At 42.1% G+C, this 72,089-nt stretch overlaps 1 protein-coding gene and 2 pseudogenes across 1 annotated transcript; all 3 read left to right on the top strand.

The window, feature by feature from the left end:
- Positions 1–34,452: 34,452 nt before the first annotated feature.
- Positions 34,453–35,397, top strand: LOC132894771 (olfactory receptor 4B13-like). Its single transcript, XM_060934889.1, has one exon. It carries the CDS (start codon positions 34,453–34,455, stop codon positions 35,395–35,397), a length of 945 nt encoding a protein of 314 aa, XP_060790872.1.
- Positions 35,398–46,068: 10,671 nt separating this feature from the next.
- Positions 46,069–47,014, top strand: LOC132894944 (olfactory receptor 4B13-like; annotated as a pseudogene).
- Positions 47,015–62,778: 15,764 nt separating this feature from the next.
- Positions 62,779–68,069, top strand: LOC132895433 (olfactory receptor 4B13-like; annotated as a pseudogene).
- The last annotated feature ends 4,020 nt before the right edge of the window (positions 68,070–72,089 follow it).

Below are 72,089 nucleotides of genomic sequence, written 5' to 3'. Positions count from 1 at the left end.
GTGCTTGAGCATGGAAAAGGCTCTCTCTGCTTCGTCCCCCCACTTGAACTGGGCCTTGGTCGAGGTCAGGGCTGAGAGAGGTCCGGCCACCATGCTGAAGCTGCGAATGAAGCGTCTGTAGAAGTTGGCGAATCTGAGGAAGCGCTGGAGCTCTCATCTCGAAGATGGGGTGGGCCAATCCGCAACTGCTTCGAACTTGAGGGGGCCCATCTGGATACTTGCTGGGGCAATGATGAATCCCAGAAACGAGACAGAGCTCTGGTGAAATTCGCTCTTTTCTGCCTTGACGAACAACTTGTTCTCTAGCAGGCACTGGAGGACCTGCCGGAGGTGACCCCGATGTTCCTCCAGGGAGTGGGAGAAGATCAGGATGTCATCCAGGTACATGAAAACGAAGATCTTTAGGAAGTCCCTTAAGACATCGTTAATGAGTGCCTGGAAGACTGCGGGTGCGTTGGTCAGGCCGAAAGGGACCACGAGGTACTTATAGTGACCAGTGGTGGTGTTAAAGGCTGTCTTCCACTCGTCCCCCTCCCTGACCCTGAGGAGATGGTATGCATTACATAGATCTAGCTTGGTGAATACCTTGGCTCCCTGGAGTAGTTCAAAGGCAGTGGTCATGAGCGGTAGTGGGTAGCGGTTCTTGACCGTGATGGCGTTGAGACCCTGATCGTCAATGCAGGGGCGGAGTGACTTGTCCATCTTTTTGATGAAGAACCCTGCCCCTGCTGGGGAGGAGGAAGGGCGGATGATCCCAGCTGCCAGCGATTCAGTGATGTACTTTTCCATGGCTTGTCTTTCGGTGGGAGAAAGAGAGTAGAGGCATCCCTTGGGTGGCGCTGTCCCATGCAGGAGGTCAATACCACAGTCGTAGGGTCTGTGAGGAGGGAGGGACACTGCTCGGGTCTTACTGAAAACTAGCTTAAGGTCCAGATATTCCAGAGGCACGTGAGAGGGGTCGGGAAACTCACTGGCTGAGGGCTGTGGTGGTTTGGCGGGAGGCAGAGTGGAGTTCAGACAGGAGGCCAGGCAGGAAGAACTCCAGCCTAGGATGGTGTTATTAGTCCAGTTAAGGTGGGGATTGTGCTGCATTAACCATGGTAATCCTAGGGCGATGGGTACGTGAGGGTTGTTCATGACGTGAAGCTGGATGGTTTCTGAGTGGTTACTGGAAATCCTTAGGGTGAGTGGAGTGGTAAGGTGGGTGATGCTGGTCAAGCCAGTGCCCTTGAGTATCAGGACAGTGAGAGGGACGTCAAGAGCAAGTAGCAGGATTCCCAGATGCTTGGCAGTGGCAGAGCAGATCAGGTTCCTGTCCGCCCCAAGTCAACGAGGGCCTGGAGGTGGTAATGCTGGTTGTCACGAATAATGACAGGAAGTAACAGATGATTAGCGGGGGACTGGTTCCAAGCATTGCCCACCAGGGACCCTTGATTCACTGGTGGGCTCATCCTTTTAGCAGGCAGGCTCGTCAGATGTATCCCAGCTGACCGCAGTAGAAGCAGGCCCCCTTGCTCTGCCAGCGATGTCATTCCTCCACTGACACCTGAACCTGGTCTACCTGCATAGGTTCGACAGACACGGCGGGAGGTGGAGAGGAGGCGAGTCTGGGGCAGTTCTTCTCTCTCCTCCATTGCTGGATCCAAGGTCCATGAGGCTGGAGAGATCTGATGGCAGTTCTCACGATACCAATTCGTCCTTGATGGCGTCAGACAAGCCATGCAGGAATGCGGCAATCTGGGCATTCTCGTTCCAACCGCACAAAGCCGCCAACGTCTGGAACTCGATGGCATAATCCGAGGTAGACTGGGACCCCTGCTGCAGCTCCATGAGCTCTCTGGCCGCCTCCCGGCCAGACAGAGAACGGTCGAAAGTTCGCCTCATCTCTTCGGAGAAATCCTTGACACTGGAACAAAAGGGGGCATTGGCATCCCAGACCGCTGTTCCCCACTCTCTGGCCTTGCCAGTGAGGAGCATTATTGTGTATGCTACCCGGGAGCGTTCTGTGGGGAAGGACAGAGGTTGCAGCTCTAGGATCAATGAACATTGAGAAAAAAATTATCTATCTGGTTCTCCATCGTAGGGCTGAGGCGCTGGAAGTCTTGGTTCGTGGAGAAAGGTGGTGGCAGGAGCTGAAGTAGGAGATGGCTGAGCAGGTGTAGGCACGGTTTGACAGTTCTGCATCTGCGTGGTGAGAAGATTGAGTGCGTTGAACAGGGTCTTGAGGTTCTGGGTAATTTGTTATAGGTCTTGTTGGTGGGTCCCGAGGAGAGTCCCTTGCTGCTGGATGGCCCTTCTCAGCTGGGCGAGTTCCTCTGGATCCATGTTGGCCAGAATGTACTGTTAGGGTGGGTGGAGGTATGGTGAAGTTAGGATCCACAAGCAGAACACGGACAGTAATCCAATAAATAATATGATTTAATTCAGGGAAGAAAGGGCATGGCAAAAAGGTAAACAAACAGGACAAAAAACAAATAGCAAAAATAGTCTGGACAAAATGAGACAAACAACTTGACAAAAACATGAGACAGGCAAAGACAAAAACGCTGGTGCAAGAAACCATGAATCAGAAATAACCCTTAGTGCAGAAAAACACCATGAACCAGAAGAATGCTAGTGCAAAAAACATGAACAAGAAAAAGTCACTAGAGAGAATAACCATGAACAGCAAGAGAGGCACAGAAATGGCGAAAGAAGCAAATGAGACATTCTGGCAAAGTCTGAGTCTGAGAATGGCTTATTTATATACACAGCAGTGAAAACCAGGAAGTGAATATGGGTGAGAAGGAATTCCTGTCCCAGATCCTGATTGACACTGGCGTGAGAGATCTGTAATCTCCGGAGTGGATATCCGGGGCGGAGTATGACAGGTTGATGTCAGGGCTCTGTAAAGGCCACTGGTGTTATTCTGCACCAACCTTACCAAACAGTGTCAGCCCTGTGATGACCTGGCGATTTGTCCAGGGTGTACCCCGCCTTTCGCCCGTAGTCAGCTGGGATAGGCTCCAGCTTGCCTGCGACCCTGTAGAACAGGATAAAGCGGCTAGAGATAATGAGATGAGATGAGGAGTAATTAAAAACGGCAGGTATCTCGGTATCTGTGATACAATGAAATCACAATTCCAAGTAGACATGTAATAAAACCATATATACTGGGTGCGATTTGCTGGGGGAGATGGTGGGGATCATCCCCATGGGCGCAGATAGAGGGGGGGACGGGGGGGATTCATCCCACCCAGATTTAAATTCACCTCGTTTGGTCCCCCCCACTTATAGGGAGGAAAAAACATCTATGCTGTCTTTCTTTGCATAAGGCAAACCTCATGGAAAAATCAAAAGACTAATTACCATTCGGTTTATTGAGGTGCACAGCAGTACATACCGGTACATAGTTGCAACTGCGCAGACTGCACAGGTTGTGGGCTCGAGCTTGGTTGCTATGGTTACCCACAACAAGTTTGACAGGCATATCGGGGACAGCTCCTCCTAGTTCAGGACCCCAACACGGCATGATGAAGGGTGCCAAAAGGCAGAAAACGATTGCATCGTTTTTTAAAAAAAAAAAAATGACTGTAAGTAAACTGTGCCTTACTTTATCATATCACCTTGCAATTTTTTGATAGTCTATTCAAAGTAATGTCGTAGTGAAAGTAAAATCGTACGGAGTGATGCCTTTCTGGTAGCCTCCTTCTTTCGGTGGTAGCCTGTAGATACAGTGCTCAGAAGGCAGTTTTAATGTTTAATCTGGCGTTCCCTGCCATAATTTCAGCGAGCATATTGTTTCATAGGAAACTTTGCGAAGAGTTGTTGACTGACTGCCACTCATGCAACACACAGGCATAGTTAGAAAGTCAGGATGCACTGGTTTACACTTTACACACACACACGTAGCCCAGCCTCTCGCTATGTTTAACAGTTGGAACTTAGCGGTTTTAAAACTAGTTTTGCAATTTCTGTGCGTGATGATAATGTGTAAACTTTGGATTTCCATAGACTATGTTAAAATGTTATCATTGTCCTGGCCTGCAGGTAGTTCCTGGTGATGGCAGTGAGGGAGGTGAAATAACATATATACACACTACTGTTCAAAAGTTTGGGGTCACCCAGACAATTTTGTGTTTTCCATGAAAAGTCACACTTTTATTTACCACCATAAGTTATAAAATGAATAGAAAATATAGTCAAGACATTTTTCTGGCCATTTTGAGCATTTAATCGACCCCACAAATGTGATGCTCCAGAAACTCAATCTGCTCAAAGGAAGGTCAGTTTTATAGCTTCTCTAAAGAGCTCAACTGTTTTCAGCTGTGCTAACATGATTGTACAAGGGTTTTCTAATCATCCATTAGCCTTCTGAGGCAATGAGCAAACACATTGTACCATTAGAACACTGGAGTGATAGTTGCTGGAAATGGGCCTCTATACACCTATGGAGATATTGCACCAAAAACCAGACATTTGCAGCTAGAATAGTCATTTACCACATTAGCAATGTATAGAGTGTATTTCTGATTAGTTTAAAGTGATCTTCATTGAAAAGAACAGTGCTTTTCTTTCAAAAATAAGGACATTTCAAAGTGACCCCAAACTTTTGAATGGTAGTGTGTGTGTGTGTGTGTGTGTGTGTGTGTGTGTGTGTGTATATATATATATATATACCCAGCAAACACAAAACGTTTATAAAACGTTTCATTTGGGTTGCATTAAGGTTAGGTTTTATTAAACATTTATGAAACGTTTATGAAACGTTTATGAAACGTTATACATATTCGGAGACTTCTGGCTAAAACAGATAATAAAATTTCTACAATTAATTGTGTGATTATAAACACTACATGATGACATGTTTTTAAAAAGTATCAAAAAACATGGGAATAATTTTATGGAAAATAAGTGGTTGTATAAACGTTTAATAAACGATGAAAAAAACCCCCTTTGATCTAGCTAAATATTTTTTAGATGTAGATCTAGATAGATAGATAAATCATTAAATGTGTGTCTCTAGTCTCGTAATTATCAAGTATGGTTTGAATAATTTGGATAGACGACCATTCGTCATTTTATATTTGCTAAAATACACGCCCTTTTGGCCCTGGCATTTTGTTCGCTGGTTCCCTGCGCCTGCGCGACCTACGTCTTTGCGCAGGCGCAGGGACCGGAAGTAGCGCCATTTTGAGTGTGTTGCTGTTGGGACAAGATCGAGAAGGCCGGGTCCACTTAGAAGTTATCTTAGAAAATCTCCTTCATCGAAGGCTTCGCTCGAAGGCCAAACAACTTATTTGATTTAATTTGCTTTTTTATTTCAACTTTTAACTGATTTTGCGCATTTGCTATGATTACGTTAACTTTAATGTTTTGGTTCTTAGTAGCAAGGCTTCTTTAATAAATTTAGATAAATTTTTAATACTAGTATCTTTATCATTTTTGGTGTTCATGAGGGCTTTATATGTAAATGTGAATATTGTCTAGGTAAAAAAACTCTGCTCTCAAATCGGTTTTGTTGAACTTGCAAAGAGGAATGAAATAAACTTAAGTGCAATAATAAAAATGTGTTGTTATATTATAAATTTAACAGGTATTAACATGTTTCTAATACCGACTAGTGGCCTAGTGGTAGCGTGTCCACCTCTTGATCGTGAGATCGTGAGTTCTATTCACGGTTGGGTCATACCAAAGACCATCATAAAAATGGTACCTACTATCATCTGGCAAGGCACGCTGCAATACAGATGTGCATGGGGAGTCAAACTCTCGTGGTTATCAGAGGAAACCTTAGCTATGTAATAGGCGAGAGGCCGAGGACTATGGAAACGGAGATCGGCGCCGCCCGATGCGCCACCATACAGGTTGGGCCTGGTTAGTACTTGAGTGGGAGACTGCCTAGGAATACCAGGTACTGTAAGCGGCGTGGGAAGGATTTTGATTGATTGAACATGTTTCTAATAACGTTTCTAAAACATTAAAGAAACGTTTTACTATTGTTTTTAAATGGTTTTAAGAAACATTTCTGAAATGTTTCCAGAATGTTGTATGATGGTTTCCAGAATGTTTTTCAAACGTTTATATAACGTTTTTTCAAACGTTTATAAAACGAAAAAATTGTCCACAAATTTTCGTTTTATAAACGTTATTTTGTAACGTTTCTGAAACATTAGCCAAACATTTATACAACGTTATATAAACGTTTTTGTGTTTGCTGGATATATATATACACAAAATGGAATCATTTGCTGACAGCTCAGTCCCCCCCAGTTCAAAAATCCTATCTGCGCCCCTGATCATCCCCCCCTCTGGTTTTTATCTCTGCTGAAAAAAAATCCTCGGGGACAACCCCGTCAATAAAACAAACAAACCAAAAAAAAAAGTTGACATGACAGGCATGTTGTGACACAGTTTTCTATGGTCTACATTGCACTCACTTTCAAAATTACCTGAAGTGGCAGCTTTGATGTTCACGAACGTCCCCAGCAAATAGATACATTGTAGATAATAACAATATCCAGAGTGTGAACATGGATTTAGCGCCATGAATTACATCCTTATTGATGAGCGCAACAGAATGAATATATCCACACTCAGGCCCGCCGACAGGGGGGGACAAACAGGTATGTTGTCCCGGGCCCAGGAATGGGGAGGGCCCAGAACTGGGCTCTCATGAAGTTGCGATTATTTTATTTCATTTCAAAATGTGTTGATTTGAGGGAGAAATGTGCTATATTTGCATTCAATAAATTATTTCTAGATCTTTTGCCTTTATTGTCTTTGAAAAAGGCGTCAAGAACCCCCTACCACCCCTAATGCAAAAATGGTTTGGTCTGACTCTTTGATTAAGGGGAAAAAAACGACATTGTTCGATCATAGCGCTTTGACAATCAGCGTGCGTGCCATTTGCCAACATGCACAATGGAGCACAGAAAAGAAAAGAGAAAAAAAGGAAGAAACCAAGAGACTCAGGGGTTCACTGCATAAATATTTTAAAAAAGATTCGGATGATGCAGCAGGTACTAGCAAAGGCAGTGGGGCAGCAGGGTGTGCTCCGTTTAATATCGGAAAAGACCAAATGTGCGACAAGACTGATGAACCTTTATTGATATCGAGCAATGCCAAATCTGTCAAATAGGGATGACGTGCAAGAAAAACATGAAAATAAATAGGGCTAACAAAAGAAAATATGTCACATGCCCTATGGAGCACTTGCATGTGACGTCACAGCCGATCCAGATTGTGACAGACGCCATCTTGTCGGTCAAACGCCATATTTCCGCCTTCTACTTCTACTTCTACCTTTTCTTCTGGAAAACCCTACTATATACAATTCTACTACAACGGCTGCAGCTACAAGCTCTCCCTACCTGTGCACGTTTTTTCTAAAGTTTTCTAAAGTTTCTAAACTTCTAAATGCCAAAGATTGTCCAGATAATTATGTAAAGCAAAGTAGCCTAGGCTATTAGCATCAGCTCAGAAGAAACTGCAAGACATTGGAAAAGTATGTGGCAGCATAACAATATCTACATAGTATATTTAAGGAAGAAATACAGATTAATGTAACTTTATCCAAATGATGTATGTAAGCCCTTGGCCCTAACTTGTCAGCCTAAACGATTAGCTCTATACAAAGGCAGTCTGCCTGTGGCACCAGTTGCCTCACACCAAATCACATTTTTACTGTAGTTAATAAAATGCAATATTTTAGACATGAAAAGCCTCCTGTTTTCCTGCCATACATGTTTGAAATTATGTGGCCTTCCTTCAACCAGAGCATAGCAAGTTGCTTGCACAAGGGCTTATTTGACAAGGGCTATTTGACATGCTTTGCTTAGATAAACTCTTCCCTGCTAGGACCAATGTTGTATCAAGTACCTAGATGCTCATACACACACACACACACACGTACACATACACATGCGCGCACACACACACACCCAACCCTACTCTGATGCCAAGCTGTCACCCAGAAAACACACACACACACTCATACACACACACACATACAGTACACAAATATCACAAAAATCACTCGAGTGAATTGAATAGTTTCTGAACTGTTAGAGGAACACTAGTTTTCATCAGAAAGACGAAGGCCTCGAGAAAGGCCATTGTCTTTCTGATTTGTTTTGGATAATGGACTTGGTAGACATGGAAAATAGTTAAAGAAATGGCCAAGGCCAAACTGACATCAATGCTACCATCATCTAAAATCATCTCAGAGCCATCCATCTTCACTGTTATGTCTATGCTGGTCAGGGGGTTGGTGCCAGTCATCACAATGGTGGGCGTGGGAGAAATGGGTTCCTGTAAAATTAGACTGCATGTTACAAAATATTACAAACAGTTTAACCAAATACAAGCAGGCAAACCAACAAACAATGAACCAGCTTTCTTGTAATACATTATCAAATTCTATCATGTGCTCTACCAGTTCTACCATGTGTGACCACAGTATTCAGAGTAACGTGAAAGCAAAAGTATTACATGAAAATAGCATATTAAAGCGATAAGGTAACAAAATGCTACGGCCTATTTTTTAAGGAGGCATTACCTGGTCGTTGACAAAAAGGAATGCAGGATTTTCTTTGATGCATGATGGCAGCAAGACAATGGCTGCATTGACCATATGAGCTATAACAAAACAAAATAAAAAACAGACATCCTTTCAATTCCAGAACCCCACACTGTTTAGTCACTACATAGCATTCTGCTAAATAGAACTCACTTTACTTTTAAACATTACATTATCAAGGTTCCTTGATAATTATTGTATACATTTTGCATTAGGTTTCATTTGCATACTTGTACACAACATTTCAGAAAACTGGCAATACAAAATATGTCAATGTGAATAATCAGATGAGGTTTTGTGTGGATATCTATAAGTTGAATTATAAACTATTTCCCTCTAATATAGCTCTCCATGGATATATATACTGTATTATAGACATAAACCTCCTGATAAAACATTAAAAGTTACGCTAAATGCAATGCAAACATCGAGACTCACTGCCCTTTAGTAGTACAGATGGGCCAAATTTGGGCGTCTGGCTCAAGGACTAGAAGTTTCTACAGCGAAAACTGCATAGTGTTCCTTAAATGAAAAACATACACACCTTTTCTTTCCTGCTCATCCTCACATGATTGCAGTGTCTGAAGGCAGGTGTCTTTTAAAGCACCTGTAGAAAATCAGTGATTCAGAAATCAACAATGCTAAATGGTTTGAAAACAAGCACAATTTATATGTCAGTTGCTGAATCCTCTCTAAGACCTGAGCCCTCACAGACTTCACTGGCTCACACTATTGTGATTGAATTTGTGCTCACTGACCACAGTTACATGCAAGGACTATTACGGTTTTAAACGGAATATTGGCGACATTTGGGTTATGCCAGATACCAGAATACGGCACACAATCTGGGACACAGGGATAATAGGCCCGACTTCATTCTCCTTGTTAGTGGCAGAGAACAGCCTGGACAGTGCGTCAGGTTTGGTGTTCTTGGAGCTGGGGCGGTACGAGAGGGTGAAGTCAAACCGACTGAAAAACAGGGCCCACCTAGCCTGTCGAGGGTTCAGTCTCTTGGCTTGCTGGAGGTACTCCAGGTTCTTGTGGTCAGTCCAAACCAGGAATGGATGTTGCGCTCCCTCCAGCCAGTGCCTCCACTCCTCAAGGGCCAGTTTGACCGCTAGCAGTTCTCGATCCCCCACATCGTACCGGACTCGATCCCCCACATCCGCAGGACTCAGGCGGTGGGAGAAGTAAGCGCAGGGGTGCAGCTTTCCTTCCGAACATTGAGAGAGCACCGCGCCGACACCACTGTCCGAGGCGTCCACCTCCACGATGAATGGTTGGGAGGTGTCCGGGAGGACCAGAATGGGTGCCGTGCAGAAGCGGTCCTTGTGGTCTTTGAACGCCTTTTCCGCCTGAGGAGACCAGACATAAGATCCACCTGTCCCTTTGGTGAGGTCTGACATGGGTGCTGCTACAGAACTGAAGTTCCTGATGAACTTGCGGTAGAAGTTAGCGAATCCTAAGAACCACTGAACCTCCTTAACGGACTTGGGAGTAGGCCAGTCCCGGACGGCCAGGGTCTTGGCAGGGTCCATTTGGAGTTGGCCTGTCCGTACAATAAATCCCAGAAAGGAGACCTCGGGAACATGAAATTCGCATTTCTGGGCCTTGGCGAACAGATTGTTCTGTAGCAGCCTCTGGAGAACCTGGCGGACATGGTGGCGGTGCTCCTGCACGGTCTTGGAAAAGATAAGGATGTTGTCGAGGTAGACAAAAACGTACAGGTTAATCATGTCCCTTAAGACGTCATTGATTAGGGCCTGAAAAACAGCTGGTGCATTGGTGAGTCCGAAGGGCATCACCTGGTATTCGTAGTGCCCAGACGGGGTGTTAAAGGCAGTCTTCCACTCATCTCCCTGTCGGATACGGATGAGGTGGTATGCGTTCCGTAGGTCCAACTTGGTGAAGACGGTGGCGCCTTGGAGCAGGTCGAAAGCAGTGGACATCAGCGGAAGGGGATATCGGTTGCGCACAGTGATCTTGTTCAGGCCCCTGTAGTCAATACATGGTCGGAGCCTCCCATCCTTCTTGCCGACAAAGAAGAAGCCGGCACCAGCAGGTGAGGTGGAGGGTCGAATGAACCCAGAGACCAGGGTGTCTTTGAGGTATTCCTCCATGGCCTTGCATTCTGGCTGAGAGAGGGAAAACAGTCTGCCACGATGAGGGGTAGTCCCAGGGAGCAAGTCGATGGCACAGTCGTAGGCCCGGTGCGGAGGAAGAACGGCGGCCCTGCTCTTGCTGAATACCTCCTTGAGATCCCAGTACTCTGTGGGAACTTGAGATAACTCGGTGAGATCAGGGGGCTCGGCAGGAGACACAGGAGAGCTAGAGAGCAGACAAGAGGCATGGCATGCAGGGCCCCATTCCACAACCTGGCTTGTTACCCAGTCTATGCGAGGGTTGTGGCGAGTAAGCCAAGGAAGGCCTAGAATAACTGGGAACTCAGGTGAAGGAATCAGGTGCAGGGATATTTCTTCCTTGTGACCTTGAGACTGGAGGAAGACTGGAGAAGTTACTTGGGTGACTCTTCCATCACCTAAGGCTTGGCCATCCATGGCAGACACAGACAGTGGGACTTCAAGAGGTGCAGTCGGGACATTGATACTTTGGGCGAAGTGAATATCCATAAAGTTTCCAGCTGCCCCTGAGTCTAACAAAGCTTGACAAGAGTGGACGGACTCACCCCAGGAGATGGAGACCGGGATGTAGATTCCTTGGCCAGGGAGTCCGGGAGAGAGGGTAGGCCCCGTCACAACCCTCCCTTGGCTGGACGGGGCGGTCCTTTTCCCGAGAGTTCGGGACATAATTCTCGGAAGTGACCAGGCTTGCCACAGTAGATGCAGCACTTGTCCCTTCTTCTGCGCTCCCTCTCAGATGCGGAGAGGCGAGTACGGCCCACTTGCATAAGTTCTGGACAGTCACTGGAGGAGGTAGATGGGCTCCAGGTAGAGGCAGGGAGGCCGGGGAGGCTCAGGACTTGGCGGCGTTCTCTCATCCTGTTGTCCAGACGAGTAGAATGTGAGATGAGGGTTTCGAGGTCACTTGGGCATCCAATAGAGGCCAGACCGTCCTTGATGGGGTCAGACAGACCATGGTGGAAGGCTGACACCAGGGCAGTCTCGTTCCATCCACTTACTGCTGCGAGCGTTCGGAATGAGATGGCGTAATCTGCGACGCTTCCTCCTTGCCGGATGGACATGAGCTTTCGGGCTGCGTCGGTACTGATGTCCGCCTGATCGAAGACCCGCAGCATCTCTTCAGAAAACAGCTGGAAATCAAGGCACTCAGGTCTTTGCCAGATAGCAGTAGCCCAGGATCGCGCCTTACCAGCTAATAAGGTGATCACAAAGGCAATCTTGCGGCAATCCGTAGTGTAGGTGGTAGGCTGAAGCTCAAAGGTGAGTTGACACTGGGTAAGTAACTCTCGGCACTCACTGTGCTTGCCGTCATACCTCTGTGGTGCAGGAAGGCTAGGTTCGCGAGGTGAAGAAGGCAGCATGGCAGGAGGCACAAGAGCAGGAGCGGGATCAGGAGATGCAGGCAGAGATGTCAGCTGTGCCAGGGTTTTCCCGATTTGCTGAAGCAGTTCCTCGTGGTGAGCAAGGGCCTCACGTTGGCTGGTGAGTGTACGTCCATGAGCGTCCATGGTCGATCCGAAGCGTGTCAAAGCTGCCGTAATTCCCTGAAGGTTGGCCGGGTAGACAGTTGAAGCAGCCTCTGCTGAGTCGGTCGGGACGGAGTCTTTCTGTTAGGGTTTTGCTGGGATTCGAACCTGGTTCGTTGGTGTGATAATCCAGCAAACCCCCACTAGGCCACCAGGGGGATGACTCAAATGCAGAGGCGTGAGGTGGAAGTAGAAAAAGTATCAAAAGGTTTATTTATACTATATACACTATATACAATCCAGGGCAAAAAAAAAAAAAAGAGTATAATCCAACACTGGGAAGACAAAGGGAAAAATAAAATATCCAAAAGTTCAAAGTCCAAAAAGGAAAAGGCAAAAATGCAAAAGCTCAGAAGATCCAAAAACACAGTCACTACTAAATCCAAAAGAAAAGCAAAGTGCAAAACAAAGAACACAGTACAGAGGAAACTGGAGATAAACATAACAGCACAAAGACTCCGTGACAAGAGGACTGAACTCAGGGGGTATAAATACACAAACTAAATTGAACACAGGTGAAGATAATCAGGACTAAACAGGCAATTAACACAAACACAAAACACAGGAACAGTGGCGGCCTCTAGAGGCCAAAATAAACATGACACGAAAAGGAAATAACAGCGGCCTCTAGAGGCCAAAACAGTCCTAGTCCTAACAGCTGCAGTAGACACAGAAGAAAATTTATGATTGTACAAACAAAGTTGGTTGTTCTTGAGCTAGACAAATGGCAGATTTACTGTAGGGAGCAGTGGTAGTGTAGTCTTAGTGTATGGGTTGGCAAGCTGTAGCCAGAAAAGATGTGAAAATTCTCAGCTGCCACCACTTGCCACCCTTGAGCAAGGCATGGCGGAAGTCACTTTAGATAAAATGTCTAAATACATAAGTAAGGGATAACGTTCTGCGAGGCAGTCATTATTGTGGAATAACTCCTAACAGGGTGAAGCAGCGCAGCCCGAGGCCTGCCTGTGGCATCACTCTGAAGGGAGATATTCCACGATAATGACCGCCTCGCAGAATGTTATCCCGCTTATTACACAGCTACCTACTGAAGATATCAATAACATGGCAATGAAGCATTGTTTATCATTGCTTTCATTGTCATTTTAATGATTAAGATGGATAATAGCTTCCGGGGTCTGTTATACTTAGCAACGGTCCGTTATCAAGAAATATCAGACCGTAGAACGTTGGGAAAGCCCACTGAAGTGAATGGAGCATTCTACAGCATTACAAAGAGCCGTGTAATAAATAAATAAAAATGTATTTATATTCTCCAATACATATACTTTTAAGATTTGGTCTCATGAGACAGGGAAATTCTTTAAGGACTTCTGCAGTGGTGTGGTTTTGAATGTAGTGCTGGCGATAGGTCTTGGTTCTGTCGAGTCTCTGTAGAATTATGTCAAAACTTGGCCTCGCCTTATGATGCTCCTGCTGCAAAACCTCAATGTGCTGCAGGATGGATCTCAAGTCTTCTGCAGAATCCAAGGAAACATACAGTGCAGAACCAAAAACAAAAAAGCCAAACTGTTACCTTTGTCATCATCAACGCTGATTTTACATACCAGAAGAGCAGAGGGAAGCGGTGATCTGAGTTCAATTTATGCATTTAACCTGCCTCAACAAATGCTGGCGCTCCATTTTTTACCTGTTCACAGCTCCTCTTCTGCAGGCAAACCTCCTCAGTCTCACCTCCCTGCTTTCGTCCTGAATGGCACACCGAGTACTTCTCTTTCATTTTGGAAACTTTTTCAGAGTTGATTAGTGGTCTTCTTTCTTTCTTAAATTTGTTTTGAAGTGATTCGAGCAAGGCATCCTAAGGAAAAGGAAACAGTTTCAGTCATTTTTCTGAAATTATACTATGTGAATGAATCTGGTGTCTATCTTGCAGCAAAACATTTCCACAACATGATCTTGCCACCCTCATGTAACCATTGCTTCAAAACCACCGTTTGCAGCTGTACATGGGAACAGAGGTCCTAACATCTCAAGACAACAACCAGCAAGTTAAAGCCTGGGTGCAAAGCCCTCATCTCAATCCTATCAAAAAATTGTGGACAATACTGAAAAAGGTAGCTCTTTTTATTCTGACATTTAACTAATAATAATAATAATAATAATAATAATAAACATTTTAATATTAACTGACCTAAAACAGAAATCCTTTACTCTGATTTAATGATTGACAGTCAGGGAAAAAACCTCTGGTTTCCACTGTATTCGACCTCATAACCCTAAACTAATTTTGTTACTTACGTATCCAGAGCCATATTTCTCCCTGAGAAAAGGGAAGCGAATCAATGTTGATCTCAGTGTTAGAACATATTGAGTGTGAGAGGGATACCTAAGGACATTGACAAAACAGTATTCAGTGTTTCCCACACACTGACTAAACAAACTATGGTAACACTTTAATTGAAGTTTCAACATAAGAGCGGCATGAACTTGCCATAAACATGACATGACGCGCATCATGTAACATGTAATGACACTTCAGAATGTTTATGACTGTTGTCATTAAGTTTCATTCGTTTTTGTAATGTCTGACCCCCAAACAGGGTAGACTTTAGATTACAAAAACCGAATGACACTTAATGACAACAGTCATAAACATCCTGAAGTGTCATTGTTCATGATATGTGTCATGTCATGTTTATGGCAGGTTCATGTCGCTCTTATGTTGAAACCTCAAGTAAAGTGTAACCCAAACAATTTATCTGGCTTCTTCAGAAGATCGTGTAGGGAAAACAGGCTTCACAGAAACTCTATCTACATAAATAATTTTGTAATTCAAAATATAATGAAGGATGAGTGACACTTACATAGTTTTTTGACAGAGGTGGTCAAACAAAGCCTGAATGAGGGCGTTTTTCAGTTTGTTCTTCCCTGGATATTTGAACTGTGGATCCTGTGAAATTAAAGCACTTTTGAGAAAAGGCGGGAGGATGATATCACAGGAAACTGGCGTCACTGTCATCACTGATGTCTCATATCTCACTTGAACTTCATGGCTGTTTTCCCTGTCAATTAGAAAAAATATACATTTACAATAAATTTCATATACTGTAACAACACATTGCATTCTGAGACATCAATGGCTTCCTGGGATTACCTAATTCAATGCCTATCCTAAATGTAAATAACTGTACTGTAGCTCACATTGACAACTTGGCAATTAACATATTGAAATTTGTTTAAGATAAGATAGTACTTTATTCATCCTGAAGGAAATTCAAGAATTACTTAATTTTATTTAATTTAATTACTTACAACTTAAGTTTATCTAGAATAGCCATAAATTGAACTTGGACCTTAATTTTAGGAAACATTCGTTCGCTCATTTGTTCCGTCATTTTAGTAAGGGTGATGCCATCGACTTCATTTCCTGGATAGAGTGAGAAAAAAAATTGGGTTTAGTTTACATGACATATAGACATTTTTAATCTCAATTAAAAAAGAAAAAAAAATTACCTTACCACTAAACAAATGTTTTATGTGGCTGATGGACTAGTGTTATGAACTGCCTGCCAGCTAGTTCATAAAGATCCAACCGGTGATAATCCAACTCTTCACCAGGTTTAAAGAGAATGTGATTAGCCGTTGGGCTTACTTCATAAGCGTGAAAATGGGCATCAAAGGACAAGGTATTGAGAAGTTCAGCGACAATAAACCAATTTGCTCTGGCATTCAAAATCTGTGTGACTTTTATAAAAAGAGGAATTTCATCCTGGAACAAATCCAGGATGAAACAGTCACCGACAGAGTAGGTCACAGTGTCTATATCAACCTCTTTGCAGGTCCAGAATGTCTCCTCTTCTGTCACATTAGCAAGTCTGAGTTTTTCCTTCACAACAATGTCAAGTTCATGATACTTCAAAGGTGAGACTGCTGAGCTTCTCTGTCTCTCAAATTTGTTGCCCGACAGCCAGTCCCAACACTGCCTGAATTGGTTTCTTGTAGCGAGAGAGAGAGACAGATATTCTTGAAGTTACAGTTTATTTCAGCAACTTGTTTAAAGTACAGGTGCTTTGCCTCGTAACGCATGCACCAATGTGCTCTAGGTGGACCAAACTCCTCAATCAATCGAGGGTAATGAAGCAAGAAATGTACCTTTGGAGTGATCTTATTAGGAAACAATCTCCTGAAATCAACCAAAAAGGAGGAAATCAAAAAGTCCAAATAACTGATTCAACTAGCACTTACAGTAGGTGCCAAGATTATTTCTCCAATTTCCCTAAGGCACAGAAAAAGTTGCCATGTCTTGTTGTCTTTTGGAATTTTGTCTCCAATAATAAAGGGAAGTGTCCGGAATAATGTCCACTTTTCAATTGCTTTCCCTGCAAGTCTACCATCTAACACAAGTCTTTCAGAAATTGGGGCAGGCTTACTTGAAGCATCATTCTGTCCAAAAGTGAACCCTGCCAGAGCAACAGAAATATCCTGCACACCAACTATTTTTTCTCGGTGAAGACTTCTCACAAGTAATTTTATGACATGAGGAACAACTTCTTCAAGAAAGTCATGCATAACATCCGGAGGGAATGCGTTAGTTACACTGAAGCTTGGTATCTCACTAAAGGCACACGGACCGGTCACTCCATACAATGAGCTTGTATTTGGGTCTTCAGCTACACATTGTAGGTGGTAACTGTGTACAGCTGGTCCGTAAAACACATTCATCTTCATTTGTTTTCTGTGAAAGGTCCTTATAGTGACATAAACAATACCGGCAAACACGCCCACTGCTAAAGGAACCACGAAAACCTGCAAGGGAGTGTGCAGAGAGGTTGTCTGCTGATACTGTAACTATTGTGCCCTTAAAGCGAAGGTGTCTTCCTTCATATAGCACTTCAATGCCATCAGTTTGCAACTTCTGTATATCAGAAATAAGGGGCTCCAAAATTCTGGCTGACCCGTACTGTTTCAACAAGCTATTATAAACAAGGATTGAAAGATGGATATGCTTTAAATTACTCCTGTATTTTGGGTAAACGTTTCCCAGAGTAAAGTAAAATGCAGAAATTTTGTGTACTGTTTTCCTAGATCCTAGAGGGTTAACAATCTTGAATTCATCATTATGAAGTCTCAAAAAGAAATCACTATCTCAATGAGAATCCTTACATATAGTCCCATCACAGAAATCTTCCAAACATCCATCATCAATTACGGTCTGATTGATTATGTGCTCTAGAGTGGACTTTTCTCCTAGTATTACTTTCAGTGTCTCTAACAAGGGAGCATATTGATAAGTATGCTTTTTACCATTTTCTTCAATATTAAGAGTGCATTCAACAGATTCAATCAAATTTAGATGTTCAATGCAGTATTTTTCTAGTTTGTAGGGAGTATTCACTGCGTTAAAACATTGTTCAAATAGAGTATCCTCACTAAACATAGACAGGGGCAAAGTACTAACATCAACTCCACGTTCTTCTAAGAATTTTTCAAATATTTCTGTGAAAGAACCTTGGAAAAAGATTAGCAGTGTTTCAAACCCATAAATAACATCTGTTGGTACACATTTTTGAATAACATATTTTTCCTGAAGATACAAAGCAAATATCGCCAACTGTCTTGTGAGTGTTGCAATTAGTGCATTTAAAAGTTCTGGTGTAGATACTTGAGAAGCCTGTTCAATTTCTCCACTGGGAGGAGTCTCTGTTGCCTCCATCCTTGACAGTTTGTGTTTTTTGCGGATGTGGTTCTGTAATGATTTCACTCTTGAAAATGTACGTGGGCAGCCATCAAGTCCACAAGTAACTGAAAATGCCTCTAGGTTTTCGTGAAAAAGCTGCAGGTGCTTTAAAAGTTTGTTGTGAGTGGGTTTTTTGATTGGACAAAACGTGCACTGAAAAATGTTGTCCATTCATATGGACCTACCAATGAAACTGTCCTTTGCATGCCCTAGTCCAGCTTCTTCAAGCCATTCACAAACTTGTGACACTGACCATAAATGTGCCATACCTGTTGAAAATATAAACATGAATTAGAAAAATCATTCAATTTACTTATGAATACCAAAAATATGCAAGCAGCAACATAACTTAGAAAAACGTTGCTTGGTTTTGAAATGCAGCTATTCAGCTACTCACAAAATGGCGCCCGACCTGTTTGCTATAGCTAGCGATAGTTAAGAATATTCAACTTTTCATTTTGTAAAATTGGGATATAAACTTCGTTTCGTCACCCCCACAAATGGCTAATGTTTTTGGTTGATAAGGAGACTAAACTGGTGTAGAACAAGCACTCTTACAAACACTTACCGAAAAGTTAATATGTTAATAAAATCTTCTGGCAGCTTCCACAAAATGCGACCTCCTCCTCCAGCAGAAATTCAGGCGAAAAGGCAGAGTGGAGGGAACGTTCCGCGAGACGGCGGTCGCGCGCGAGAATGTTCAGAGCAGATTCTGGAATGTTCGGCTCAGAGAGGCTGCTCTGACACTCAATGTCTTTGAAATAATTTGCGTTTTAGGCATTATTTGTGCAGGAAAAATTATGTACAAACTGTTTTAGAAATACTAAACAACTATTGCTGGTGACCTGATCACAGTAGCCCAATGCCTAATTTGTGCATAGGTGTGTTCAGTGTGCATCATGACACCGCAAGTAGGCGTAGATATATCCAAATAACTAGAAAATTATTGTTGTTTGAGCAGTGAAGACAGATTTGTGTAAACATAGCCTATGTGCATTGACCAGCAAATAGTAAGAAAATGCCAGGCTCTGAAGAACCATTTCCAATGTGAAGACCCTTTCGCATAATGTAATGGTTCATCACAGAGTTTTGACTCTCCATGGAACCATCCAGAGATTTGAAGAACCACTGAAGCACCTTTATTTTTTAGAGTGCATTTAATGGCGTTCGGTTAAAGGATACAAAATAACAGTAACCGCTTATTCCGTTACAGTACAGGGGGGAAAGATTCAGTGAATGGTTTTTGAATACCTGTCATTTAAGGGTTGGAGTGAGTAGAGACTGGGATAAGAGGTGTGTGTGTGTGGGGGGGGCATTCAGAGCATTTTGTCCCGGGCCCAGCCAAAGCTGTCAGCGGCACTGTCCACACTGACAGCCTTCTTTTCCTCGCTGTCAATGGGCCAGACGTGCGTTCCTTCCCTGCTGAGAAATTCGCAGAAATGTGGATTAAAGAAGGGTGAAACGCGGCGGATAGCGCCCCGACGGGAAAGCAGAAGAGGCCACATGAACTGCGCCATCAGAGCAAACTGTTCATTTAGTATTCATGTATTTCAGTGATTTTCGAGTCACTGTCCATTTAATCCGGAGGGAGAGAAACATCACAGCAACCCGACAAGCAATGCGAACTTTGTTGTGTGTTAGTGTTCGTGTATTTAGTCAGAGAGATAGGAAGATGAATTTACTATCTCTGGTTTAGTGTTCGTTTTCATTTAGTGTTTGTGGCAGCGGGGGCGTGGTCAAGCATCGGTCTGTGACAGAAGGACGGCAGGACAGAACTGATTTCACACAACTCGCTTTTATTCAGCTTTTCAGCTTCTATCTGCACTCTCACACACGCACACACATCAGTCGTCTAGTTGTGGCGAGAGCTCCCTCTGCTCTCGCTCTCTCTCCTTAAATAGGGCGCGGTCACTGGGAAGACACACAAACACATGAATTAACGACAGGTGTAGTGATTCTGCCACTTACCTTCCCTGACTCCGCCCTCCTGTCACAGACCGATGCTTGACCACGCCCCCGCTGCCACAGTGTTATTCATTTGATATCATCGGATGTTATTGAGCTGTTAGCAGTGGTGTAGTGGAGATTTTTAAAGTGGGGGTACGCGATTCGTGACGTCATCGATTTGATATCGTGTCAGAAGCGGTAGCCTTTGTTTGGTCGCCTATGTTTGGTATGAATGATCTGTATAAATGTTATGTTCTTTTAACAACACAAGAGGGCACAAGAAGACACTTTTTTTTCAGACATTTTTATGTGTGCAATTTTCATTCGTGTTTGTCAGTACAGCCCAACTGTTATGGCAAAAAGCCGCAGTTTATTTTGTCTCCAATAAATATGCCGAAATGTCTAAAGAGGAACAAATTCGCCTTCTCCTTCCGAATGCATCGTCATAGACAGCACCACTCTGCTGCTGGAACTCAACATAAACCTTGCATAGGTTTAACATGGACTATCAGGCGTGAAGCCAAAATATTGGAAATTATGATACACAAAGAGCCTGCAGTGAAAAGAACTTCAGTGTGAGCGTGACTGGTTATGATTGGTGATGGTGGCTCACTCAAGGTCGCTGGATTTGGTGTCGCCGGTGTCGGAATGCTTTTTCTGAAATAAAAATCGATGTTTTTCTGCCGATCTTTCCTGTCGAGTCATTTTCCCCTTGATCTGCCATTCTGTCGAAGCTCTCTAGTTGGTCGAAGCAGTGGTTACGTTAGACTTTTTCATTGTCCGTCATTTTGACGGACAGGGTCGTAAAAATTCCGTCATTGTCCATTATTATCTGTCATTTTATTTTAACTTTTAAATGACAATGTATATAGGCTATATGCTATATATTTAATAACTTGTGTTTTCATGAACTCATTTTCATTTAAAAATTAATTCACAGAACAAGCTTGTATTATTTAATCATTTATTTATGTATTTATGATGCAAAAAGATGAACAGAGATTCTGACGTTCGGTCACTTGTGAACCCATTTTCCCTCCGCTAAAAACATTGCGGCTGTTGTGCCTTATTTACAACGTAGCAAGACAATTACAGTTAAAATATGAACAGTCCACTACAACGATTTAAGTGACAATCTAATTTGACCTGTTTGTGTGAGCTCAAACCTTCCTTCTGGCCCGCATGGATTTAAATTGGGAGCTTGCTTTTGCATAATCAAAGTCGTCAATGGAGACTGCTGCCGAGGCAATTGTCATTAAATTTTGCGTCTTTGCCTCGGACAGACAACTTCTCATTGACGTTTTAATTTTATTCTGAAGGCTGAACCCGCGCTCTGCTGCGACACTGGAGACTGGAATAACCAGCGCCACTTCAGCCAAAGTTCTGAAGTCGGGAAACATTTCTCCCAGGGAAGTGATCAGAAGCCGGCAAGAGCCTCTGAAAGTTGAATTTCCCGACCCTGCTAGTACTCTCTTCATAGGGAGGAAATCCTGCAGCATGCGGTCTTTCTGCACCAGTGGTGCAGCTGCACCCCGCGGTGACCCGTAGTGGTCACAGACGCGTTCCAACGCATCCAGTCCATGCCTCTTCCATGAACTACCGGCTACTTAAATTGATCATCATCTGTCAAAATCACGCACGGCCTTCAGATTCTTCCGTAGGCTACTTAAATTTGTCATAGTGGGGGTCGGCTCGGCGGAGCCTGGAACCTGACACGGAAGGTCTTAAATAAAACGAAGTTATGTTTAAATGTTAGTTTGTCTACCCGTGCTCTCATTAAAATGATAGTTTAGCAGATATTCGAGCAGTGATGTTCCTAAGCTTCCTAAGCTTGCTGGGGAAGAATACAATAAATCGACATTTGTTTCATTTTTAAAACAAGAAAACAACTAGCCTAAATGAGCGCTATTGTACAGGCAGGGAAACGACACAAACAACCCAATGCATCTCTTTTTTTAATAGCAAAAATGACGTGTCTTCTGCAGAGAAGGGAAACATTAATACATCTCACTGTGCTAGTGGTTAGAAAAGTCAGAGCGCGGTCAGGAGCACGATGGGGGGAACAGCCTTGCGCAGTGGCTACATCAAGACTGCCGCAACGTCGGCTCAGATTGAAAGTGACGGCAGTGAAGACTGTATACTGTATGTAAGAAAACTCTGCCACAACTTGCCAATAATTTCAGTTGTGTGTTTCATTATGTTATATTATTGTTATTATTAGGCTATTATTGTTATTGGTAATGGTAACAGAAACATCCGTCAAAATGACCGACGGCCTTCAGATTTTTCCGTCATAGCTAAAAAAAATCCGTCAATGACAGACAATTGTCGGTTAACGCGACCTATGGGTCGAAGCAACATTAAAATGGCGGAGTCAACCGTTTACATAATTCTAATATCTCGGCTGCGTTTAGAATGCATTCTACTTTGCGTCACGTTTTACGTAACGTTCGATTGGGGGGGGGGGGCATTGATGATGAGCACAAAGGCACGTGTCACTTACTGTAGAGCGTATAAACTCAGGCCATTGAATGACAGGTTTTTTTTTTTTTAATCTCACCTCGGGAGAAGTGGGTGGACGGCGTACCCCCGCGTACCACGCCCACTACACCCCTGGCTGTTAGCCTATTGTTACCTTAGGTTTTGTGACGTTTCATGATTAAAAAAAAACATCCCCCCTTCTGGTTTTTTGACAAATCGCACCCTGCATATATATATATATATATATATATATATATATATATATATATATATATATATATATTTTTTTTTTTTTTTTAATTTATTTTTATTTTTTTTTTGAATGGGGAGCACACGCTGGGTGTGCCCCCACCCCTTAAATCTGCTCTGGAGGGGTGTCAGTGCACAATTACCATTGTTGTTTTTTTTTTACTAAAATTCAGATGCTGTACTTGAAGGAGAGGGTGGAAAGGCTGTTTCTGTTTGCGGCGATGATGCAGTATTTGAAGAAGAAGGAGCTACTATTTGTACAACAGTAGACACAGATGCTTTGGCTGTTTTGGCGAGAGCACACTTGGATGAAATACCAAAAGGAGAAGAGAGTGGTTGCAGGGGCGTGTTTAGTCTATTATTGGGGGTGCTCAAGCACCCCCCAAAACGAGCTCAGCACCCCCTAGCTCAGCACCCTCAAAAACACTGCTTTTGGACGTAATTTTCAGAAATAAGTGCCCTTGCGCACTGCCCAATGAATATGTGCGCGGGCGTGTGTGTGTTCTTGAATTCACCTGTTACGTGATAGTTCTATGAGCAGTAAAATCCCTCTCCTCCTTGCGTCCCCTCTGATTGGGTTGCCTGTCCGCGCGAGTGCTTGCTACGACATGGTGTTTTTTTTAACTGGATTCCACGCCGATGAGGAACTCGAAGTAGCACCTGAGTATTACTGACATAGCGAGATGTGAAGGTACGGACTGGAGTTACAGTTGTTAAACACAACACAATAATATGCATAATGCAATATCAATGTTCCCTGGTCTATGAACAGAATGATAAAAACGACATTTATCATCCATATCGAGATACTTTTGTGCAGAGCTGTACAAGTGCTACGGTGCTAGACCGCCGTGTGTTAGTCAATTTTATTTAATGTAACATAGCATTTACGTTTGCTTATCATTCACAAATCCAAACCCTGGTCATTGTCTATATAACAACAAATATAAACTAATGTAAACTAATGTAAAATCATAATAATACACACTATTATTACACAATACACAATAACACATTAATTAACAATTACCACTGTTCAAAATGAATAGCTCCAACATTACAAATGCAGTAGTAGGTCTTGTTTAGTTAAAAATATAACGTAAATATTTGTGTCAGTGGTTGTAAATGTGTAGATATCATAGTTTATTGGGTCAGCTTCTGTTAAAACATTGCATAAGTCTAGTCTTGTCTAGTCTAGTCTTCTTGTCTAGTTAAATCTAGTCTAAATGCGGAATAAACGTGGAAACACTGTCGTTCAAGCCAGGTGCCTCTGTCAGCTCTGGGGGCTAAGCACCCCCAAAGATCAGATGCTAGAATCACCCCTGAGTGGTTGTTTAGACAGTTGATTTTGGTTACAGGCAGTATTTGATGGAAGATGGATATGATGCGTAGTACCTGAAGATACAGTATTAATTGAACAACAGACATTTTGTTCGTGTTGTGAGAGAATCTCTTTCAGAGCCTATAAATACAGAAAAAAAGATGAGTTAGCTGAGAAAGATAACAGGATTGCGTGTCCATTCATTTGATATTGAAATCATGGTTTTAGATGCAATATAAGGTTGCATGTGTTTCAGTGGACAAAAAGGCAATGACAAGATTCTGAAATACACAGGGAAGTTTATCACAGAGTGATAAATTATAAATTAATTTTGCAATGGCCTTTCCTTTGCGCCAAGTCCATGATTATTTTAGGAACTTTACCATAACATTTCAGACAGGTTTAATTCACCTTAAAATCAGGTCTCTGTAAAGGGACACCATAAGAAGATCATAGGTTTTGGAATTTTGAAAAAATCTTTTACGGTTGCAGAGATACAGTAATTTTAGTAAGATAGATAGATAGATAGATAGATAGATAGATAGATAGATAGATAGATAGATAGATAGATAACAGTAATTACACACTGCCCCCCCTCCACACACCTCTACTATGTTGTAGCACAAAATAGAAAGGATCTACATGGTCCTAATTGGTGCTGTTAGAACCAGAAAAGGTTGTAGTTTTATGAGCAACTTAGTTTTGGACGTGAACCCTAACAAACTCCTGGCTGCTATGCACTCACTGCACACAATACATATGGCACGACGCGTCACCCACTCCTGCCGGCTCCAGCCCTGAAACTGAAAGTGCCTAATTACTGCCATTATTTAGCCTTGTGCCTACCAAGTTACAAAGATGACAATTACAGAGAGACACTGCTTTATCATAACTGTGAAAGTTGAACACCAAATCAGTAAAAAAATATTAATAAGCAGACTATGATTTGTACAATGGATTAACTTCCTGGGTTCCAGAAAACCACTCGAGCAGTTGTTGGTCTTCTTCTTCATGAGCAACTTGGCTTGTGTATTTGTCTGCCTCTTTCTCCATTGCTATAGGTTTGAAATTGTCCTCAGACAACCAACCAAAGATTGAGGACGAATTTGAAGAGCTTTCATCATCGTTTTCAAAAGAATCACTATCAAGAATGCACACCATTGCAGAGAATAGTATTAAGTCTGTGTGGACACAAAAGAAAGCAGTGGCGCATTTGACGTCACACATGCAGCAGCACTGACCTGTAAATCCCTGAGATCTAATAATGGCGGACAAGCTTTCAGTGATTTTTGGAACAGAAATCAAATGGGAATTTTTTTTTTCAAACTAATTTTTTTATTTATCAGTGAACTTTGCAACCTATTTGAGCATATCACACAGAGAAAACCCGGGATTTTATGATGTAGACCAGCACTTTAATTTAAGAGTATAGAATAGTCATTCCGATTAGGAATGCACACTAAAGAAACAAAGGCTTCACCTTTCCAACATTTGTTTTATTATCATTACAAGTCATGCAACCAAGGTGGCTTGCATAAATGGGCTAACAGGCCAAAGACAAACAAACATCCCAACACCCACCCCCTTCAGCCAACACCCCTTCACACACACACACACACACAATTATCTCATCTCATCTCATTATCTGTAGCCGCTTTATCCTGTTCTACAGGGTCGCAGGCAAACTGGAGCCTATCCCAGCTGACTACGGGCGAAAGGCGGGGTACACCCTGGACAAGTTGCCAGGTCATCACAGGGCTGACACATAGACACAGACAACCATTCACATTCACATTCACACCTACGGTCAATTTAGAGTCACCAGTTAACCTAACCTGCATGTCTTTGGACTGTGGGGAAAACCGGAGCACCCGGAGGAAACCCACGTGGACACAGGGAGAACATGCAAACTCCACACAGAAAGGCCCTCGCTGGCCATGGGGCTTGAACCCGGACCTTCTTGCTGTGAGGCGACAGCGCTAACCACTACACCACCGTGCCGCCACACACAATTATGAGAGGTTAAAAACCGTTTTTTTTTTCTGTTTGAAATCTTCTTATTTGAGAATGATAAAGAAGATTACTTCATGTGTTTTCGTCAGAAACCAAGCACAACCGCACCTTTATTGGTAGCAATAATAATAATAATAATAATCTGTAACCGCTTATCCTGTACAGGGTCACAGGCAAGCTGGAGCCTATCCCAGCCGACTATGGGTGAGAGGCGGGGTACGCCCTGGACAAGTCACCAGGTCATCGCAGGGCTAACACACAGAGACAAACAACCATTCATGTTCACACCTACGGTCAATTTAGAGCCACCAACTAGCCTAACCTGCATGTCTTTGGACTGTAACATAAACTGGAGCACCCTGAGGAAACCCATGCAGACACAGGGAGAACATGAAAACTCCACACAGAAAGGCCCCTGTTGGCTGATGGGCTCAAACCCAGGATCTTCTTGCTGTGAGGCAACAGTGCTAACCACTACACCACCATGCCACCCTAATAATAATAATAATAATAATAATCATCATCATCATCATCATCAACATCACCATCAATCAGACCTCTGGGGATAATGACCTCTGGGTCAACCCTAATAGTTCAATTGTCAAGCTACTGATAAATATGAAATTTTAGCCCTCCTGAGATCACCACGAGCCACTAAAAGCTTTTCTCATCCTTTTTCTCTGAGATACACCAGCATATTTGATATATACTAGCAAAATTATTAGGAACCCCATTCTGAAAGTGGTTAAAACTGTGCATTGTGTGATGCTTTTCTGCTCATCATGGTTGTAAAGAGTGGTTCACTGTATTCTTTCTGTCAGCTTGAACCAGTCTGACCACACTCCTCTGATCTCCTTCATTGTCTATGTCCACATTAATATGTTTTAAAATTGTATGCCTTATGTGCCAGACTAGGTTTTATATTATCCTTAACAATTTCACACAAACCAGGAAAAAAATGCAACAATATGTTTGTGAAACTGTATATTCACAGAATTATGAATGCTTTGTGGTTTATTTGGTAGCATGTTGTCCTATGACTGATTTTACTCTGTTTTAATACTATACAAAGATACAGGTGCACTCTTCAATAGAGTTCCCCATTTCCCCTACCTTAGACTTCCAGTGGGGAGACCTACCATCATGGGTAAACCTACCCCTGCCCCCATCCCCATGTGTGAGACGAGGATATTGCTTGGCTGCCTTGCTCACGTACCGTACTAGAATCAGGGCGCTCACTCTGACAAGTTAATTGACCCACATGGTAACATGATATCATGCCTGTGATATGCAAGTGAGTGAGAGACAACCGATCTCAATATTCAGAATAGTCTTTGTGCAGGCAGCCAGTGCCATCCCAACATGATGCTGCCCATGATGCACATACCTAAATCCATCACTGTCATGATCCAGCCCAGAACTTCCAAGTCCTGACCAATGCATTTGTGTTCCACTCCATGTTTCCCCCATACTGCGCTAGCACACTTGCTATGTATTCGCATTAGTTACTCTATATAAACACAGCATGGAGAATGACATGATGCAGAAGTATACTTGCCATCGCATTTAGTCTAGTTCACATTTTGTTTTTCTCTGCTGCTCTTTCCTGTTTTTTTGACCATTGGATTTTTTTTTTTTTGGATTATGAGTTTTGCCTGCTGTTTTTGGATTTTCTGACTTACACGTTGGCTCTGGACTCTGTTTCTGGCTTACAACTTGCCAGCTGTGCTCACATTACTCACTGGAACATTTTGACTGTGGATTTTGTGTTTACCCTGCCATTCTTGGATTTTTGCCGAGGAGAATAATGACTGGGCTACTGCAACTACTTCCCACCTGTGTTCCCACCACTTCACTCATCAGGTATGTCTCAGTCTCTTTCCTGTGATTTCTATGGCTGTTCATTGGATCCTCATCTGCACCTGTGACCTTCGGGCTGTGACAGAATACTTCCACCTCACAATGGACCCAGCAGACTCCAACACATTCAAAGCAGTATTGGCTAAACAGGACTCGATACTCGGGGCTCATCAGCAAGAGATTGTAACAGTTCACCAGAGCATGTCCTCCATTACTGGCACTCTACAAAAGATGCTCCTCACTGATGGAGAGTCCTCAGGATTCAATCGCTGGCCATGTAGCACTGGCACCTCATAGCCAATCTGCAACACCTGCATTATCCCCTCCCTGAGAGCCTCATCTACCTTCTCCACAGCTATATGTGGGTGCACCCAGGACCTGCCAATCATTCCTCTCTCAGTGCTCTTTAGCTATGGAAATTCAGGCATCTTCATTCCCTTCTAAGAGCTTTCATGTAGCATATGTCAACATGCTTTTAATGGGAAAGGCAAATGAGTGGGGGACAGTGGTTTGGGACACCAGGTCTCCCTGCTGTTTGAGTTTTAAAGAGTTTACAGAGGAAATGCTGAAGGTTTTTGACTGTTTTCCCAAGGGCAAAGAAGCAGCTAGACAGCTAATGGGGCTGAAGCAAGGTCAGTTCATGATTATGCCAATGAATTTTGGACTCTGGCTGCAGCAGTAGACTGGAACGTGAGCGCTCTATATGATGCCTTCTTTCATGGGTTAAATTATGCCATCTTAAATGAGATTGTGCCTCATGACCTTCCTGAGAGCCTGAATGGCTTGGTGGACCTTATGGTTTGGGTGAATGCTCGCTAATAGCTGTGCAGTCAAAGAATGGATCAGAGAAGGAGCTATAGTTTCAAACCCAGGACCACCATCCCTCCAGTGGAGGGTGCCACCTCTGATGAATCAGAGCCCATGCAATTTGGCATGACCCAGGTAACTCCAGAGGAAAGAAGGCTTCGTCAAGAGACCAGTTCTTGCTTTTACTGTGGACAGTCTGGACATTTCATCTCCTGCTGCTCGGTAAAAGGGTCTGCCCACTAGCAGATGTGGGGATATGGGTGGGAATTTCTACATATTCTTCCCCTGCCGAGAGGTCAGCGTTTCCTGTCAAGATAACTTTTCAGAATAAAATTAAGTCTCTCAAATCTTTCATTGACTCTGGTGCAAACCAGAGTTTTATTAAAATTTCCTGGGCAGACAAACTGGGCATCTCCTTTCAGGAATTAGATTGTCCCCTTGTGACCAGAGCACTAAACAGGGCTGAATTCAGTCCCATCTCCCATGTCACAGACCTGATAACTCTGAAGATTTCAGGTAACCACATTGAGTCAATTTCTTTCTATGCCGTGAATGATTTTCTTGAGCCTATTGTACTTGGCCTCCCTTGGTTATGACTATACAACTCCCACATCAACTGGAGTGATGGGATGGTCCTCTCCTGTCTTTGGCTCAGACTCCTCTTGTTGTCAGCTGTGATGAGACAATGGATTTTTCTAATGTGCCTCCTGAATATCTGGACCTTTGTCTGGTATTCAGTAAAGCTCATGCCACCTCATCCCCCCACCCCCCATCAGCCCTCCAACTCCACCATATAACTGTTACCCAGGACCACACCTCCCAAGGGGCATATCTATTCTGTCTCCCCCCCTGGAGAGAGAGAGAGAGAGAGAGAGAGAGAGAGAGAGTATGGACAAATACATCTCTGAGTCTCTAGCAACTGGCATTATCTATCCGGTCATCCACAGTGGGAGCATTTTTTTGGGGGGGGTAGTCTCTCAGGTCCTGCATTGACTATTGGTGACTAAACGCTGTCAGAGTCAAGAGCCGGTACCCATTACCACCTCATTTCCATAGCATTCGAATTACTACAGGGGGCTCAATTTTTCTCCAAATTGGACCTGTGCAATGCCTACCACCTGGTGCGAATAAGAGAAGGGGATCAGTCGAAGACCAGATTTCATACCTCAACTGGCCATTATGAACATATAGTTCTTCCATTTGGACTTACTAATGCCCCCTGCATCTTCCAAACTCTGAGCAATGATGTTCTACAAGATTTTATTAACCAGTTTTCCTTCATATATCTCATCAGTATTCTCATCTTTTCTCCTGTGTTTGAGACTCATTGATTCCATGTCAGACAAGTCCTGCAACAGCTCCTGGAGCATCAACTTTTTGCCAAGGCAAAGAAGTGCAAGTTCCACAAGCACAGTTTTTCTTTTATGGACTTCATGAGATTCCCAGGGGTGGTCCAAATGGACCCCAACAAGGTCAAGACAGTCTCCCATTCCCTCTTCCTGTAAGGAATTGCAGCACTTCTTGGGGTTCGCTAGTATCTATTAGAGGTTTATCAGAAACTATATCTCCGTTGCAGCTCCTCTGACTAAGCTCACGTCCTCCAAGCACCCCTTCTCTTGGACTAACCATGCCGAGAGTGTCTTTTCCTCACTAAAGAGCAGGTTCAGCATGGCACCAGTTCTCACTGTCCCTGACCCAGCTGCTTGGTTTGTCCTTGAAGTGAATGCCTTGGACTCAGATGCTGGAGGAGAAGAAGAAGAAGCCAAGCAGCCTTGTCACACATACACTCAAGCACAGATTTAAGCACACAGTGAAATTTAACCCCTGCATTTAACCCATCTGAAGCAGTGAACACACACATGCACACAAGTGAGCAATGAGCGCACACACATACCCAGAGCAGTGGGCAGCTATGCTACAGTGCCCGGGGAGCAGTTGTGGGTTAGGTGCCTTGCTCAAGGGCCACTGGGTTAGAACTCAGAACCTTCTTGGTGTGAGGTGACAGTGCTAATCACTACACCACCATGCTGCCCTTTTCATAGAGCAGACATTTGAATGAGACATTGCCGACGTGGGGTGGGGGGGAAATCAGTCTGAGGCTATCTAGAGTCACCAAAGAAAAGTTGGGGCTCAGAGATCAGCCAGGGACAATAAGGTGCACCCCTGCACATTCTTTTCTCATCTCCTGATGCTGGCTGAGCACAACTTTGGCATAGGAGATTGAGAACTGCTGGTGATCAAGCTGGCACTGGAAGAGTGGAGGCATTGGTTGGAGGGGAATGATACTCCATTCATCATATGGACAGATCATAAGAACCTCGAGAATGTTAAGTCTGCTAAATGGCTTAACTCATGCCAAGCCAGATTGTCATTGTTCTTCTCCTGCTTTAACTTTGTGCTGTCTTTTAGACCAGGCTCTAAGAATGCTAAGTCAGGTGCTATCTCCAGGCAGTTTCCTCCAGACTCTCAGCAAGGCATCACTGAACCCATTCTCCCTGCTCATTGTCTGGTGGCCACTGTCTGGCTTGCCTGGATAGAAACTGCCATCCAGAATGCTCTGTGGGCTGGGCTGGGACCAGGTAACAGCCCACCCCACTGTCTTTATGTTCCACTTTGTGTGTGCTCCCAGGCATTTCAGAAGGGATACAGCTCTCTTCTAGCCTGTCACCTTGGGGTGGCTCAGACTCCCTCTGTCCTTAGGCAATGTTTCTGGTAGCCTACTATGTGACAGGATGTCAGGACCTTTATCATGGCCTGTGACATCTGTTCTAGAGACAAGATGAGCAACCAACCTACAGCCGGACTGCTAAGACACACCTGTGCCTTATTGTTCCTGGTCCCACACTGTGGTGGATTTCATCACCGGTGTCCCCAGCTTCAAAGGAAAGATCTGCATCCTGACAATAGTCAATAGTTTCTGCAAAGCAGCTCACTTCATTCCCCTCCCTAAGCTACTTTCAGCAAAAGAGATGGCAGAACTGTTAGTCAACCGTGTGTTCAGAATTCATAGTTTGCCTGCAGACACTGTGTCTGACAGAGGCCCTCAGTTCTCAGTGCACTGCTGGAGGGAATTCTGTAAACTTATTGGGACAACTCCCAGCCTCTGGTTACCACCCACAGACTAATGGGCAGACAGAGCACACAAGTCAGAAATTAGAGGTCACCATATGATCCTTGACATCCAGTGATGCTTCCTCTCCCTCGGATAGAATACACCCATAACAGCCTTCCCTCATTGTCCACTGGGCTGACCCCTTTCCAGAGTTGTTTCAGTTACCAGCCATCTCTTTTTCCTGAGCAGGAGGAGGAGGTGTCTGTCCCATTGGCTCAAGCCTTTATCTGACATTGTCATAGGGTGTTGGGCATGTGCCAGATATGACTTGTTATACTCCGGTCATTTGGATAAGAGGAAGGCAGACTGACACCACAGGCCATACTGTGTTTACCATCCCATGTTATCCACAGCAAATCTCCCCCTTAAAGTATCCTCCTGTAAGCCAGACCCCAGGGTTGTTGGTCCCTTTACTATTTCTAAAGTCATCAACTCCACCACTGTCAGACTGTTGTTACCCAAGTCCATGCATCATGTCCACCCCTACTTTCATGTTTCTCAACTGAGACCCCTGGTGTCTAGTTCCTTCTACCCCATTCCAAGACCCCTCCCCCAGGATCAACGATGGAGGCAAGGCCTACATGGTCAAGGAGCTACTAAAGGTCCACCAATGAGGTCAGAGGTTCCAGTACTTAGTTGGCTGGAAGGGGTACAGCCAAGAGGAGAGGTGTTGAGTGCCAGCATGCTTCATCGTCAACCCTTTGCTCATCAGTGACTTCCACCATAAGAATCCATAAGCTCTACCTGGGACACCCAGGATGCCCGGGATGTCTGTAAGGAGCAGGGTACTGTCAGCCTAGAATTTCCAAGTCCTGACCCTTGTGTTTGTGTTCCACCGTGTGTTACCCTGTTCTCCCCATGCTGTGCTAACACACCTGCCTTGACTTACATCTTTTATGTTTACATGTGCTCTATGCTGGCACAGGTTGAAGGTCAAGTGTACAGTGTGGGGTGAGGTCAAAATAATGTAAATTAGCACGCAAAATAACAAAGCAGTACGCACTTCATTTCTCATGTTAGGACAGGTGTGTTAGTGCCAGTGGATTGGTGTAGGCCAGACATTTGGCACTCGTGGGCCAGATGAGGCCTGTGGGCCACCTATTGGGGTTCAGTGCTCTATATAAACACGACATGGAGAATGACACAACCTGGAAGTATACTCGCCATCATGTTTTGTCTGGTTCAACTTTTGTTTTTCTCTGCTGCTCTTCTCTGTTTTTTTGACTATTGGGTGATGTTTTTTGGATTATGAGTTTTGTCTGCCATTTTTGGATTTTCTGATGTAGTTTCTGAATCTGGACCTCATTTCTGGCTTAAATACTTGCTGGTTGTGCCTGGAGTACTCACTTGGACTTTTGGACAGTGGATTCTGTGTCTGCCCTGCCATTCTTGGATTTTCACCCAGGATAATAGTGACTGTGTTGCTGTGTCTGCTTCCAGCCTGTGTTCTCACTGCATCGCTCATCAGGTAAATCTCAGTCTCTGTCCTGTGATTTCTGTAGCTGCTAACTGGGTCCTAAACTGCACCTGCAACCTTCAGGCCATGACAGTCACCGATGTGGACATAGCCTTTAAGAACTCAATGGGTTGGGCTTTAACAACTAACTAAGTGGGTTTTTTTCACATCATTTTGTGTAAACTCGAGAGACAGTTTCTGAAATACTCAAACCAGGTCATCTGGCAACAACAACCAAGCAATAGTGATAATCACAGAGACCATGTTTTTCCCTTATTCTAGTGTTTGATGTGAATATTAACTGAAGCTCTTGAACTATGTCTGCATGATGTTATTCATTGCATTGCTGAGTAATGATTAGATATTTACATGAATGAGCAGATGTATAGGGCTTCCTAATAAATTGGTCAGTACGTGTACATTACAGTCAGTGTCAGTGGTCTCAAAATTACTTGTGGGTCCACGGAGCATCCCTTGTGGGTATAAGACTCCCGGGCTGAATATTTTGTCTCAGTCCAGCCCTGCTGCTGACCCCTGCAGATAATGCTGTCATACAGTTAAATTTTTGGAGACATGACAAAAAAAGCCAAGAGAATTTGGCCACAAGAGATGGTGATGTTGTAGACCATCCCATTTTATGAGCCATAAAACTCAGCTTGACAGATAAGCAAGTAATTTCATAAGAATAACCTTCATCTCCAGACATCTCGAAAAATATTAGTCAACTGCTTGGAGTAAAGGCAATAATTTTTCATTATCATGAATTGAAAATTGAAATAACAGATGTATAATACAGTTGAACTGAATTTTAATGGATATTTAATAATGGCATAATTGAACTGTCTTAAATACAACTTTCAGATACAAATTTCTGAAACAAATATTAGACATGTTAGTAATTAAAGAAGAATGTATGTAAATGGCAGTACCTTTGGTTCAATAACTTGTAAAATGTCGGGGGGGGGGGTGTATTTTTTCCCACTTATCTATAAAATCTACCAAGATAATATGCTTAATTATGACCACAAAGTTCAGAGTAACAATTCATCAACTAAAAATTTATTTTGTGGTATCATGGAAGAACTAAAATGTTACTCAAATTTGTTCTTTCCTGAGGTATTTAGGCATGCAAAGCTATATTATACAGTATCATGATGCACCCAAAGAATATCATCATGATTTATGTGTTAAAATATTCACAAAGATGGTGGACATGAATGTTTAAATTGTTGCATTATAATTAATATTTATTTCTCTTCCTTCTATAGCAAAGCTGAAAACACAATGGAAAATAGATCAAGTGTTACCACATTCATTCTGGATGGCTATGTTGCCATGGACCAGCAGAAGCATTTGTTCTTTTTTATTTTTCTCCTACTCTATGCTACAATTGTGATACTGAACTCACTTCTGATTGCCATTATCTGTTTTGAAAGAACACTGCATAATCCAATGTATATCTTTGTTTGCAATCTGTCATGTAATGGCATCTATGGCAGCACAAGTTTGATTCCTCATCTGTTATTTCATCTCTCTACTGAGGGGCATAAAATATCTTTAACAAATTGTCTCATACAAATCTTCTGTTTACATACTTACAATATTATTGAGCTAACTATATTGGCCTTTATGAGCTATGACCGTTATATTGCAATTTGTTACCCACTTCACTATCATGATATGATGTCAACAAAAAAGCTACATGTTTTTCTCATTTTTGCATGGACTTATCCATTAGCTACGTTTCTGGTATATGAGTCATTCACAATACGCTTCACCTTTTGCAGAGAAATTATGGATAAAACACACTGTGTTAATTTTGAACTCGTAAGACTATCTTGCACAGACATCACTATCCATAGCATAATTGGACTTGGTCTAATAGCTGTTTTCATAATTCCACAGATTATAATGATTTTATTTTCTTATGTACATATTCTGCGTGTTTGCATTTATTCATCCAAGGAATGTCAAATGAAAGCCATCCAAACATGTACACCTCATCTTCTTGCTGTTTTGAATTATTTTCTTGGAATATTTTTTGAAATAATACAAAGTCGGCTAAATTCAAGGTATTTTCCATATGAATTCCGGACTTTTATGTCTTTATATTTTATGATATTTCCTCCTCTGCTCAACCCAGTTATCTATGGTATGAGTGGTCAGATTATAAAGAAACATATTCAGAATCTTTTCTTTTTTAAAAACATGCCTTCTTTAAAAAAATAAGACAGACTGTAAAATTTCACACACACTGTCATTGTCTCTGTTTTGTCTTCTGTTTTTCAGTGTGATCATTGAGCCCAAATTTTGTTTCTTCCACTGTTTATGAATAGGAATCCAAGTAAAAATCGCTTTCATTGAATTAATTTGGCAATACCATGCTTCTAAACCTTCTAAGAGACACTTATGTTCTTAACCTTCCAGGCCGTTTAACATGCTGCTATTGATCTGGGAAATACTTCAGATGCACTTGATTGTCTATTAAACATTTTGGTTTAATGAGCTCTTTCAGATTTATATTAATTGAAATCATGTTAAACTTTAACACAGTAATCGTGAGCAGATCTGTCTATGCAATCATACAAATTTATGGAAAATTTAACTCACTTTTTTCTCTTTTGATAGATTTAACTGTTCTTTGTATCTCTTGATATATGGAATAAGAAGACTGCTTTCATTTTGTCAGCATTTCCCATTTTTTCAATTTATGTGCTTACATATAGCACTGACTATCAACTCAGTGTTACAATCTTGTGAGTTGTACAGTCAAGCAGTTTGAGACTGATTTATTTTTTTACCAGTTATTTCATAATTGCTTTTTATTGTTGTAGTTCTGGGATCATCAAACAAACAGTGGCCCATACATAATTTTTCCAGTTATATTAAAATTGTGTCAATGCTGTTACAAATGAATGAATGAATGAATGAATGAATGAATAGACAGACAAATAGATAGATAGATAGATAGATAGATAGATAGATAGATAGATAGATAGATAGATAGATAGATAGATAGATAGATAAAGCAAGTTTATTATCTCATCTCATCTCATTATCTCTAGCCGCTTTATCCTTCTACAGGCTCGCAGGCAAGCTGGAGCCTATCCCAGCTGACTACGGGCGAAAGGCGGGGTACACCCTGGACAAGTTGCCAGGTCATCACAGGGCTGACACATAGATACAGACAACCATTCACACTCACATTCACACCTATGGTAAATTTAGAGTCACCAGTTAACCTAACCTGCATGTCTTTGGACTGTGGGGGAAACCGGAGCACCCGGAGGAAACCCACACAGACACGGGAAGAACATGCAAACTCCACACAGAAAGGCCCTTGTCGACCACTGAGCTCAAACCCAGGACCCTCTTGCTGTGAGGCAACAGTGCTAACCACTACACCACCATGCCGCCCATTATTATTATTATTATTATTATTATTATTATTATTATTATTATTATAGCAACAACAACAATACTACTACTACTACTACTACTACTACTACTAATAATAATAATAATAATAATAATAATAATATTGTTGTTGCTATAATAATAATAATAATAACTAGACAGGGACACTCTAACGAGTGCAAACCCCGCCTTTTCCCTATTAAAATACATTGGGCGAAAATTTCGAAGTTCTGCCATGACCTTGACCTTTGACCTCCAAAATTTAATGGTTTCCTTCCTGGGTGATTGGCAACACATGTACAAAATTTGGTCCAAATCGATCCATTGGTTCTTGAGATATCTTGCAGACACACAGACAGACAGACAGACAGACAGACAGACAGACAGACAGATACACACACACACAGACTGACGCAGGTGAAAATAATAACCCCTCCGACTACTGTCGGCGGGGTTAATAATAACAAACAATTATTCACCAAAGGAGAAGTGGATATCAGTAAATAATAAAAGTAGTTGAAATCGAGGTTATTATTCACCGATATTCACTGAGCCTGAGGTGGATAATTGTTTAAGTATAAGGACACATGTGATTAATTTTAAAAATTGTATTATAAAAAAATAATTTGTTTTGAACTTCAAAAGCGGCATGCAAATGTAATAATGGCACAACACAGACTTATCTATTCAAGTCACATAAAATATTTTGTTTTGAAATGGATAAATCACAATTCCACCTTCTCTTTGAATAGTTTTAGACCAAGCTTTGTAGCAGCTTTATTGCTTTTAGGAACAGCATTTCCTTTCATAATGTATAATTCTTCCTCACTTATGATTACAATGATAGGCCACCATATTGCCGAGTTGCTTGAGGTGCTTATCGAGAAATAGTCTGAATTTCTTGACCAATCAGAGCACACAATTTTTCATAATCACCATTGTATTTATACTACTACTACTACTACTACTACTACTAATTATTATTATTATTATTATTATTATTATTATTATTATTATTACCACGACCATCATCATCATTGTTGGCATCAACATTATCAATCAGACAATCAATCTGGGGATAATGTATTGTTCAATCCTAATCATTTAATGGACAAGATATTGATAGATATTAAATTTAAACCTCCTGTCTGATATCACCACAAGCCACTGAAAGCTTATCTCATGCTTTTTCTTTGAGATACACCAGCATATCTCCAGCAAAATTATTAGGAATCCCATTCTGAAAGTGACTAAAACTGTGCATTATGTGATACTTTTCTGCTCATCATGGTTGTAAAGAATGGTTCACTGTATTCTTCCTGTGAGCTTGAACAGGTCTGGTCACCCTCCTCTGGTCAGAGAAGGTTGGTGACAGATGCATGTGCAGAAGAGAGTTATTATAAAAATAACAGTCAGGCATACAGTCCGAAACAACAGGCAGAAATCATAAATAGTGAAACAAGCAATGGGTCGAGTGAGGCACAAACAGACTATCAAAGACACAGACAAAAGCAGAATCAAAGAACAGGAAGGAATCAAGGAACAGGAAACCAGGAGAACAATATGAACACATGGCTCGGTAATGTGTCACTAACAACTCAATACTTCACAAACTGAGTGAGTATTCAGAGTCCTTATATAAGCACGCCGATTGTGCCTTAATCTGTGGCAGGTATGTGTCATTAGTGGTGCACGCTGTTCTGAGAATGCAAGAGTCAGTGCTTTGCATACGCTGTCCAGGGCGCATGCGAGAGAAAGCCAGTTGTGTGTGCAAATGTGCACGGGTGTGACAGAACCCCCCACCCCAAAGAGCTCCCACTGGGAGTTTAAACCCATCTTCAGTGGCCCCGGTGATGAGGACCTGGTGTAGGACGGCGTGCCATCGGCGCTCCGCCCTGGGTAGACATGGCTCAGGTGAGGGTTTGGGCTTGGGTTCTACACAGAACCTGGACTCTGGACTGGACATGGACATGAGCTCTGGACAGAGCCTGGGCTCTGAACTGGACATGGGCTCAAGCTCTGGACAGGGCTTGGGCTCTGGACTGGACATGAACATGGACATGGGCTCGAGCTCTGGACAGGGCTTGGGCTCTGGATTGGACAAGACCTGGACTCTGGCTAGGACATAGGCTCAGGCACTGGACAGGACTTGGGCTTAGGACAGGACTTGTGCTCTAGACAGAGCTCTGTCTGAGCACTGCTCTTGCCCTTCTCAAAACCAGGTGGCACAGTGGTGATGTCCTCAAGACCCAGTGGCGGAACAATGTCTTCAAAGCCAGGCAGCAGCAGGACAATGATGTCTTCAAAGTTGCCAGGTGGCGGTGGGATGATAGCATCTTCAAAGCCGGGTGGCGGCGGGACAACAATGTCTTCAAAGCCAGGTGGCAGCAGGACAATGATGTCTTCAAAGCCAGGCAGTGGCGGGATGGTGAGCTTGTCTTCACTGAAGTCTGGGGCAGAGGCGGCCTTGTTGGCCTCTGGCACTGGCTCATGAACTAGCAGTGGGGCAGAGGCCTCCCCGTTGGCCTCTGGTGCCAGTTCTGGAACTAGCTCTGGAGCTGGATCTGGCTTGGGCACTGACTCTGGCTCTTGCACTGGTGCTGGTGTTGGCACTGGCTCTGGCACTGGGTCCAGCGCTGGTTCCAGCTCTGGCACTGGTTGAGACACTGGCTCTGGCTCTTGCACTGGTGCTGGTTCTGACACTGGCTCTGGAACTGGCTCTGGCACTGAGGCCACCCCTGTCAGCCTCTGGGACTGGTCCTGGAACTGGCTCTGGGACTGGCTGTGGAACTGGTTCTGGAACTGGCTCTGGAACTGGCTCAGGAACTACTTCTGGAACTGAGGCCTCTGGAGTGACAGCCTCCTCCACTGCTGCTGTGTCAGCCATTGGAAGGAGTTCTGGAGCAACGGCCTCCACTGTGTCAGCCTCTAATGTCGTAGCCCCCCCCAAAAAAAAAAAAATTATTGGGATCCTCCTTCACCAGAGCATGATGTGAAATGACTGAGTTCTGAAGGCAAGGATGCTCCACTTTGAAGAGGTAATCGGCCCATCGGTATGCTCATCCTGTGAGCCAGTGAATCATATAGGCTGACCCACACTGGCTCTGAAGGCTTGGGTTCCTCCAGGTCAGTAAAAAAAAAAAAGGACATTGCAAAGTGAACCCCTTTGGGTGATATTCTACTCCATCATAGGGTGTCTGTCCCAAGTTGCTGCTGGAAAAATACAGCTAGGGGGTGTGGCATGGAAACCCGGGCATGGCATTGAAGGGCGTGCCGTTTATCTTCAGCTGTATCCATGCAGAGGTGAAGTATTCTGTCAGAGAGGGTTGGTGATGGATGTATGTGCAGAAGAGATTTATTATAAAAATAGCAGTCAGGCATACAGTCCAAAACATTAGGCAGAAGTCATAAACAGCGAAACAAGCAATGGATCAAACGAGGCACAGATAGACAATCAAAGGCACAGACAAAAGCAGAATCAAAGAACAAGGAACAGGAATCAGGAAACCAGGAGAACAATATGGAAACCTGGCTTGGTAATGTGTCACAAACAACTTAATACTTCACAAACTGAGTGAGTATTCAGAGTCCTTATACCGTATAAGCATACTGATTGCTCCTTAATCTGTGGCAGGTCTGTGTTATTAGCAGCACACACTGTTTTAAGTGCGCAAGAGTCAGTTCTTTGCCTGCACTGTCTAGAGTGTATGTGAGAGAGAGCCAGCTGCGTGCACCAGTGTGTGCAGGTGTGACACCTCTGATCTCTTTCTTTGGCTACATCCACATTCATATTTTTTTAATTGTGTGCCTGGTGTGACAGACAAGGTTTTATATTATTCTTAACGATTTCACATGAACCAGTAAAAAATGTAACAATATGTCTCTGAAAATATATTCACAGAATTATGAATGCATTGTGGTTTATTTGGTAGCATTTCAATAGTATGACTGATTTTACACTGCTTAGTACTGTACAAAGCTAGAAGTGCACTCTTCAATAGATTCCGGTTTCCGGTTTTGAGTGAACGCTGGTGCATTTGGCTGCCGCTACTCTTCGATCCCGCATTTGTTCGATTATTATTATTTTTAGCATTTTACTTTCACGCTATCTGTGTGTTTTTATTTTTCCCTAATCTTCTTTGGAGATGGGTTTCTTATCTTGCGCTTCCTTGAATGTCATCTGCAAATACTTGCCTAAACAGTAACGTTACCTGTTGAGCGGATTCCAGGACTACCTGTGTCAGATTTCCAACGCCCTCGGAAACCTGTTTGCTCTTGACATCCTAAGATAAGCCATCTGCTACTGCTGAAATCAGGATATAGACTGTGTACTGACTGGGGATTCATCTTATCTACCTGTCCGGACTTTAAAACAGGAGTTTACGGAACTGTTGGCCAAACTGATGGACTAGGCTACTACTAATGCTGACTACCCTGTATTACCTTGCGCGAGCCCTCTTAGGTGTGTCTGCCTTACCTGTTCTTTTGGGTAAGTCTCTTACTTGCTATGAGGGTAAGTTTTTTGTTAGAATGAACTACTGCTCTCCCTAGGGCTGGCTATTTCTGTTGCCTGCCCTCTGGAGTGTCAAGTGGAGTATCCTGTTGGCTAACGTGTTAAGGGCACAGGTGTCTGGCTAGCTGCTCTGTGTGTAGCCTACGTTTGCTTGCTTGGATGGTGTGTGCAACAGTGATTCTACTCTGGCTCCTTGTTTTTGATCTAAGCCACCTACACTGGCTTTACAGTGAGCCAAAACTTTCGCATCGGCTTTTCTGGGACTCCTCCATGGCGCTTAAATATTCGTCTGCCTATCTCCACTATTTGGGGAATAAAACATATAAGTTCCCTGACACCCTGCTTGTGCACAAACATCTTGGGTTCCTGCGTTGGCCTAAATATATACACAGGGGCTCTGGACGGACGTTTGCTCGCCATCAACATCTAAACAATGTTGATTCATTTTGGAGCTGGAATCGTAACATCAAGTGGACTGTCATTGAGAGGCGCTCTGTTGACTTTACGAACTTGTGTCCCATAAATTTCGTTAAAACTTCGCAGAATTGCCCTTCCTCAAGAAATGTGCAGTTTGCTTTATTAAATGTGTGATCTCTTAATAAAAAAGCACCCTACATTAATGACTTGATCACTGATGTTGGCATAGATATATTATGTTTAACTGAAACTTGGCAAATACTAAATGATTTTCTGGCCTTAAATGAAGCTACTCCTGTAGGATATGAGTATATGGAGAAGCCACGTTTAACTGGGTGGGGGGCGGTCTTGCTGTGATCTATCACTCCAGTTATAGGATTGTATCTATGCCCTTGCAGGATTTTTCATCATTTGAATGTCTTGCTCTGAAGTTTACTGGTGGTCTACCTTTACTGCTTTTGCTCATTTACTGGCCTCCCAGAGTTTCCTCTGTTTTTATTAATGAATTGTCTGAGCTGCTTTCATCTGTCAGTGCTCTGTGTCCATCTATACTGGTGCTTGGTGATTTGAACATTCATGTTGACTCAGATAACTGTGATTTTGCTTAAAACTTTGTGGCTGTCCTTGATTGTTTTGATTTCACCCAACATGTAGATTTTCCCACCCACTCAAAGGGTCATATCTTAGATCTTGTTTGTACCTCTGGCATCACACCATCAAATTTATATTCCAGAGATTTCTGTGTTTCTGATCACATGGCTATTTTTTTTAATATTGCTGTCCCTGAGCCTCTCCATCGTAGGAGTGAATTTCGCACCATCACATACAGGAACACAAAAAACATAGTTACAGCTGATTTATTTGACAAACTACATCCTATTCTGACCACTAAATCATTAAACTCTTCCCCTGAGGAGTTAGTCATGCTCTACAACTCTCACCTTGCTGACTCTCTCAATCACCTTGCCCCCCTGAAGATGCGTACTGTCTCTTTCTCTCACTCTGCTCCGTGGTTTACACCTGAGCTTCATAAAATGAAGGCTGCTGGTCGTCAGCTGGAGAGACTTAGTCGTAAAACTGGCCTGACAGTTCATGCACTAGCATACAGTAACCATGTCTCTGCCTACAAAGAGTCTCTAATTGATGCCAAGACCAGCTATTACACCACCATCATTTCCAGAGGCCAAGGAAACCCTAGAGTGCTTTTTTCTACTGTAAACAAACTTCTTTTGCCTGCTAAAAACTTTCCTCTTACTCCTTCCACTGATCTTTGTTGTAAATTTCTTGAATTTTTCCAAATAAAATCAACTCTATATACAAGCAGATCAAATCCACTTCCATCACTCCCTCTAATGTCCCCTTTTCCTGTCCACCACCAGTTGGATCTTTCTCTGCTTTCTCATTAGTTGATGAGCAGTATGTCTTCGGCTTAGTATCTAAATCCAGGCCTACCACCTGTCTCCTCGACCCTATGCCCACCTCTTTGGTCAAGATTTGCCTGCCAGTTCTCTGTCCCCTGCTGGTTAAGATAATAAACTCGTCCCTTTCAACTGGATTAGTCCCTCAGGCTCTCAAAACAGCAGCTATCACTCCTGTCTTGAAAAAACCTGGAGCAGCTATTGATGATTTTAAAAATTATCGCCCCATTTCCAGTCTTCCCTTCATTGCAAAAGTCCTAGAGCATATTGTTGCCAATCAGCTCCAAGAGCATTTAACTCAATATAATCTTTGGGAGAATTTTCAGTTTGGGTTTAGGGCCATGCACAGCACTGAGACTGCCCTAGTCAAGGTTGTCAATGATTTGCTGTTAGCTGCTGACACTGGCCATGTCAGTATACTTGTTCTCCTCGACCTTACAGCAGCTTTTGACACTGTATGTCACAATCTTTTATTGAGCCACTTAGAAACTCTGCTTGGCATCACTGGTTCTTCTTTAGCCTGGTTCAAATCTTATCTTACCATGAGAGAACAGTTTGTGTCAATTGGAGACTTTAGATCCCCTAAATCACCCCTCCTTCATGGTGTCCCTCAGGGCTCTGTCTTGGGACCCTTATTATTTGTAATATACATCCTTCCTCTTGGCCACATAATACAGCATTATGGGCTTAACTTTCACTGTTATGCAGATGACACCCAAATTTATATTCAAACCAAACCCTCTTACCCACTCCCTCCGTCCAATCTTGTCAACTGTCTAAATGCAGTTAACAACTGGATGGTGCAGAACTTTCTTAAATTAAATCAAGACAAAACAGAAGCCATCCTCATTTCCACCCCTTCTATCTTGAAAAAAAACTGGAGCACTCACAGCTATCTATTCCTGGTTATTTCACTTCCACTACTGTTGAAGTAAGAAATTTGGGTGTTATTCTGGACTCTACTCTCTCTTTTGACTCGCACATTAAAAGTATCACTAAAACAGCTTTTTTTTCACCTGAAAAGTCTCTCCAAACTCCGTCCCTCCTTGACTTCATCTGCAGCTGAAATGCTTATACATGCTTTTGTCACCTCAAGACTGGACTACTGCAATGCCCTGCTCGATGGCATCCCAGCCAAGCGACTAGATAGGCTGCAATATGTCCAAAACTCAGCTGCTAGGGTACTCACTCATACCAGGCCCTGGGATCATATCACTCCTATTCTATACAACCTGCACTGGCTCCCAGTTAAATACCGCATTCAGTACAAAATTATCTTACTTGTTTACAAATCCCTACATAACCTGGCCCCTCCCTATTTATCAAATCTCCTAACTCCATATCAGTTACCTTTAAATCTTTGCTTCACAGATGCCCACCTATTAGCAGTCCCTTACTCTCAACTCTGCTCTATGGGTGACAGGGTTTTCAGTGTAAATGGCCCTAAGCTGTGGAATGCCCTGCCATTAGCGTTGCGCCAATGCTCAACACTGTCCTCTTTCAAAAAACAGCTAAAAACACATCTCTTTAGCTTGGCCTTTTCTCTTTGATTTTTAATAATGTTGTTATTATTATTATTAATTTCTTATTATTTTATTATTGTTGTTATTTTATTGTTTTGCTTTTTATTGTTTGTTTTTAACTGTTCAGTGTCCTTGGGTACCTTGAAAGGCGCTTATAAATAAAATGTATTATTATTCCCCCACTTCCCTTACCTGGGGAGACTTATGGTCATAGGTCAACCTACCCACAACCCCATCCACATGTGGAAGACAGGGAAGTTGTCTGGCTGCCTAGCTCACAAACTAGTATCAAGGTGACCTCTCTGACAGGTTAAGTGACCCAGATGTTGGCATATCATCATTGACATGACATGCAAATTCAGTTCAGAATTTTTTTTTTCAGATGGCCTGTGCCATCCCAACAATGCTGCCCATGATGCACATACTTAAATCTGTCACTGATGTGGGCGTAACCTTTAAGAACTTGTTGTGTTATGTGTCAACAACTAACTGGGTGGGTTTTTTTCACACCCTTTTGTGTAAACTCAAGAGAACGTTTCTGAATTACTCAAACCAGCTCATCCGGCAACAACAATCATGCTGTAGTCATAGTCAGTGAGAACTTTTTTCCTTATTCTGGTGTTTGATGAGAATATTAACTGAAGCTCTTGAACTGTGTCTGAATGATCTTATTCATTGAACTGCTGACTAATGATTAGATATTGATATGAAGTAGTATCAGGGTTCCTTATAAACTGGTCAGTGGGTGTATATTACTGTAGGTGGTCAGTGGTCTCAAAATTACTTGTGAGTCCACGGGGTGTAAGACTCCTGACCTGAATATTTTGTCTCAGTCCAGCCCTGCTGTTGACCCCTACAGATAATGCTGTCACACAGTTACATTTTTGAGGACATGAGAAAAAAGCCAAGAGACTTAGGCCACAAGAGATAGTGATATTGTAGACCATCCCATTTTTCTGAGCCATAAAACTCAGCTTAATAAGTAGGCAAGTCATTTAAAAAGAATAACCTTCCTCTCTGGACTTCACCAAAAAGATCAGACAACTACTTGGAGTAAAGGCTATATCTTTTCATTATCATGAATTTAACATTGAAATAACAATAGATGTATAATACAATTGAACTGAATTTTGATAGATATTTAATAATGGCATAATAGAATTGTCTGACACACAACTTTCAGTTTCAGGTTTTTCAAACAAATATTAAACATGCAAGTAATTCAAGAAGAATGGATTTAAATGACAGTACTTTTGATTCAATAACTTGTAAAATGTCTGAGGGCTCATTTTTTTCCCCAATTACCGATAAAATCTACCATTATTATTATTATTATTATTATTATTATTATGCTTAATTATGACTACAAAGGTCATAGTAACAATTCATCAAATAAAATTTTCTTTTGTGGTGTCATGGAAGAACTAAATCATTACTCAAATTTGTTCTTTCCTGAGGGACTCAGGCATGCAGATCTATATTGTACAGTATCATAATACACCCAAAGAATAGCATCATGATTTAGGTGTTAAAATATTCACACAGATGGTGTATATATGCATTATAATTAATATTTATTTCTCTTCCTTCTGTAGCAAATCTCTAAAACACAATGGAAAATAGATCAAGTGTTACCACATTCATTCTGGATGGCTATGTTGCCATGGACCAGCAGAAGCATTTGTTCTTTGTTATTTTTCTCCTACTCTATGCTACAATTGTGATACTGAACTCACTTCTGATTGTCATTATCTGTTTTGAAAGAACACTGCATAATCCAATGTATATCTTTGTTTGCAATCTGTCATGTAATGGCATCTATGGCAGCACAAGTTTGATTCCTCATCTGTTATTTCATCTCTCTACTGAAGGGCATAAAATATCATTAACAAATTGTCTTATACAAATATTCTGTTTACATACTTATAACATTATTGAGCTAACTATATTGGCCTTTATGAGCTATGACCGTTATGTTGCAATTTGTTACCCACTTCACTATCATGATATGATGTCAACAAAAAAGCTACAGGTATTTATAATTTTTGTATGGGCTTATCCATTAGCTACTTTTCTGGTGTTTGAGTCATTCACAATACGCTTAACCTTTTGCAGAGAAATTATAGCTAAGACACACTGTGTTAATTTTGAGCTCATAAGACTATCTTGCACAGACATCACTATCCATAGCATAATTGGACTTGGTCTATTAGCTGTTTTCGTAATTCCACAGATTATAATGATTTTATTCTCTTATGTACAGATTTTGCATGTTTGCATTTATTCATCTAAGGAATGTCAAACCAAAGCCATCCAAACATGTACACCTCATCTTCTTGCTGTTTTGAATTATTTTGTTGGAATATTTTTTTGAAATAATACAAAGTCGGCTAATTTCACGGAATTTTCCATATGAATTCCGGACTTTCATGTCTTTATATTTTATGATATTTCCTCCTCTGCTCAACCCAGTTATCTATGGTATGAGTGGTCAGATTATAAAGAAACATATCCAGAATCTTTTCTTTTTTCAAAACATGCCTTCCTTAAAAAATTAAGACAGATTGTAAAATTTCACAAACACTGTCATTGTTTCTGTTTTGTCTTCTATTTTTCATTGTGGTCATTGAGGCCCAATTTTGTTTCTTCCATCATTTATGAATAGGAATCCAAGTAAAAAAAAATGGGCTTCATTGAATTAATTTGGCAATACCATGCTTCTAATGTTTCAAAGAGAAATTTAAAACCCTAACTTTCCAGGCTGTTTTACATGCTGCTATTGATCTGTGAAATACTTCAGATGCACTTGATCATCTGTTATACATTTTGGTTTAATTGAGCTGTTTCAGATTTAAGTGAATTGGAATCATTTTAGACTTTAACACGGTAATCATGAGCAGATCTGTCTTTGCAATCACACCAATTATTGATAAATTAGCTGACTTTTTTGTTAGATTTAACTGTTCTTTGTGTCTTGATATATGAAATAAGAAGACGGTTTACATTTTGGCTGCATCTATCACTTCATCAAAGCTTTTTATTGCTGTAGTGCCTAGATCATCAAACAGTGGCCCGTACATAATTTTTCCAGTTATATTAAAATTATGTAGATCCTGTTAAAAATGAATGAATAAATGAATAGATAGATAGAAAAATAAATAAATAAGGGGGTTAATATATTATTATTATTATTATTATTATTATTATTATTATTATTATTACTGTCCTTTGATTTCTGTGATATACACATTTCCTTCTGGGTCACAGCCAGAGACCTAAGGTCAGAAATGGTGCCATGATATTTTTCCCTGCACAATTTTCACCTCTTGTACGTCCCACATCAAGCCCGGGCCAAGGTTCTCCAGTGGGGTCACTCGTCCCCTCTCACCGCCCACCTGGGAGCTCGAAGGACCCTGGACTTTTTGAGAAGGCGCTTCTGGTGGCCTATCATGGAGAAGGAAGTGAGGTCATTCGTCCTTTCCTGCGAAGTGTGCACCAGAAGCAAGAACCCATGACAGCACCCCCAGGGTCTCCTGCATCCTCTGACCATTCCCCGGCGTCCCTGGTCCCACGTGGCAGTCGACTTCATCACGGGTCTCCCTGAGTCACAAGGTAACACTGTCATATTGGTCATAGTTGACAGATTCTCCAAGGCCTGCCACTTTTTACCACTGTGCAAGCTCCCTTCTGCTCTTGAAACTGCTAAGCTATTATTCACTCATGTCTTCCGAGTCTTTGGTCTCCCGCAGGACATCGTCTCAGACTGAGGGCCCCAGTTCTCCTCCCGAGTGTGGCACACGTTCTGCAAGGTCATTGGAGCCACTGCCAGCCTCTCCTCTGGGTTTCACCCACAGTCCAATGGCCAGATGGAGAGGCTCAACCAGGACCTGGAAACCACCCTGCGAGGCTTGGCTATGGATAACCCGACATCATGGAGCACCTGGCTGCCATGGGCAGAGTACGCTCACAACACCCTGCAGTCATCGGCCACCAAGCTGTCGCCATTACAGTGCCAATTCGGGTTCCAGCCACCTCTGTTCCCAGACCAGGAGGAGGACGCAGGGGTTCCCTCGGTCAACCAATATGTGAGACGGTGTCGCAAGACCTGGAGCAAGGTCAGGAAGACCCTCTTCCTGACCTCCAGAACCAACCAGACTCAGGCCAACCGCCATAGAAGACCTGCCCACACTTTCCGCCCTGGGCAGTGGGTTTGGCTGTCCACTAAGGACCTTCCGCTGCAGGTGGAGAACCGCAAGCTTGCTCCTCGCTACATTGGCCCCTTCAAGGTGGTGCGCAGGGTGAACCCTGTCGCCTACCGGCTCCAGTTGCCCCGGACTCTGAGGATCAACCCCACATTCCATGTTTCCCTGTTGCGGCCCATACTGACGTCCACGTATGCCCCTGCCCCTAGGAATCCCCCCCCCGCATCTTCCAGGGTCAGACTGTGTTCATCGTGCGCCGCCTGCTGGACTCCTGACGGGTTCGCAGGGGTCTCCAATATCTTGTGGACTGGGAGGGCTATGGCCCTGAGGAGCGCTGCTGGGTCCCAGCTTGGGACATACTTGATAAAGAACTTTGTCGGGACTTCCATTCGGCCCATCCTGATCGCCCTGGGAACGTCAGGAGACGCTCCTGGGGGGGGGGGGGGGTCCTGTTAGGACTGGGACTGTTTTGGCCTCTAGAGGCCGCTGTTATTTCCTTTGTTTGGTCATGTTTGTTTTGGCCTCTAGAGGTCGCCACTGTGTTCTGTGTTTTGTGTTTGTCTTATTGCCTGTTTCCTGCCCTGCCCTGTCCTTAATTAATGTGTGTATAAATACCCCTCTGTTTGTTCCCTTTGTCATGGAGTCTTTTTCCTATGCTATGCTGTTAGTGCTAGTTCCCTCTGTCCCATGTACCTTGCCTGTGTCTTTGTATTCTTGGTTTTTGCTTCTTTCTTTTGGACTTTGTGGATTTTGTTTTGACCTTTGGATCTTCTGAGCGTTTGAGTTTTTGCCTCTTCTTTTCTTTTTTGGATTATGGACTTTGAACCTTGGGATATTTTATTTTTGTTTATCTTCTGAGCTTTGGATTATTCTTTTTGTTTTTTTCCCTTGGATTGTACATATTGTAAATAAACTGTTTTTGATACTCTACTTTCACCTCACGCCTCTGCACTTGTGTCATTGGTGGCCTAGTGGGGGTTTGCTGGCTTATCACACCAGCGACCTGGGTTTGAATCCCAGCAAAACCCTGTGAAAAGAAAATGATAAATGGTCTTCAAAGTTTTAAACAAATAAAAATCTGAAAAATGTGGTGTGCATTAGTATTCAGCCCCCCGTACTCTGATACCTCTCAATACAATCCAGTGCAATCAATTGCCTTCAGAAGTCATCTAATTAGTTAATAGAGTTCTACTGTGTGTAATTTACTCTCAGCATAAATACACTTGTTCTGTGAAGGCCTCAGTGGTTTGTTAGAGAACACTGTGGGTGATATTGGTCTTAAGTGATCAGTCTCATTAATAATACCATTAATTTTGGTGTTTAATAATAAATTACCAAACAGCTAGATTATGGTATATTCCAAATTATTATGACCACTACTGATGCAGCAATAATGTATTACTTACCGTAGTACATAAACACTACAGCCAATATCACACTGAAGGCAATTTGGAGTTCTTTTAGATTGTGTGACTTCAGAAATATATAATAGCAACACAGACACAGTTTACAAATTAATTGACTTTATTATAACAATGATAAAAATGGGTAATAGCTGTTTAAAATACATTCAATAAGTCAGCAGCAAAAACAGTGAGGTGTGTATGTGTGTGTGAGAGTGTGTGTGTGTGTTGGGGGAGGTGACAATTGCCTCGTGGTCTAAGGACAAAGGGAATCACCTCGTGGCTTCGAGACAAAGGGATTAGCCCTGATTGCTAATTCACTAGCTTATAACATTACTGAATTTACTGAAATCTTGATGAGGTCAAAATATGTGTAAGAATGAAATTCAAGGTGTTAAAAAGGATAGAGAAAGAGCATGCAACACTTATCTTTTAACCAACTGAGAGAACAAAAATAGAACAACAATGATCAACTTAACACTCTGAGTGTCTACAGTGTGCACAATTAAACCGTTCCTGAGTTTAAATTCACACTACTTCATAAAGCTAATTCCTAAGACTAATTTGCCCAAAATGCCAGTCTTACTTCCAGTATTTTGCCTCTGTGTAGGATGCAGGGATGTCCTGAAGAGGCTGGAGTTCACAGAAACTCGTGGGTCGTTTCCATGAAAAGCGCAGAGGATTTCTTGGTCTGAATTTCGTCATTCGTGAGGAAAAGTCTCTGATCAAACAATGTGCACAGCGATTAATTCAGAAGGAATCCGATCGCTTCCAACTTTTAATTAACTGCTTTGGGCTGCAGTCGTAACATTACTTATAATGAACAAATAAAAAACGGTTGCAACTCAAAATGAGTGAGACAATGCACTTAAGTAGTATTTTTACCGTGGCCAGCAGAAAACACGAAAGCGCTCTAAATCTCTTTTGCTTGCAAGAAAGACGTCTTTATCTTGGGTGTTCTGATGAGCAGGGTGTCTCTTTGTGTCTGTGCGATGAGAGAGAGCGAGCGGAAGTGTGGCTCAGTCACTTATGGAGTCAGGGAGGATGTGACGTAGTTAATCCCGCCTAGGCGTGACGTAGGTCATCGCGGAAGTTAGTTGATAGGATTTGTAGTTCTAGATGGGACGGGCTGTATCTACATTCCCCCTTTTGGTCTCAGGAGTATGACGGAGTCGTAGCACTGAGAGTACAGTACCGTACAGTCCACATGTCCATAGTCCTTGAGGTCGCATCCTCTGTATAGTCCATGGTGTCCTGTGAAACCTGTGTAAACTCATGAGTCCCAGTAAGACAGTTGGAGGCAGAGGCATTTGGGCATATAATCAGGCTGTAGGCATTTGGGCATATGATTATTCTATCTCACTAGGTCAGAATCCCATCTATAAAAAAAAAACATTAAACATTAAACACTACATATATACTTCATTTCCTACGCATAAAAACAAGAAAAGAGAAGGAATGAGGGAAAGAAAAGAAGTATTAGTGCTTGGGTTAGTAAGCCTAATCTTCTGGAAAGGTAATAGCAGCGGGTGGTCTGGCCAGAAAGCGTGCGCTACTGTGGCTAAAGCTGTCAGGGATGCAGACCATCTTATCCAGCTTGGCGTGTAGTGTTGTTATGTATTTGTGTAGCATGTATGCGATGCCAGCGGTTAAGACCCAGCCACTGAGAAGAAGTCCCAAAGCAATCAGACTTATGGTAGATCCTAGATCAGATGACTCTCCGATCTGGTTGCGGGAGACCATAGTCGAAATTCCAGTCTGGCCTAAACTAAATTTCACCGTTTTGGTCCCTTCAACCAGTAGTTGCTGTTGGAGGGTGTTATTGATCTCAAGATCATAACCTTGAAATGTGTCTATCATTTCAATCTTAGAATCATACCTGTCAGTACTAAGATGGTGTAGGATGATATCACCTATGTGAATGGTGGCTCCCTGTGGTACACTAAGGAACACCGTTTGGTTTGGGATTTTCATTCTGGTGGCTGTGTCGTGCTGATCGTATGACATCAAGACTTCAGTTTTTGGGGTGTTAACAACCCACCGATTACCAGCCCTCTCTACTCTAGTTTCCATATTCTCATCCTTTTCGGACATTTGACCTACACACTTTTGTTCGGGCGCTTTTGCCCTCAAACCACACAGGCGATCTGTAGTGTCTCTAATGAACGGGTTGCTTGGGCAGACCCAGTGGATGTCTTTAGTGGAGGTGCACATCTCTAGGTTGGGAATATAGTAGACAGAGGGGTTATCATCATGGAATGCTACCATGGGTGGTGTCTGTATGCGTATACGGACATTGTTTTTCCAGAAACCCACATTGAGGACAGACTTGAGTCTTTATATGTTGTTTTTCTCAATGATGGGTAGGTTCAGCATGAATCCTATCTCTAAGTCTTGTGGATTCACAAAAATGGGAATAGCACTGCCAAGACTATAGGCCAGGTGTATTTGCGATGAATACACATTAGAAGTAGTAGCAGATTTTAGTATTTTATCTAGCATGCTAAGGGGTATCAGATATGGTGGGATTTTACCACTACTCAGGGTACTGACTGAGCTGCTAACTTCTCTAAGCAGGTCTTGCATCAAATCCCTTACTACCAGGACATATTTGAGCTTGTTTTTGATTATTTCGGCCAACTTGTCTATGGCATGCACAGTGTTATTGTGGTAAATGTGACTGGGAATGTTAGTGTACGCTTATGGGTGAGTGAGGCATACAAGCTAGGTGGACAGGATGGGCCTAACTATCGCCCACCCCCTTTTGGAGTGAGGACTGTTCAAAAGGCTTGATTTGATTACTATGAACTCATCGATATGAGGGCGTTTGATTAGGCTTGGATGTCCTAATGCGATACGTGACAGGGGACAGTTTTCCCACGATCGAAAGGTCTCGACCAGGGTGGTAGGAACTTCTTTGAGATTCAGGTGTAGTAGGCCTTTTGTCCTTTTACGCTCGTTTCGAGATTCTTTTGGGCACATGCAAAGGTTGACTGTAGGTGGCATTGTAGGTCGGCGACATATTGATGTGCAGTGTATGCAGTTGCGATGCTCACGTCCTCTGGTCTGTACAGGAGATGCAGTGGGAGAACCATCTCTCGCCCAGTCATCATCTCAAAGGGTGTGACTCCAGTGGTTTGATGAGGGGTGGACCTAATGGCCATTAGCACCAAGGGAAGTTTCACATCCCAATCTTTACCATGGTGGGTGACATACTTCCGCAGCATGCTCACAATGGTTTGATTGGCTCGTTCAACCTGACCAGAGGATTGAGGGTGGTACGCGATATGGAATTTCGCCTCAACGCCTAACATGTTCCACAGCGCAGCCATTACACCAGCAGTGAAATGGGTGCCTTTGTCTGAGTCGATGGATAGAGGGGGGCTTTTCTGCACAAATACAGGGCAGGAATGGTTTTGACACAGCATGTCAAACAAAGTCTGGCTGATGGCTGATTTCTCAGACCAAAGCGCCATAGCTGCATTGAGGACCGTGGTTCCATTGACTCGCACTTCACCTGATAGCATAGGGCAGTACATAGCTGAGGTTGAGTTACTCAAGGAACAAAGGAAAGAGGCGTGGTTTTCCAAAGAATTGTGGCCACTAGGGGGAATCGCGATGTCGGGTGTTTCGACACCAGACTCGGTGTACGAAGACATGAACTGAAGTTCATCAGAAATTGGGTCTCCCGTGGCGCTTGGTTGATCGGTGTCTGCACTAATCTCATTGCAATGAGCTTGCGCATGTTTTGTGGGATCCAACGACTGTGGGGTCATGATTTGGGCCCACAATTGGCTGTGACGACAATCACTGAGTGGCACCAACCTATCAAGTAGGTCTTGGCCAACCAGTAGTTCTTCTGTACCCACAGAGCAGATGTAAGTGGGGTGTACGATTGACATGTCTTGGAATGTGGGTTCCAACCATGCCATTTGTGTTACTGGGGCTTTGTTTTGCATGAAGCTGACTAAGTTTATGTTGCAGGGCTTGGTTGGGATTGGGTCACCTTGTGAGAGCCATGTCTGAGAGATGGTAGCGAAGGCTTTAGCGCACATGAGCGGTGCGTTTTGTGTGTTTGCCTTCACCACCGGGGGGGCCCTACATCCTGACCATCGCCTGCTGTTTCACAGGGATCTCCTCCCCCTTTCACGAGATATACTCATGTTTCCTGGCCTAGTCATGCCAGTGGGGGGCCTCTGTCATCCTTCTTGGGCTCTTTTGTTTTATCTGTTGAGGGGTCTGACCTCTTCTGTAACAGTCCTTTAACCTCAGCCAACTGGGCTTTCAAAGAATCCAGCTCTGAGCGGAACTCACCAGGTTGGTCTGAGTCACTGTGTCGGTCACCTCTACCCCCACGTGGAGAGCTACGGTCGGAGTGCTCCTGCCGTCTCTGGCCAGAGCAGGGATGATGATCGTGCTGCCAACCGCCTTGTTCCTTATACCCCTTTTCATATGGTGAGCGGTTGCCATGGTCACTGTGACCTTGCCCTCGGTCTCTCCTGGCCTTACCTTGCCAATTCTTCCACTCACCCTGGTGATGGCTCAGCAAGGGGCGGTTTGGACCGGGATTTCTCCAGGTGGGTCCCCCTTTTGGAGCTTCACCTCCTTCTAAGGCTAACGGGGGCCTGTCCTCACACTGGAGACTAAGCACCCTGGGTTCATCATCGTTTCTGTCTGTGGCTTTGACAATGGTCTCCCAGGTCATTTGGGCTAGTTGCCTAATTCCCCTCATGGAGTAGAAACCTTGTCGACACATCAGTGTGACTTGAGTCTGCACGCTTGGGTGAAGGTTATGTAAGAAGAAGGATTTAAAGCCTCTATCTTTTTCCAAGCCTGGTGCACTACTACCCTGGAAATAGGCAGTACGTAGCCGTCTATAATATTCACGAGGCGCCTCAGACCGTTTCTGTTTAATCTGTATTGCACACAATGTCGCGGAGGTTTCATCCGTGTATGGCGCATATTCTTCCCTCATGTAATTGCGAAGTTTCGAATAGCTATCGCGAACGTCTGGGGGTAGTGTCTCTAAAAAGGCACAAACGCTGCTACTGGAGGTCTTCCAGATCAGTTTAAGTTTCTCTCGCATTGTGGCTTTCAGCAAGTCCATCAGGCATCGGTCCATTTCTCGCAAATAATCATTGACATTTGTTCTTTTATTATTAGGATCGAATCGTTCAACATCGTTGGCAAGTAGGTCAATCTGCCATATGCGAAGGACCTGGTGCCTATCCTTGTGCGGCCTCCTTCGCTCTCCTGAGTACTCACTATCTGAGCTACTCTGGTATCGCTCCCGTCTCGCACGAGATTCGTAGTCTGATTCATCCGAAGATGGATCAGGGATACTGTAGCGCACTAACCTGGGTGTGCTATGGGCCTGGGCTCCGGATGAGCGCAGGATGGCTCCACCCTGGCTAAACGACGAAGGAGTCGTGTAGCGAGTTGATGGAGTTTGGCGGGATGTCTGGTCCTCGACCAGGTAATCCACGGTGTCCAACTCGGATGCCTCTTCCCGCTCTGAGCTTCGGCGCATTGCTGGGGGTCTTTCACACCCCTCATGCCCTTCTTGGGGGTTCTGCTCCTTGGCAGCCCTCTTAGCAGCCTTTTTGGCTTTCTCTAGCCTTTCGGCGCAATCGTCGAGGGAGTTCTTCAAAAGCCCACGCTCCATATATAAATCATTGACATCAGCTGCCAGCTCGGCATTGCTGGTGGTCAGCCTTTTAACCTCTCCGCGGAGGTATCTGATTTCTAGATCAGTATCTTGGAAGTGTAACAGGAATAGCCTACCTAGTGCCTCTTGGACACTAATAGTTGTTCTTTTTGGATCTCTCATATGTTTTATTGAGTTATCTATGTTATTTTGGCATTCACGCTTACTCATGTTCCTAATGTTTGCTCTTTCGGAGGCAGAGCAGTGAATGAGGTCTGTGATGACATCAAAGAGAGACACGTCTTGAGCATAGTCTTTGGCCTCTGAGACATGAGGGGATGCCATTTTACTTAGGTTGGAGATTAGGTAATTAATCAGTGAGTTAATTTATTAATTAATTATTATTAATTAATATTAACTACGTAATTAATTAATCAATTAATAAAGTTTGCTTTTGTTTGGAAATGCTATCTCTTATCCTAAGTTATTAATACATTATTAGTATTTTGTGATATGGTTATCACGCTACTGTTAACCGTTTAACACACCTGGGGATATACCTTGGCAGTTGCTTAATCAAACTGATAATTTATCTGTTGTTGCAACAATATTCAAGAAGTCAACAAACCAATCTCCTCACATGGGGCACTAATAAATATGTGGGTGCTATTGGTCTTAAGTGATCAATCTCATTACATCAGTCTCATTGAATCAGTCTCATTAATAATACCATTAATTTTGGTGTTTAATAATAAATTACCAAACAGCTAGATTATGGTATATTCCAAATTATTATGACCACTACTGATGCAGCAATAATGTATTACTTACCATAGTACATAAACACTACAGCCAATATCACACTGAAGGCAATTTGGAGTTCTTTTAGATTGTGTGACTTCAGAAATATATAGTAGTAACACAGACACAGTTTACAAATTAATTTAATTTATTATAACAATGATAAAAATGGGTAATAGCAGTTTAAAATGCATTCAATAAGTCAGCAGCAAAAACAGTGAGGTGTGTATGTGTGTGTGAGAGCGTGTGTGTGTGTGTGAGAGCGTGTGTGTGTGTTGGGGGAGGTGACAATCACCTCGTGGTCTAAGGACAAAGGGAATCACCTCGTGGCTTCGAGACAAAGGGATTAGCCCTGATTGCTAATTCACTAGCTTATAACATTACTAAACCTACTGAAATCTTGATGAGGTCAAAATATGTGTAATAATGAAATTAAAGGTGTTAGAAAGGATAGAGAAAGAGCATGCAACACTTATCTTTTAACCAACTGAGAGAACAAAAATAGAACAACAATGATCAACTTAACACTCTGAGTGTCTACAGTGTGCACAATTAAACCGTTCCTGAGTTTAAATTCACACTACTTCATAAAGCTAATTCCTAAGACTAATTTGCCCAAAATGCCAGTCTTACTTCCAGTATTTTGCCTCTGTGTAGGATGCAGGGATGTCCTGAAGAGGCTGGAGTTCACAGAAACTCGTGGGTCGTTTCCATGAAAAGCGCAGAGGATTTCTTGGTCCGAACTTTGTCGTTCGTGAGGAAAAGTCTCTGATCAAACAATGTGCACAGCAATTAAGTCAGAAGGAATCCGGTCACTTCCAACTTTTAATTAACTGCTTTGGGCTGCAGTCGTAACATTACTTATAATGAACAAATAAAAAACGGATGTAACTCAAAATGAGTGAGACAATGCACTTAAGTAGTATTTTTACCGTGGCCAGCGGAAAACACGAAAGCGCACCAAATCTCTTTTGCTTGCGAGAAAGACGTCTTTATCTTGGGTGTTCTGATGAGCAGGGTGTCTCTTTGTGTCTGTGCGACGAGAGAGAGAGAGCGGAAGTGTGGCTCAGTCACTTATGGAGTCAGGGAGGATATGACGTAGTTAATCCCGCCTAGGCGTGATGTAGGTCATCGCAGAAGGTAGTTGATGGGATTTGTATTTCTAGAAGGGACGGGCTGTACCTACAACACTGAAGAACAAACAGCATCATGAAGACCAAAGAACTCACCAGATAGGTCAGGGATAAAGTTCTGGAGAAGTTTAAAGCAGGGTTAGGTTATAAAAAAAATATCCCAAGCTCTGAACATCTCAAGAAGCACTGTTCAATCCATCATTCAAAAATGGAAAAAGTATGGCACAACTGCAAACCTACCAAGACATGGCCGTCCACCTAAACTGACAGAGTGAGCAAGGAGAGCACTGGTCAGAGAAGCAGCCAAGAGGCCCATGATCACTCTGGAGGAGCTGCAGAAATCCACAGCTCAGGTGGGAGAATCTGTGCACAGGACAACTACCGGTATAAGTCGTACACTCCACAAATCTGGCCTTTTTGGAAGAGTGGCAAGAAGAAAGCTATTGTTGAAAGACAGGCATAAGAAGTCCCATTTGCAGTTTGCCAGAAGCCATGTAGGGGACACAGCAAACATGTGGAAGAAGGTGCTTTGGTCAGATGAGACCAAAGTTGAACTTTTTGGCCTAAATGCAAAGCACTATGTGTCGGGGAAAACTAACACTGTTCATCACCCTGCACACACCATCCCCACTGTGAAACATGGTGGTGGCAGCATCATGCTATAGGGATGCTTTTCTTCAGCAGGGACAGGGAAGCTGGTCAGAGTTGATGGGAAGATGGATGGAGCTAAATACTGGGCAATCCTGGAAGAAAACCTGTTGGAGGCTGCAAAAGACTTGAGACGGGGAAGGAGATTCACCTTCCAGCAAGACAATGACCCTAAACATACAGCCAGAGCTACAATGGAATGGTTTAGATCAAAGAATATTCATGTGTTAGAATGGCCCAGTCAAAGTCCAGACCTAAATCCCATTGAGAATCTGTGGCAAGACTTGAAAATTGCTGTTCACAGATGCTCTCCATTCAATCTGGCTGAGCTTGAGCTATTTTGCAAAGAAGAATGAGCAAAAATTTCAGTGTCTAGATGTGCAAAGCTGGTAAAGACATACCACAAAAGACCTGCAGCTGTAATTGCAGCAAAAGGTGGCTCTACAAAGTATTGACAGAGGGGGGCTGAATACTAATGCACATCACATTTTTCAGATTTTTATTTGTTTAAAATTTTGAAGACCATTTATCATTTTCATTTCACTTCACAATTATATGCTATTCTGTGTTGGTCTATCACATAAAATCTCAATAAAAAACTTTTAAGTTTGTGGTTGTAAGGTGGACAAATGTGAAAAAGTTCAAGGGGTATGAATACTTTTTCAAGGCACTGTAGTATTTTTATTGTGACACCATCACTAGATGGATTGTCTGCCAAAGTTCATGGAGACTCCACCTACCCTCGGTTATCCCATGCCAGATCTCAACTTGGTATTTTTTAATCTATCACGTGACCTGATCCACCATCATGGACTGGGGTAAGATTGGACTACTCTTCATTTGGCTTCTTCCCTTCAGACTTTCTGGCTTGGGTGGCCTGACCAGGAGCAATAGCTCCCACCAGCATAGCTCTCAGGATCATCGAGACAAAGAGCCTCCAACACAACAAAGTGGTATTCTGCAGAAGGATTATTATTATTATTATTATTATTATTATTATTGTTGTTGTTGTTGTTGGCATCACATCATCACCAATGAGATCGCTGGGGATAATATATTGGTCAATCCTAAGAGTTTAATTGTCAAGCTATTGATAGATATTAAATTGAACACTCCTGTTTGATATCACCACAAGCCACTGTAAGCTTATCTCATGATTTTTCTCTGAGATACAGCAGCATTTCTGAGATACACCAGCAAAATTATTAGGAGCCCCATTTTGAAAGTGGCTAAAACTATGCATTGTCTGATGCTTTTCTACTCATCATGGTTGTAAACAGTAGTTTGCGGTATTCTTTTTGTCAGCTTGAACTGATTTGGTCACCCTCCTCTGATCTCTTTCTTTGGCTATGTCCATATTCATGTTTTAAAATTGTGTGCCTTGTGCACCAGACAGGGTTTTATATCATCCTTAACAATTTCACATAAACTAGTAACAAAAAAAGTAACAATATGTCTGTGTGAAAATCTCATCTCATCTCATTATCTCTAGCCACTTTATCCTGTTCTACAGGGTCACAGGCAAGCTGGAGCCTATCCCAGCTGACTACAGGCGAAAGGTGGGGTACACCCTGGACAAGTCACCAGGTCATCACAGGGCTGGCACATAGACACAGACAACCATTCACACTCACATTCACACCTACAGTCAATTTAAGAGTCACCAGTTAACCTAACCTGCATGTCTTTGGACTGTGGGGGAAACCAGAACACCCAGAGGAAACCCATGTGGACACGGGGAGAACATGCAAACTCCGCACAGAAAGGCCCTCGCCGGCCACGGGGCTCGAACCTGGACCTTCTTGCTGTGAGGCAACAGCACTAACCACTACACCACCGTGCTGCCTGTATGAAAATATATTCACATAATTATGAATACATTGTGGTTTATCTGGTAGCATCTCATAGTATGACTGATTTTATGCTGCTTTAGTACTGTACAACGATAGAGGTGTGCTTTTCAGTAGATTCCCCCACTTCCCTTACCTCAGGCTTACACTGGGGAGACCTATGGTCATAGGTCAACCTACCCATGACCCCATTCACATGTGGTAGACAGGGAAGATGTCTGACTGCCTTGCCCACACACTAGAATCAGGGTGCCCCTTACAAGTTAATTGACTCAGACATTGGCATGATATCATTGATATGACATGCAAATAAGTGATAGAAACCTGATCACAAAGTTCAGAATTTATTTTTGTTCAAATGGCCAGTGCCATCCCAACAAGATGCTGCTCCTGATGCATATTCATAAATCCATCACTGATGTGGACATAGCCTTTAAGAACTCATTGGGTTGTGCTTTAACAACTTACTGGGTGGGGGTTTCTCACATCATTTTGTGTAAACTCAAGAGAATGTTTCTGAAATACTCAAACCAGTTTATCTGGCAACAACAACCATGCCGTAGTCATAGTCAGCAAGAACTTTTTTCCTTATTCTGTTTTTTGATATGAATAGTAACTGAAGCTCTTGAACTGTGTCTGCATGATGTTATTCATTGCACTGCTGACTAATGATTAAATATTTATATGAATGAGCAGATGTATAATGGGGTTCCTAACAAATTGTTTGGTGGGTGTACATTTCAGTCGGTGGTCAGTAGTCTCAAAATTACTTGTGGGTGCATGGGGCAACCCTTGTGGGTGTAATACTGCTGGCCTGAATATTTTCTCTTAGTCTGGCCCTGCTGTTGACCCCAACAGATAATGCTGTAATACGGTTACATTTTTGAGGATGGCGGCATGGCAGTAGCATGCAGCAGCCTCTCCGGATAAAAATGGTGCTTTATTGTGCCAGTTTGTTCCTCTGCTTGACCCTGTACAGCACATGGACATCACATCAACTGGTGTTCATGTCTACCATCATCAGACACTCCTTCAATACAGTTACCATGCAGAAAACATCATAAAAGTTGATCTGCTGGAGAAACTACGTAACCTCGGCCTGCTGCAAGGAACAGGCCTCCAGTTCTCGGCCTCACCTGAGGCCGGTGACATGGGGAAGAGTCATCAGAAGCGATGTGTGAGGAGGTGGAAACTCTGCTTTAATACTGTACAAAGATAGTTTTGCGCTTTTCAATAGATTTTCCCACTTCCCCTATCTCAGGCTTCCAGTGGGGAGACCTAGAGTCATAGGTCAACCTACCCCCAATCCTGTTCCCATGTGGGAGACCAGGAAGCTGCCTGACTGCCTAGCTCACAAACTAGAATCAGGATGCCCACACCAACAAACTAACCGACCCACACGGTGACATAATATTATTGCCATGACATGCAAATGAGTGATTGGATCTTAAAATTCAGAATTTTTTTTTTGAGGGGGAAACTCATGCCACCCCAACAAGATGCTGCCCATAACGCACATACCTAAATCCATCAATGATGTGGACATAGCCTGTAAGAATTCATTGGGTTGTGCTTTAACAACTAACTGGGTGGGTGAGATTTTTTTGTTTTGTTTTGTTGTTTCAGACCATTTTGTGTGAATTTCAGAGAATGTTTCTGAAATACTTAAACCAGATCATCTGGCATCAACAATCATCCCATAGTCATAGTTATCAAGAATGTTTTTTTCACTATTCTGGTGTTTGATGTGAATATTAACTGAAGTTATTGAACTGTGTCTGCATGATGTTATTCATTGCACTGCTGACTAATGATTAGATATAGACATGAATGAGCAGATGTATATACTCCTGCTTTGAATATTTTGTCTCAGTCCAGCCCTGCTGTTGACCCTGACAGATAATACTGTCATACAGTTGCATTTTCGAGGACATGACATAAAAGCCAAGAGGCTTAGGCCACAAGAGATGGTGATATTGTAGACCATCCCATTTTTCTGAGCCATAAAACTCAGCTTAATAGATAGGCAAGTCATTTAAAAAGAATTACCTTCCTCTCTGGACTTCACCAAAAAGATCACACAACTACTTGGAGTAAAGGCTATATCTTTTCATTATCATGAATTTAACATTGAAATAACAATAGATGTATAATACAGATGAACTGAATTTTGATGGATATTTAATAATGGCATAATAGAATTGTCTGACACACAACTTTCAGTTTCAAGTTTTTCAAACAAATATTAAACATGTCAGTAATTCAAGAAGAATGGATTTAAATGGCAGTACTTTTGATTCAATAACTTGTAAAATATCTGAGGGCTCATTTTTTTCCCCAATTACCTATAAAATCTACCATTATTATTATTATTATTATTATTAATTATGACCACAAAGGTCATCGTAACAATTCATCAACTAAAATTTTCTTTTGTGGTGTCATGGAAGAACGAAATCATTACTCAAATTTGTTCTTTCCTGAGGGACTCAGGCATGCAGATCTATACTGTACAATATCATAATACACCCAAAGAATATCATCATGATTTAGGTGTTAAAATATTCACACAGATGATGTACATGCATTATAATTAATATTTATTTCTCTTCCTTCTGTAGCAAATCTCTAAAACACAATGGAAAATAGATCACGTGTTACCACATTCATTCTGGATGGCTATGATGCCATGGACCAGCAGAAGCATTTGTTCTTTGTTATTTTTGTTCTACTCTATGCTACAATTGTGATACTGAATTCACTTCTGATTGCCATTATTTGTTTTGAAAGAACACTGCATAATCCAATGTATATCTTTGTTTGCAATCTGTCATGTAATGGCATCTATGGCAGCACAAGTTTGATTCCTCATCTGTTATAAGATGGTGGACGAAGAAGGGAAGGAAAGAGGACCGCGTGCGCGATGCTGACTGTGCTGACTGTGATTTACTATTACAGGATTGTCATGGTGACTCACAGCAGCTCAGGAACATCATATTATAGAATATTTTTTGACCTGTGACTCAAGACTTTCGTTTTTATTTTATTTTTAACCAACACGCGCCTCTCGGTAAAGCTCACGATATCATTCCAGGGTCCTGCGACTTTAAGTGCTAGGCTTCCTACCTTGGAAAGAAATTTGGGCGAGAAAAAAAAAAATGTGAGTTGTTCTTTTTACTCAACTCAACTGTTGTTTTGAGTCAAATATTTTGCCTAAAAGTTTTCGTGGAAATTGCCTGTAATAACGCGCGACATTCAGGCACCTTTAAGGTGAGGAGGTCGCCATCTACGTGACCAATCATGGCTACCACAAGATTTTCTATTTTGGCTGTGACGTTTTTAGTGTTTTTTTTGTGTTTTATGCCGAAATATCGAAGCCACCTCAACTCAGTACAGGAAAGAAGTTTCATAGACCACAGGCAACAAGATTCTTTGAGTGAAACTGATCGTCCGGCTCTTCTACAGTGGTATAAGTGATGGGTGCTTGGTATGCTAGCCGGCAACACGCTAGCGACAGGGAGCCGCCATGACACTCGCCATGTAAACAAATCATGGACACGGGAAGTAAACACTCGACTCTATGTGCTGACTTTGTTGATCTTATTATCTGGTGATGTGCAGATTCAGCCAGGTCCTAACACAGTAAATTCATGCGGAGTGTGCCAGAAAACTGTCAAGGACTCTCAGGCTGCCATATGCTGTGATGGCTGTGATACATGGTCACATCATAAGTGCATCGGAATGTCAATACGTGAGTACCGTGTACTTGGTGACACAAATAGTGAATGGTTTTGCTACCAATGTATGACAGTGCCATTTACGGACTCTTTCTTTGATGACTTCTGTCATGAATCGCTACGATCTCATTCCCAAGACAACACATGTTATCATGACGCAACCGTAACAACGCTCGATTCTGATCAGATGAACCCCAGCTATGAGTGTCTGCATGGGAAGGGGCTGAATATAGCACATTTGAATGTTCGCAGCCTTATACCCCAAGCTCGATGAACTTAGGACTCTCGCTATCAATACAAGACTTGCTGTAATTGGAATAACAGAATCCTGGCTGGACGACAGCGTTACAGACTCTGAAATGGAAATACCGGGATACGAAATAGTGCAATGAGACAGGGACAGACAAGGAGGTGGAGTATGTGCATACGTACGTAATGACATTGTATTCAGTGTTCACCATGATCTCTCAAGTGACTTAGAGACTATTTGGATCGATCTATTCCCACCAAAGACTAAACCTATCCTTATTGGAATTTGCTACAGACCACCAAGAAATACAGACTTTTTTGAGAAACTGTGTCAAGCTTGCCTTTCTAGTGACCTCATTGTGGACAATGAATGTGTTATTTTAGGTGATTTTAACATTAACTATGACAATCAGAACTCAGATTCACTGTTCAAGTCATTGAAATGTTTTATGTTCACGTTTGACCTGCAGCAAATAATCAGTGTTCCAACGAGAGTGACCAATACATCATCTTCTATATTGGACCTCATCTTTGTGTCTGACTCTCAGAAAATCAGTCAGTCAGGTGTATTGGACTTGTGCATAAGCGATCACTCTATGATATACTGCACCAGGAAAACCAAAAAGGCTTCGATCAATGACCATAAGACTATCCACACAAGATCCAACAAGAATTATAGCAAAGAACTGTTTGATGAGATGCTTTCATCTGTAAGCTGGCAAGAAGTGTATGACAGTAATTGTGTTGAAAATGCTTGGTGCACTTTCAAAAATCTATTTATGTCTGTGGTGGATAAAATAGCACCGCTCAAAACTATCAGAGTAAAACAAAGAACTGCACCCTGGATGCATGGAGAATTGTTACGGTGTATCCATGAACGAAACTGTGTATATCGCAAATTCAAGAGGTCAAATCAAACACAGTGTTATAATCAATTTGTCTGTCTCCGTAACAAAGTCAACTTGCTAAAGAAATCTGCCAAATCAGACTACATAGCCAGTAAAATAGACGAACACAAACAGAACCCAAAGAAAATGTGGCATGTTTAAAAAAATTTAGGAACATCATCCAAAAGCCAAATAAAGTCAGAAAACATTGGTCTCAATATTGACAACACAGTATGCAGTGACAAAGCCAAAGTTTCTGAATGTTTTAACCAATATTTTACATCAATAGCTTCTAATCTTGTTAACAAACTGCCTCAAAGTTCAGGTTTATTTGGCAAATCCTACATTGATTCATTTTACCAAGATAAAGTTACAAATAGTTTTACTTTTAAAAATATCTCTGCAGAAGAAGTTGAAAGGATCTTGACTACTCAACCCAAGCAAGGCTACCGGTTTGGATAATATTTCCCCACGTTTTATGAAAGATGGAGCCAAGCTTATCTCGTCACCTCTTGCACATATTGTGAATTTATCACTGACATCTGGCATCATCCCTCTTGATTTTAAAAATGCAAAGGTGACCCCTCTCCACAAGAAAGGTTCCAAAACAGATCCTGGCAACTACCGCCCCATATCGATTCTCAGCACTATGTCAAAATTACTTGAGAGAGTGGTATACAATCAACTTAGTGAACATCTCTCTCAGAATGAGATTATCTATCAGTTCCAGTCTGGTTTCAGGCCCTCATATTCTACTGAGACCTGTTTGATCCACCTTTGTGACTACATCAAATCCGGAATGGACGAAGGCAAATATGTTGGTAAGGTTCTGCTGGATCTCCAAAAAGCCTTTGATACGGTGGATCATGAAATTCTTCAGCTGAAACTTCAAGCAATGGGTCTTGATAATTCAGCATTGGACTGGTTTAGCTCTTATATGGAGCCCAGACAGCAAGTTGTAGAGATAGGTGGCACCCTGTCTAATCCAGCAAGTATTACATGTGGGGTGCCTCAAGGGTCAATATTAGGACCACTGCTGTTTCTCATCTATGCCAATGATATTACCTCTGCTGTTACATGCAAATTGTTACTATACGCTGACGACTCTGCCCTTATTGTGGCTGGTAAGAGTATAGAGGTAATAGAGCATAGATTAAGTAGGGAAATGAATTCGATCAGGGAATAGCTGACCGACAATAGATTATCCCTACATTTGGGTAAGACAGTGTCCATCCTCTTTGCTTCAAAAAAGAGGCTATGCAAATTTAAAACCATTCAGGTGCAATGTGCTGGCAATATTTTATCCAGCGCTTCTGAAGTGAAGTACTTAGGTCTAACTTTAGACCAATCCCTAAATGGAGATGGCATTGTGGACAAAATAGTCAGTAGATCTAATGCCAAACTAAAGTTTCTGTATAGACAGGCTGGCAACCTGAGTCTAGACACTAAGAAACTTCTTACTTCAGGCCTACTACAAAGTCACTACGACTACGCCAGCACAGCATGGTATTCTGGCACAACTAAAAGGAGCAAGTCACGGCTCCAGTGTGCACAGAATAAAATCATCAGGTTTATTTTGAATGCACCGTTCAGAACACACATAGGAGCTGATGAATTTAGACGGGTCGGTATGTTGCCAGTTGATTTTAGATCCAAACAACTCAAAGCCCATATGATGTTCAAAATTAAAAATTCCTTAGCACCTCAATACTTGTCTTCTGCAATTCAAAATGTTACTCATAACTACAGTACAAGATCCAGTCACTCTTCTCTTCAGCTCCCCCGGTGTGGTCCTTTTGGAAAAACTTCTTTTCTGTACACTGCAACTAAAATTTGGAATGAACTACCATCAGAAATAAAATCAGTAGAAAATTTTCCCCTGTTCAAGAAGAAGGTAAAACAGTAATTTTTCAACATTCTATTTGATGAGGAAGCAGCAGATTATGTGTATTTTTAGTTTCTATATTTTTAAATTTCATTCTTTATTTATTATTATTTTAATTTTAATTTTTATTATTATTATTATTATTATTATTATTATTATTATTATTATTATTATTATTATGTGTTTTTTTTCTCTTGCTTTTCTTGTTTTTCTATTATTATTAACATTATCAATATTGTTCAGTATTATTTGTTATGGTATTAGTTTTCACATTTTTGGTATGCTTCCCCATGATATTCAGTTATACAGTATTGTCAAATTTTTTTTATTTTGTTATTTTTTAATTGTGTGTAGTTATTTTTTGTCTGTGATAAGGGACCACAATGGAAACAAGTTTTTACGCTTTTTTGTGTCATCCCTGCCACACCTGTACCGTTTTTTATTGTACGTTTATGGCCAAATAAACAAACAAATCTCTACTGAGGGGCATAAAATATCATTAACTAATTGTCTTATATAAATATTCTGTTTACATACTTATAACATTATTGAGCTAACTATATTGGCCTTTATGAGCTATGACCGTTATGTTGCAATTTGTTACCCACTTCACTATCATGATATGATGTCAACAAAAAAGCTACAGGTATTTATAATTTTTGTATGGGCTTATCCATTAGCTACTTTTCTGGTGTATGAGTCATTCACAATACACTTAACCTTTTGCAGAGAAATTATAGCTAAGACACACTGTGTTAATTTTGAGCTCATAAGACTATCTTGCACAGACATCACTATCCATAGCATAATTGGACTTGGTCTATTAGCTGTTTTCATGTTTCCACAGATTATAATGATTTTATTCTCTTATGTACAGATTTTGCATGTTTGCATTTATTCATCTAAGGAATGTCAAATCAAAGCCATCCAAACATGTACACCTCATCTTCTTGCTGTTTTGAATTATTTTGTTGGAATATCTTTTGAAATAGTACAAACTTGGCTAATTTCACGGAATTTTCCAAATGAATTCCGGACTTTCAGGTCTTTATATTTTATGATATTTCCTCCTCTGCTCAATCCAGTTATCTATGGTATGAGTGGTCAGGTTATAAAGAAACATATTCAGCATCTTTTCTTTCTTAAAAACATGGCTTCCTTCAAAAATTAAGACAGATTGTAAAATTTCACACACACCCTCATTGTCTCTGTTTTGTCTTCTGTTTTGCAATGTGGTCATTGAGGCCCAATTTTGTTTCTTCCACCATTTATGAATCGGAATCCAAGTAAAAATGGCTTTCATTTAATTAATTTGGCAATACCAAGCATCTAATGCTTCTAAGAGACACATAAGATCCTAACCTTCCAGGCTGTTTTACATGCTGCTATTGATCTGTGAGATACTTCATATACACTTGACCTTCTGTTAAAGATTTTGGTTTAATTGAGCTCTTTTAGATCTGTCCTTGCAATCATACAAATTTCTGCAAAATTAACTGACTTTTTTTTCTTTTGATAGAGTTAACTGTTCGTTGTCTGTCGATATATAGAAGAAGAAGTCTGTTTTCATTTTGTCAGCATCTACCGCTTTTTCATTTTACGGGCTTACATATAGCACTGAGTAACTATTAACTTAGTGTTCCAATCCTGTGATCTGTAGAGCAAAACAGTTTGTCACTGAAATTTTTACCAGTTACTTCAAAAAGCTTTTCATTGCTGTACTTCTGGGATCATCAAACAGTGGCCAATATATATGTGTGTGTGTGTGTGTGTGTGTGTGTGTGTGTGTGTGTGTGTGTGTGTGTACACACATAAGGAGTTTGTTTGAATATGTTATAGCATCAAGATATACTCGAATATACTGTATGTCTACATATATGGAATATCTTTTTGACAATGCCTTCATTCACAGGGCATGGGGGCTTATTGAATGGGTTGATGAGGATGAAAATGTACATCATATTTTATGCCCTTCATAATATGCACTTAATCTTTTCTGGTAACTTTTAGTGCCTAAATACATTTTTAAGACACTATGGTGTCTTATCTCAACTTTTAATCCATCATTCTGTCTATATTTGTGTGTGCATTCAGGGAGTTGTGTTTAGTGTCAACATTACAATAACAGAGAAGATTGTGAGCAGTAAATGTTAGTACAATTGTGCTGCTTGTGTTTTGGACAACCCACACAGAACTACTCTACATTGCCAAAGGTTTGTGGACACCTGACCATCATAGTCTTATCTGTCCTTGAACATCCCGTTCCAAAACCATGGACATTAATATGAATTTTGCTGCTATCTCAGCCTTCCCTTTTTTGGAAGTCTTTCAACTAGATTTTGTAACGTGGGGATTTGTGCCCATTCAGTCATAAAGGCATTACTGATGGAAGGTTCTGATATTGGGCAAGAACGCATGGTATGCAGTTCATCCCAAATATGTTCAGTGGGGTTGATGTCAGGGCTCAGTAATGGTCATTCATGTTCTTATGCATAGAGCTTGTTAAACCATACCTTTATGGAGTTTGCTTTGTGCACAGGGGCACTGTCTTCCTAAAATAAGTTTGAGCCAGGCCCTTTAGTTCCAGGGAAGAAAAAATCTTACTGCTGCAGCATACAGAGACATTTTTGAAAACTGTGTGCTTCTATCTTTGTGGCAACACTTTGGGGAATGGCAAAATATTGGTATGATGGTCATGTATTCACATACTTTCGGCCATATAGTGTTAAGAAAATTAGTATCAGTCCGATTGATAAAGAATAGCATTGTTGTACTATTAAATCTACAACCCCGATTTCAAAAAAGTTGGGACAAAGTACAAATTGTAAATAAAAACGGAATGCAATGATGTGGAAGTTTCAAAATTCCATATTTTATTCAGAATAGAACATAGATGACATATCAAATGTTTAAACTGAGAAAATGTATCATTTAAAGAGAAAAATTAGGTGATTTTAAATTTCATGACAACAACACATCTCAAAAAAGTTGGGACAAGGCCATGTTTACCACTGTGAGACATCCCCTTTTCTCTTTACAACAGTCTGTAAACGTCTGGGGACTGAGGAGACAAGTTGCTCAAGTTTAGGGATAGGAATGTTAACCCATTCTTGTCTAATGTAGGATTGTAGTTGCTCAACTGTCTTAGGTCTTTTTTGTCGTATCTTCCGTTTTATGATGCGCCAAATGTTTTCTATGGGTGAAAGATCTGGACTGCAGGCTGGCCAGTTCAGTACCTGGACCCTTCTTCTACGCAGCCATGATGCTGTAATTGATGCAGTATGTGGTTTGGCATTGTCATGTTGGAAAATGCAAGGTCTTCCCTGAAAGAGACGTCGTCTGGATGGGAGCATATGTTGCTCTAGAACCTGGATGTACCTTTCAGCATTGATGGTGTCTTTCCAGATGTGTAAGCTCCCCATGCCACACGCACTAATGCAACCCCATACCATCAGAGATGCAGGCTTCTGAACTGAGCGCTGATAACGACTTGGGTCATCCTTCTGCTCTTTAGTCCAAATGACACGGCGTCCCTGATTTCCATAAAGAACTACAAATTTTGATTTGTCTGACCACAGAACAGTTTTCCACTTTGCCACAGTCCATTTGAAATGAGCCTTGGCCCAGAGAAGACGTCTGCGCTTCTGGATCATGTTTAGATACGGCTTCTTCTTTGAACTATAGAGTTTTAGCTGGCAACGGCGGATGGCACGGTGAATTGTGTTCACAGATAATGTTCTCTGGAAATATTCCTGAGCCCATTTTGTGATTTCCAATACAGAAGCGTGCCTGTATGTGATGCAGTGCCGTCTAAGGGCCCGAAGATCACGGGCACCCAGTATGGTTTTCCGGCCTTGACCCTTACGTATGGAGATTCTTCCAGATTCTCTGAATCTTTTGATGATATTATGCACTGTAGATGATTATATGTTCAAACTCTTTGCAATTTTACACTGTCGAACTACTTTCTGATATTCCTCCACTATTTGTCGGCGCAGAATTAGGGGGATTGGTGATCCTCTTCCCATCTTTACTTCTGAGAGCCGCTGCCACTCCAAGATGCTCTTTTTATACCCAGTCATGTTAATGACCTATTGCCAGTTGACCTAATGAGTTGCAATTTGGTCCTCCAGCTGTTCCTTTTTTGTACCTTTAACTTTTCCAGCCTCTTATTGCACCTGTCCCAACTTTTTTGAGATGTGTTGCTGTCATGAAATTTCAAATGAGCCAATATTTGGCATGAAATTTCAAAATGTCTCACTTTCGACATTTGATATGTTGTCTATGTTCTATTGTGAATACAATATCAGTTTTTGAGATTTGTAAATTATTGCATTCCGTTTTTATTTACAATTTGGCCTTTGTCCCAACTTTTTTGGAATCGGGGTTGTATTAACAAAGCAACCGATGGTTCATTTGTGTGTGTGTGTGTGTGTGTGTGTGTGTGTGTGTGTGTGTGTGTGTGTGTGTGTGTACAGTCAAAATAACTGCAATTCTGCCAAATATAATGATGTTTGCAGTACTCTTATAATCAACTGACAATATGAAAAATGATAACTTTTTTTATCAGACCTGTCAGAACAAGATTGTCATCACTACCAATTTTTTTGATGAAAAACATCATAGAATGGTATTGCAGAAATCAATTTAAATTTAAATGCAATTTACTTTAAATTAAAACTTTTAACTACTTTAAATGAGGTAATATTCAAATGCATGAACATATTAATGTGCTCACAGACACATCGTCCCAATATTATCAGCAAATCATGTCAGCAAATCAAATAAGTACTGTATACTAGTGTATATCAAATTACATAGAGACTGTGACTAAAGTCACAGTAATTTGCGTGAGCTAACCTTTGTCAATTGAAGGTCAAGGTGAAGGTCATTTTGTGTCCTTGAGTTGGATAATGTGCTGATGACAATATGCACATATAGTACAAACCATAAAGATGATTGTCAAGGTCAAATTTAAAGGGCATGGTCAATTAAGGTCAAGGTCATGGTCAAGGTCATTTTGTGACCTTTATGCCGCTTTTCCACTACAAACGCGGCTGAGTTGGGCTGAGCCGTGCCGTGCTGAGTTGGGCTGAGTCTAGCTGAGTGGGGCTGTTGGAGTTGCATTTCGACTACAACCACGCTGAACCATGCTAGCTGGAAGTGGGTGGACACATTGGGTGGAGTTAGC

The sequence above is a fragment of the Neoarius graeffei genome, chromosome 12, assembly GCF_027579695.1.
Source record: "Neoarius graeffei isolate fNeoGra1 chromosome 12, fNeoGra1.pri, whole genome shotgun sequence".
Taxonomy (NCBI): domain Eukaryota; kingdom Metazoa; phylum Chordata; class Actinopteri; order Siluriformes; family Ariidae; genus Neoarius; species Neoarius graeffei.
Note: the sequence above shows the minus strand (reverse complement) of the source record. Positions and strands in the feature narration are given on the sequence as shown.

What these genes read in the sequence shown, in the direction of transcription:
- LOC132894771 (XM_060934889.1), top strand. Translation starts at nt 34,453, where the DNA reads ATGGAAAATAGATCAAGTGTTACCACATTCATTCTGGATGGCTATGTT.